Here is a 72089-nt window from a genome sequence, read left to right on the forward strand (position 1 = left end):
GGACAGCCTGCTTCACCATGGTCCTCACCACAGGCCGCAGGGGACTTCTGCTCCGACGCCTGGAGCACCTCTCCCCCTCTTTCTTCACTGACCTTGGCGCCTGCAAGGCTGTTCCTCACTCCTCTCACTCTACCAGCTGTTGTGTGTGGCACAGTGTTTTTTTTTTTTTTTCCCCCTCACTTACATATGCTCTCACAGAGGCGCAAAATAACATCACTTATCGGCTCAGCTCTTGTCAGTAGTGGGGCCCTTACTAAACATGGGGCAGCTTCTAGATCCGTCTCACAGAAGCCACCCCTATGGCCCCCTGCTACCAAAACCTTGCCACGTAAACCCACTACAGGAACCAGTATGCTTCAGTCCCATAACTGAAGCCAAAATTACCTTGAGCTATCCTTTAGATCGTGCAATATCTCAGTGGCTCTTGTAATCAGTGTTGCATCTGGCAACTCAAAATCAGCAGATAAACTTCCCAGTCCATAACCTCCCATGAGGAAACTTTTTCATCTATTTCTCAAATACTACATAGAACACAACATTAAGTAAAATTAGCAGGAATATTTCTCTTGCTGAAATCTAACTCAGCCATTGTCAGCAGCAACTCACTTTGCCAGTTATCATATTTAACAGGTATGGTATTTAGCTCAATCAGTGGTGTCCTGGTGGCCCAGTGAAGGAAGGGGGAAAAGAGTAGAACAGACTCCTAGAAGTGGGATTGATAGGGAAAGTACATTGATATGAGTTGATAACATAGATGTATTTATCCAATGGACTGGGAGGGGGGAAGATATTCTTAACTTCAACTATTTTGAAATGTTTGAAATATACCTGAAGGTACAAACATGCCATTCTTTCTTTTGTCTGGCTATGCTTGCATCCTCCTGAGATATTCAATTTCCTAATAATCAGCTGGCAGTTTCACAAATATGCAGGATCTTTTTCTTTCATGGCACAGATTGGTGCTAATGTTCAATGGAGAGAATGAAGCTGTATTTTTTGTTATCCCAGTGCAATTCAGGAAACTCTCCACTCCCTGATAGTTGCCCAAAGTCATATTTACCATGTAGCCAGGTGAGCCTTATGATATTCCCTGCTTTAGTGATGTTCTCTGCCTTATCAGACTGGGAAGATAACTCATGGATCACTGCAGAATAAATATATCTGACCTAACTTTCTACAATCAGCTCAGTTTTGTAACAGTGCAGATATCTACTGGATCTTCCAGCAGGGTTTTGCACTGAGCTTAGCTTTCTGATAATCCTTCCTATTATTTTTAGAAGATCCTAGGGTGGTGTGAGGATAACTTTGACGTATATCTTCAGTGCCCATTCACATCAAGTGCTGCACCCACAGTGTCTAATCATTAGCAAAACTAGTCAGCAAAAACTGAGCAAAAGAGTAAGAAAAATGCTGAGAAACAGTAAACACTATAGTTCAGAGAAAGGCAATTATGAGCAGGTTATACAGACCAGCTATCAGAAATATTTGCTGTTCATTCTTATGGCTCATTAATATACTCCATGTCACCAAAGTAGGCTTGCTGATGATGCGTTATTTTCTCATAGAACATTTAATATGTTAAAGTTGGATCGATGGTAATTTCATCACAGTGTACATGCTGTCTTACATTCTTCAGCACAGAGATGATCTGAGTAAAGAAAAAAGGAAGATAAAAATGAAATTTAATGAAATCTGTGGAATACTAAAAAATGTTTAGAACAACTTCCAGCTCAAAAACAACGAAGACAAAATTCTTTTTGTGAGGTTTGGCCTGGAAAAAGTTACTTAGGGGCACAAAGCAGAAAGTGGAAGCAAGACTGCAGAGGTTACAGTGACCAACTTGGCATTTTATTACAGAATCAGCTTATGGAAGAGAACTGGTGCATAGAATTATTGAGAGTCAAGAGTAAGGTACCTAAAATAGGAATGCACAAGCAAAGAAATCCATTCAGATAACTTTGACTGATTCTGAAAATTGTATTTTTTCATCTGGAAGATTTCCAGACGGACTCAGGTATGCCACTGATGCTTACAAATAACTGTATATTTCCAATGTGTAGTACAGTACTCTAGTTATGTTAGGGAGTACAAGTAATTAAACAACAACAACCACAACAATGAAAAAACAAGACAAAACAATCCCTCCCTCCCCCCCAATAAAACAAAATAAAACAAAACAAAACAAAACTAATGGCCTTAGAATACACTAAATGCATAACCCTGCTACAAAGTGGCATAAGTCACTGTCTCAATTGTATATCAAGTAATTTATGTATAATCTGTCTAATCACAGTATCTTCACTTCCCTGTAGCCTTCTTAGCATATTTTTCTTCCTCCTGGGCCACAGGAATTAGTATTTTTAAAGACATTTGAATAAAATCTACATGATAAAAACTAAACAAAGAATAACCATTACTAGAATCTGGATCCATGGCTGTAGCTAGTGATTACTGCTTTCAAGGCATTTAAAGATACTTGAATTATTTGTTACTGAATGAGAGAAGTATTTTTTTCTTAATAAGCCATCAGTGAAAGATAATGAAAGTGACAAGATTTGCAGCAAGATTCCATAAAGATTACATGCTTGAATTCAAATTATTGTTCTCCAAACACAGAAAGCACATATATGAAAGCTGTGTGTGTTGGTCTGCCATCCACAGTGTAGAAGAAAGGAACACATGCCTATTTAAATAATGTTATTTATTCTCTTTCATTGAGTGGTTTCAGTACACCATAAGTTACTGGCTCTGAACTACAGGTAGACTCTTGTATCCAGAAATGTTCATTCAGATTTCTGAAATGTTTCCAAGGATATTTTACTTTGACAGTGCATAGAGTTTTGCACTGAACAGAACTGACTTTTCAAACATTTTCACTTGAACATTTAAAGTATATAAATAAATAAAGTATATAAATAAATAAATAAATAAACAAATAAGGCACAGTAAATTATAAAGTCTTATCAAGGCTACAGTGACAATGTAATGAGCGATAAAGTGGGGAGATGACTGTAAAAGTCCTTCACAAAATCTTGTGTATAATTCTTTGAGAAGTACACTTGGGAATGAACGTTTTTAAGATGGTTAATCTCAAAAATAACTTGGTTCGCTTTTGGTACTGTTGCACAGGCTGTCTTGCTCAGATGTGCATGCCCTGTCTTTCAAGGAGATAAGAAAACCGATGTTTGGATTTATAGTTTTAGGTTAATCAGTCAAAATGAATATATTGGATTCCTGACAAAATTTTTAGCTGAATAGAGAGCATTCATACTGGCCTGTATTTATTCATCCCAATGATATGTACTCATTGAGTTCTGTCAGATTACAACAGGATCACTTTTTTTTTTTTTTTTTTGCTTATGTCAAATATGGAATCATTAAAAAAAAAAAAGAAAGAAAAAAAGAGAGTTCTATCTGTACTTTCATATTCCCTTTCTGCTTACCTATATGCATTCAGGGTGATATTTCTAAGAAGATGATCTAACCAGCAAAATCTTGTACTATGAAGTGCCCATTAAAGGGGTCTAATGCAGGTCTTATTATGTTTTCCAGCATGGAATTTGATCCCACTCTTCAGAAGACATAACAGGAAAGTAAAAGTGGTTAACTGAAATCACTGCCATAGATTTACATCATAATTAATGACAAGGCAATCCATTACTGAAGAGAAATGGCAGTGGAAGGTTAAGGCAAATATTATGTCCTATTATTAATCAAGTCTTTTTTAAGAACTTAAAAGGGTTAATGGAAGGAAAAGACAAAAGGCAGGAATGAGTCTATAGAGCAACAAAACTGGTATGAGTTTTAGAGAACATAATTTTCTTCCTGTGGAGGACAATAATCAAATCCATGTGCACTTTCATATTTGTGTTAACATTTAATTTTTGCTTAAACTCTTGATAGAGAACTGTCTTAGCTCAACTCCAATATAACACATCAAGAAAGGGATTCAAAATGGTTTTTATTCATCAGGCTGTGTAATGACTTTGTAATACTAAAATGGCATATGATGCTTTTGGGACAGAAGAATTTGCAGCATCAGCCAGTCAAAGGTTCTAACTCTGCAATTTCAGTGCTGAATTTATCACTTTTGGCACTGATGTCAACCATACGTCAATGCTTGCTCATGCGATAGGGACTAACTGAAACTAGCCTATTAATTCAAGGCCATAAAGAAAGTATATTTAGCTCTGAGACTAAGTTATTTAAAGTTATAGGAAGCTTTGTCGATGGATAACAAGGTTGTTTAGCTGGAGATATATTACCTATTTACAAAGGTTACTGATGATTTTGTAACCTACAAGTGGCAAAGACATTACTTTTTATCATAGAAAATGTGGAGTGGACAAAACCAGGAAAGTCAGAAAGTAAAAAAGGTTATCTGCACAATAATCTACCACCCTCTCACCCCTCTCCAAATGGAACAAAGGCTATCTAACAGCCTGTAATGATCCTCCACATAACGCATCTTCTTATCACATCTCTCCTTACCAGCATCAAAACCTTCAAAAAGGGCACAACATACTGCAACAGCATCTGCATTTTCTGTGGAAGAAACCTCATTATTACTAAAAACCACAGAGCAAAAAAAGAGAATTACATATTTCATATGGGAAGGGACCCCAGGAGGCCTCCTTTCTGACCTTCTCAAAGCAGGTCCAGCTCAAGATAGGACAGGGATGATTACAGCTTTTTCCAGTCCCATTTTTAAAAACCTTGAAGCTGGACACTCCCTGGGATACCATCCCCCTGCCTGGCATCCTCATGAGGAGAAGTCTCTCCTTTTATATGGTGCAAATCTTTCTTATCATCTGTGCCACCTCCAGGCATTACACTGAATGGCCTGTCTCTGTCTCCTTGATCCCCTCCCTGCAGGCTGATGTTGTATGCCCAAAGATGTACCTTCCTCAGGCTGAACCAGCCCTGGTCCCACAGCCTCTGCTTGCAGGGAAGGGGCTCCAGCCCTGACCAGATTAGTGGTTTCCCCTGACCTCAACCTGATTTATCCAGTTCTTTCCTGAATTTGGGGTCCTAAATCTGAACACCTGTCCTCTTGCAGGAGGGCTGTTCATTTGGTCTTGTTGCCTTTGGTGTAACTCTTGTTTCCTTCCTCCAGCATGGCTGGGCCTCTCTGGGTGTGGCAGGTCTGCAATTGAGAGTATCCACTGGTCACCCTGTTTTCTGTCACCTGCACATATGCTGGGAGAAATGAGTTCATCGCCTCCTTCAGAATGCTGATGAAAATGTTCCTCAAGTACTCCACTTGCTACCAATTTCCAGGTCAAGTATGCCACCTTAACCACTACTTTCTGAGCCTTATCATTAAACTAGATTTTTACCCACGCTAATTCAATTTATGCTAAATACATATAAAATGAAATAAAAACTGTAAAATATAACTATATTTTATAGATAATACTGAAATATAACTACAGCTAGAAGTATAACATAATCACTTATTCACATTATTGTGTTTCTGACAAAATCTTACATTAGCAACTTGATTACCATACTGGAAGTAGTTTACAGCAAAATCTGTTAGACAAAATAAAGATATGAATCTTGTCACCATTCATACAGAAATTCAAAATGTCAATATCTCTTTTTTAGTCTGCTGCCTTTGCTGTACCTAATCTTACTTGGATGAAATAAAAATGGTTTCAGCATATAAATATTGCTTTAAATTCTGTGAATAATTAACTCAACTTTCTTTTCCCTTCCCTTCCCTTCCCTTCCCTTCCCTTCCCTTCCCTTCCCTTCCCTTCCCTTCCCTTCCCTTCCCTTCCCTTCCCTTCCCTTCCCTTCCCTTCCCTTCCCTTCCCTTCCCTTCCCTTCCCTTCCCTTCCCTTCCCTTCCCTTCCCTTCCCTTCCCTTCCCTTCCCTTCCCTTCCCTTCCCTTCCCTTCCCTTCCCTTCCCTTCCCTTCCCTTCCCTTCCCTTCCCTTCCCTTCCCTTCCCTTCCCTTCCCTTCCCTTCCCTTCCCTTCCCTTCCCTTCCCTTCCCTTCCCTTCCCTTCCCTTCCCTTCCCTTCCCTTCCCTTCCCTTCCCTTCCCTTCCCTTCCCTTCCCTTCCCTTCCCTTCCCTTCCCTTCCCTTCCCTTCCCTTCCCTTCCCTTCCCTTCCCTTCCCTTCCCTTCCCTTCCCTTCCCTTCCCTTCCCTTCCCTTCCCTTCCCTTCCCTTCCCTTCCCTTCCCTTCCCTTCCCTTCCCTTCCCTTCCCTTCCCTTCCCTTCCCTTCCCTTCCCTTCCCTTCCCTTCCCTTCCCTTCCCTTCCCTTCCCTTCCCTTCCCTTCCCTTCCCTTCCCTTCCCTTCCCTTCCCTTCCTTCCCTTCCCTTCCTTCCCTTCCCTTCCTCCTGGGGCATTGTAAGAAATGTGTACTAATTACCTGATTTTTCTGAGACTGCTATGATGGTCTAAAAACATAAATAAAAATATAAACAATATTATATATAAACAAGAATTTTGAACATTATTGCAAACTTTGTGTCATTGAAGAAAACAATTGATATTTCTCTCTCTTGTGAGAAGTTTTATTAGGAATGAGTTTTAATAATTAGATTTTTCAAGATTTTGTTTAACTGCATGATAAATAGATTCAGAGTTAATGTTTCTTTCCCTGATGTAGTTCTTAGTATTTTTAGTTATGTTTTTTAAAAATAAGAAAATAAAAAATAAGATTTTCAGTCTTCATGAGAAAACCAATTTTTTCTTTAATATGGCAAATAAGGATCTCAGACATACTATTTAAAATAATAGACTGGTTTTCTAAGAGCAGTTATTAACTTCAAAGACCAGAAACTTTCAGGCAGATGGAAAGTGGATTTTTTTCTTTCTTGGGACAGGTAAGTTTTCCTTTCTGTAACATAAATGCAGTTATTAGAAGCAGCAGAAGGTATTTTATTATTGCCATCAGCAGGTAAAGCATTAATTGCTGTCACTGTTCATACTTTGATACCATGTAGGGTACAAATTACATTTTTTCAACCTCAGCACCTTAATCAAAACCAATATGATCAGAGCTCATATTAATCTGCTGCAGCCAGCACCAGCCTTTCAGTTCCAAATGAATGCAAGGTCAGCAGTATGGACTTATGAAAGCAAGGAGCAAGCTTATCAGGAAAATGCACATGGTAAGGTCCAGAAGCAATGACAATGTGAAAAATCAAGTTAACATCCAGTAAAAAGGCATGCACATTGCAGGGCTGCTGCCTTTCTGTCAGTATGTTCCGTGTTGAATCAAAACAGTGATTGTGTGTGTCTCAAGTGCCCACAAGCTCGTGGTAATTCGTCTGCTAGATATCTGAACTTCCATTAAATGGCTAGATACAACACAAAAAGCAGTGTAAGTGGTGGATATACATAAGAGTTTTTCACTTAAGAAATTAAGTTGGACTTTAAATGTACTGTGTTTGATAAACAGCTTTATGTACACTTCAGGCTTCCCTTCTGTTTTTGTGTGTCTATTCGTGCTCTGGTTGGGCAGTAACATTTCTGACTGCTTTATGAGGAAAGTAAGACATGCCCACTAAGCATGAGCTATATGGGTGAACTTTGGGTAATAGTTGTAGTCTAAGCAAAGAGGGATTCATTTATGAAGATTTATCTTCTGGGGTGCTAAAGGAAATGATCTTAAAACACTTGGCTTATACTTTTTCTAAACACAAATCTGTTGGAAAAGTTCTTTGAGAAGTGTATTGTGATTCTGAAAAGAAGAACACTGTTCTTCCTGCATCATTATCTTTAAGACCATTTGAAAATATTAGGAAAAGTACTGAGCTGATTTACAATCATAATAACAATACAAGGCATGCTTTGAGAGGACCATTAATCATAAACTGTGGAAATGTGATGAAAGACAATCTAAAACTGTGCAAGGTGAAACCACTATATAGAAGAGTTCAATTACTCTGCTGCTGAGAAAGTCTTTGGCCAAGTTTTTAAGCCTACCAGAAACTGAGCATCTGGATTTCTATTTTTGTGTCATACATATGACTTGTTTCCACCATATGAAATTAAATCAAGCTTTAGACATACTTAGTACCTAAAACTAAAAGGTTTTACATCAGATTTTTAGTTTATATTTATAAATTAAAATATTAGCATAATTTTAATTCAACTGTAAAAAGTAGGGTTATTTGATACAAGCTATTGGCTGATTGATCCATGTCTTCCTTTCAGGAGAAGGTAGTCTCAGTGTCAGAGACTGCCTGTCACTATCAGCCTGTGACTTAGAAAGATAACTGAAACATATTTTACTTTAAATCTGCTCTAAAAAGTGCTGTAGAATTGTTGATAAAATATTTAAATACACTATCCTTAGGTATGATGTTGCAGATATGTCTCTTTAATGATTTTATAAATGATCTGGATGCAGAACACAAAACCATACTAAGTATGATTGCAGATGACACTAAATTAGGAGGAGCAGTTGACTCTGTTGAGGGTAGGGAGGCCTTGCAGAGAGATCTTGACAAAGTAGAGAGTTGGGCAATCCCCAACAATATGAGGCTTAGAAAGAGCAAGTGCCAGATTCCACACCTGGCAAGGGGCAGCCCTGGCTGTACAGACAGTCTGGGGGATGAAGGGCTGGAGAGCAGCCCCACAGAAAAGGATCTGGGGATTTTGGTCAATGGAAAGTTGAACGTGAGTCAGCCGTGGGCCCTGGCAGCCAGTAGGGGCAACCACATCCTGGGGTGCCTCCAGCATGGCATCACCAGCCGGCTGGGGGAAGTGATTGCTGTGCTCTACTCTGCACTCTTTCAGCATCACCTCGAGTCCTGTGTGCAGTTTTGGGCACTGCAATACCAGAAGGACATAAAACTATTAGAGAGTGTCCAAAGGAGGGCTTCAAAGTGGTGAAGGGTCTGGAGTGCAAGATGGATGAGGAGTGGCTGAGGTCCTTGCGTTTGTTCAGCCTGCAGGAGGCTGAGGGGGGGACTCAGGGTGGCCTGCAGCTTCCTCACGAGGGGAGCGGAGGGGCTGGTGCTGAGCTCTGCTCTCTGGGGACAGCGACAAAACTCGAGGGAACAGCATGAGGCTGTGACAGGGGAGGGTCTGGCTGGAGGTGAGGAAAAGATTCTTCACTGACAGGGGGCTTGGACACTGAAAACAGGCTGTGAAGGTTTTACTCAGGTGGGCAGCTGAGCTCCACCACAACCACTCTCTCACTTCCCCTCTTCAAAGGGAAAGGGGGACAAAATATAATGAAAAAGGCTCAAGGGCTGAGGTAAGGACAGGGAGATCACTCAACAGTTACCATCACCAGCAAAACAGACATAGACTAGGGAGATTATTGTAATTTATTAGCTATCACTAACAGACTAGAGCAGTGAGAACTAACAGCCAAGTAAAATCACCTTCATCCCACCCACCCTCTTCCACCTCCTCCCCCCAAGTGGCACAGGGGAACGGGGAATGGGGGCTGCGGTCAGTCCCTGACGCTTCGTCTCTGCCTCTCCTTCACGGTCCCTCTCTGCCCCTGCTCCCCGTGGGGTCCCTCTCATGGGATGCCGTCCTTCCTGAACTGAGCCTGCGGGGGCTGCCCACAGGCAGCAGCTCTTCAGGAACTGCTCCCACACGGCTCCGTACCACGGGGTCCATCCATCCCCCAGGAGCAAACTGCTCCAGCACGGGTCCCCCACGGGCGGCAGCTCCCCCCAGACCCCCTGCTCCTGCGTGGGCTCCTCTCCACGGGCTGCAGCTCCGGCCCGGGGCCTGCTCCTGCGGGGGCTCTCCATGGGCCGCAGCCTCCTCCAGGCCACATCCACCTGCTCCACCGGGGGCTCCTCCACGGGCTGCAGCGTGGAGATCTGCTCCGTGTGGGACCCGTGGGTGCAGGGGGACAGCCTGCTCCACCAGGGGCCTCTCCACGGGCCGCAGGGGAACTGCTGCTGTGTGCCTAGAGCACCTCCTGCCCTCCTGCTGCACTCACCTGGGGGGCTGCAGGTAATGTTTCTCATTCTTCTCTCTCTCCCAGCTGCTGTTCCCTAGCAATTGTTTTCCATTTCTTAAATCTGCTCTCACAGAGGCACAGACAACATTACTTATTGGCTAGCCCCTGGCCCACAGTGGGTCCCTTTGGAGCTGGCTGAAACTGGCCCTTACCTAACATGGGGCAGCTTCTGGATTCTTCTCACAGAAGCCACCCCTGCAGCCCCCGACCACCAAAACCTTGCCACATAAACCCACTATACAGGCTTCCCAGTGAAGCGGTCTGGGCATCAAGCCTGCTGAAGTTCACAAAGCATTTGAACAATCCTTTCAGACTCGTGGTTTGGTTTTTGGGGAGTCCTGTGTGTAGCCAGGAGCTGGACTTGACAATCCTCGTTGATCGCTTCCAACTCCAGATATTCTATGATTCTGTGCCAAAAAAAAGGCCAGTGGCAATGAGCATCTGCAGCAGTTCAGATGAATATCTGGTTCACAGTTCCCTTTAATGGAAACACAACAACAACAACAAAAAAGTATTTTAGTTAACCTGATGACCATGAAATAAAATAATTGCTGAATACGTTTTTTTTTTTTTTTTTTAACTGAAGATTACATTTTTTCAGTTGACAAGGAACCAGCAAGACAGACCAACAGTTTTGATGTACCATTCAGGCTTCTCAGACATCTCAGACATACAAATTGACAAGTACTGATTTTCAGATTTCCAGCTAAAGAAGTCAACTAGAAAACTATATATATATATATATATATATAAAAATCTCAACCTCAATGAGATGTAATGAAATTGTGCAAGAAGCAACTGACAAATTCATATTTCCACTGGTTTGATAGGTGTTGTTTATATCAAGCTACAGAAATAAATTGAAGGAGGCCTTGTTCCTGCATGATAATAATGTCAGATATATGTTCAGAATTCAGCATTCAGGTCTCTTGAGATGCAGCTGAATCTCTTCCTTAAGCAGAGGGCTTTGAAACCCTTGTGTAACTCAACACAGAGAGTACTTCTGGAACTGCAGTTAAAACATGAGGTTGTTAATGCAATTGGCAAGGCAAGTTTTCATGAAGAAATTCCCAGTGACTACAGACAAGAGCATCCCAGAAAAAATAGAAATGCAGCCCTTCTCTAAATAATGAATTCTCCCTGCCTTGCTGGAATAAAGAAGGAAATTGGAAATACTATTAATTCTCTGTGGTAGGTTTCTACTTGCTAAGTTTCTTGGGACAAGAAGATAGCAACTTTGTTCTGCAGCATTACTGAACTTCCTGTTACTTATTTTCACCTGAGTTCAATCAAGTTATGCTACTTAATGCCCATGTCAAACTACAGTGCTTCAGGGAAAGCCACTCATTCATGGAGTGCTGAGCAGGCAATTTTTATTTCAGACTTGTATGGCAGAAGTGGAAGAAAAAGTCCCTGGTTACTTCTCCTTTCTCCCCACTGTTCAGCAAAAGCCTTGTGACATATGCGTGCCGTGCTGTACAAGCTTCAGAGAAGCCAAGGCCACTCATTTAATGAATGCTGACTATGCAAGTATTGTCTCTGTAACCTTTCTGGTCTACTTTTATGAAGCAACTGATGTTAAAACATGAATTTGAAGCAATATATGCTGCTACTCTTGCTGTTTCCCTGTTTAAAAATTAACAGGATCTCATAAATTTATAACCATTAAGAGGCAGGCTGCTACTGAAATGTAATCGAAGGTTTAAATTTGCAGTGAAAGTTGTCCATCTTGCAGGTACAGAACATAAGGAGATTTTGCTCCAAGAAATGACCCCTGTGCTATGTTGGAGGATTGTGTAGCAACCACAGAGGAGTCAGTTCAGGGATGCTGTGATGTGAAAGAGTACTGCTGAATTTACACAGGAAGAATATATAACAGGCTTTTACTTATTTAGTAGAAACTTTTACAAAAAAGCTTTCCCATATGTATAAAACCCTGTTGTCTTAGGCCATGTCTTAGCCATATCTTTAATATCTGCCAGACTGTGTACATCTGTATGCTCTATTTTACATTGTGGCACTACATTTATGAGACAGAGATGATGAAATTAGCTTATGGGAGTGGTAGTTTTAACCGTAGACTGTAAATCTCAGAATGTAGTAAAGAAAGATTTTAAATTTGTTATTAATCTGACAGTTTTTTTCAAATATTCTTTGCTGAGTAATAAAAACTCTTTGTTCCTACTCACAAAGTTCCTTGGAGAAAAAGGCAGCCATATTAGAGCTTGCAAAATAGTGCAACGGTGGCTTTAATTCTTCTTGATTTTTTTTTTCCTGCAAGGTAAAAAGTAGGAAACATGGGGAAAAATATGTCACAACATAATCTTTCTATCATAAAGTTTTGTGTAAATGTGAAAAAGAATCCCTTGCAAGAAATATCATGACTTCAAATATTACTGACAATATGTTAATGCGCATGGGATCCTGAGCTTTAAAAAACACATATTAATATCAATTCATTTTTTGAAGTTTCAGAAATGAAAATTAAATTCATTAGGAGGAAGTTGACAATACTATTAAGTATGCATTCATGCTGTGAGGTGTACTCTCTACTTCAGCACAGTCTACCTAAGTGTGAGACACCAGTCTTTGGTGTGGAAGAATGAGTTCAGTTTAATTAACACTTCAGCTAACATATCAAAATAGCACAAATGCTACCTACCTTATTTACAGTCACTCTTCAGAAATGATTTTTGGAGCTTTCAAATGCTGATCTTTTATGTATAAGAGCTACACTGTATTTTAAAATACGTCCAGTAAATATCATAAATAAAAAATAAAAAATAAAAATTAAAGAAGACAAGAGAATACTAAAATGTAAAATGTCATAACAATTCCCTCAGTGTGAGACCTGAAGTGAAAGTTGTCTTTGAAATGTGCTCAGCATTGTAATTTGTTTGCGTGTTTATTTGTTTTCCAGATTGGTGAAAGAAACAAAGAAAGCAAGCACTTAATGCCATTGATCACATCATGCTGTGAAAGTGGACCCTCGATTAATGGGTTTAGGAATGTTCATCTAAATTACAAACAACTGTAATGATTCTCCAAGGACAAACAGGGCACTCTGGTTCAATGAGTAGGTAATGCAATTTCTGTATAGCTCTCCTTATCAGTGTGTAAAGTTTACTGGTGCTGCAGTATAGGGTGCCCCAATGTCCCAGAAAATCACCATTGGCTTATCACTGTAATTTCCCTTATGTGTCCACAAAAACCTCCTATGTAATATTTATATTCACTTGCAGCCTAATTAGAATCTAACATAATTTTTTGTTAATGTGTTTTCATATACAGCTTGACATTACTGTAAATATAAATGGTTCTAACAAGTGTATTTTTCAATACAGGCTTTTCAAGCCCTGGCTGTAATAGATATTGTTGTGGAATATCTTTTCATTCAAGAGTTGCTTGCAAAAATTAAGTTTGGTTTCAGGATGAATACGATTTATCTATTACAGTCCACTTACTGTCCCTCTTGATCAATGCAATCATTTTTAAGCTTTCATGTATGATCTTAAGAACGTTTCAGATGAAATCAAGACATTACTTTCAAAAATTCTTGGTGAATTGAAGCTAAACATGTTAAAAGGCTAGCAAATCTCTCTTAAAAAAAAAAAAAAAGTTGGAAAAAAAAAAACTTTCAAAAAACTCATAATTTCACTCCTCAATCTGACCAAAAATCATAAAAGGAGATCTAGTCATGGCAGCCAGCTTTTGTTTTGAAGTGAAATCGTTCCAGGAAGACTGGATCATTGATATGAGAACATTTTCATCTGTTATCTTAAAGAGTTCATTGGGAAAAAAAAAAAAATATATATATATATATACACTTTGTGAGAGTCTCATCTAATCCAGATACCTGACCGTTTTGAGAACCCTCCATTTCTCTCCCTTAAAGAGAAGAGCACTCAGATCTCCAGCCTCATGCCATGCAAAGGTAGAATTACCTTTAAAGCAGGACCAGAATCTGAATATTGTATCAGTTTTGTTGCATACCAAATTAACTCTAGCCTCCACAAATAGCTGGCTTGCTGTGATTCTTCTGGAGAGCTGCAGGAGCAGATCCTTTCTGTTCCGGACCACATCCTCAATGTGGCACATGAGTCTGTACTTGGAGCAGAGTCACAGTAATGTCAAAGAGCCCTGCAGATACAAGGAGAGGCAGGCATGCATTAGGGTATTTATTAAGACAATAAGAAGATGCAAGAACTGTGCACTGACGAAATACTTCAACTCCCAGGAAACGGCTTTAGTGTGACAGAAAGCCATGGAGAAATGTTTAAAACTATCTTCTTGCATCTCTTCTCTAATCAATGTAGGTTTAAAGCATGATATTTTGCTTCAGTTACATCTGATATCCATCATTTTTCTCCATGCAACATCCAGACAGCAGAGAATTTTATTTTTTTTTTTCAGAACACTTGAAAATTATCTCAACTTTCTAAGATTCTTTTTTCTTTCCTAATGCCAGTTTTTAGGTTGTGTACGAAAGTCACCTGCATTTTTTTCTCTCCCTGAATCTGAGCAAGTAATAATTTATCCTGTTAGATTATATGAAAGTTGGACTCTCTTCTATCTTCCTGCAGCACCGGTAGGCTTTAAAATGATCATTTAATAGCCACAGTAAACCCAGCATTCCAACAATGAAAAACAATCAAGAAGATTAAACTCTTCTTTTCCTGATGAGAGCTGTTAAAGAGATTTCTTCCCCATGTCATCATTTGAGGTGTCCTAGCCCAACTTGAACACCCCTCATTGTTCCAGATCTGACCAGTAATATGTCTTGAACTGAATCTGTGGTTCAGCCATTGGTATTTCCTATAGCCGATCAATACCCTCCTCTTCTAGGTCATAAGGACTGCTTTCCAAAGGACATGCAGAAGATCACATGTGGACACACAAACCAAAGAGACTATGTTTTTTTTAGGCAAACTATTTAAGAACCATTTACGTGTTGTCACCTTATGAATCCAGTACTGACACATCTCCAGCAGACTGCATGATATGGAGCCTACTCAATGAATTCAGGGTTATGAACAACAGAATTCATTACAAAAGATATAATAATGCAGAAATTGTACAGAAGTCTGACAAACAGAGTTGACTTTTTTAAAACATGTTTATTCTTACTGTGAAAACTCAGCTGTCAAAATAATGACAATTCCAATACTAACTTTTGATTACTTTAGCTTGCAGCTCCCCCATGTTTGCATTATAAATGTCTAAAAATGAAAATGTTCTTTTAGATATTTATAGAAGGTCAGTTGTAATACCAGTGACATAACAATCATAACTGTTTTTTTTTTTTTCAGGGATGGAGGTACAGGCTGCAATGGGAAATATTATGCAAGTCACACCTGCATTTGAACTATCCAAGACCACCAAACCATAATAAACAAGTGTCAGTTTACTGGGGGTCATACTGAAAATTCTGAAGTACTTACTTTTATGACATTCCTTTGTCACAGACAGATGCTCATGTTGATAGCAATGTGGAATTGGTAAGTTTACTCTTGAATAATGTGTTCATTTTGTAAATCTCATCAGTTGTGATGATCTGTGGTGAAGTGTTGGCATGTATCTTTTTAAGTAGTGGTGCTAGAGGTGTGCAGAGAGATGCAAAGGACACAACGCTACTCTCAGATGATGTACATAGGCAGAAGGCACATTTGCACAAAGTTCAGAAATGATACACTCCTGTGCTTTTATTTCTGCTTATTTGCAGTCAAGATTCATCTGACTATATTATAATGTCAAGTAGATTGAAATGATAAAATGTTTTGATAATATTCACCATTACCTCCATTTGTAAAAGATCAGGTGCTAAGAAGGAAAGTAGTGTTTCTGCTTACCCACACTGATTAAAAATAATCACTTTTCCTCTGATCTTTGTTTTTTCATACCTTTACTTTTACAGTCATATAACTTGATATATGTATGTGTGTACTGGTGTATTTTTCTTTTCTTTCTTGCTAGTTTTGGTAACTCGAAGCTCATATAAATGTCTGAAATTAGAAAACTAATTTGAATACAGAAAACTTTCTGAAGCTAGATTCTAGCTTTGAAACTTTGCACTGTCTGACTTTTAGGATGCAGTGTTTTGATGAATTCACAGAAGGTTAGTCTGCAAAACTTGTATTCCTGATGTATAGATATGGATATATAAACACTCAGAATAATACACTTTGAGTTACTGTGCATGTACTGGGGAAAAATTTAAAGGCGATCACAGAATAAATCATAATATATATTTATGCTTATAACATTGGGAAAATAGATATTATTATTGATTAAGACACATTGGTAAGTATAAGCGAAATGTCTAGATATCAACTTGTATACCTGCTTTGAAATATTGTTCTGTCATCTCAATGTAATTAGTTCAATTTACATCAGACAGAAATCTTCCTTCTATGTATAAATCACCATGTCCCTAGATAAACTTATTTTACTTCATGCTATCTTTAATAACCTGGAAAAAAAAAATCTATTTTTTTTCCTTCTACACAGCAGCCCATCAAAAATTGACAAAAATATTTTTATAATTATATGGTGCATCTATTAAGGATCAGTAAGTATCAGGAAAGAAAAGGACAAAAAAAACTCCTTCAAGTTGGCGTCATGTCATTTGGCTACAGAATAAACAGAATCATAGAATCACAGAATCTTAGAATGGTTTGGGTTGGAAGGCACCTTAAAGATCATCTAATTCCACCCTCCCTACCACAGGCAAGGATACCTTCCACAAGATCAGGTTGAACACATGAAATCCTCTAGGGATGGGGCATCCACAACTTCCCTGGGCAACCTGTTCCAGTTCCTCACCACCCTTACAGTAAAGAATTCCTTCTGAATATCTAATCTAAATCTCCCTTCTTTTAGTTTAAAACCATTCCCCCTTGTCTTATCCCTGCACCCTCTGACAAAGACTGCTCCCCAGCTTTCCTGTAGCCCCCATTAGGTACTGAAGGCCTGATGTAAGGTCTTCCTGGAGCCTTCTCTTCTCCAAGCTGAACAACCCCAACTCCCTCAGCCGGTCTTCACTGGAGAAGTGCTCCACCCCTCTGGTCATCTCCATGACCCTCCTCAGGATTTGTTCTAATATGTCTATATCCTTTTTGTGCTGGGGGTCCCAGAGCTGAAATAATATATTATTAAAGCATTCTGAATATCATCCAAGAAAGAGGATATCCAATTATAGTAAACTGTGCACCTAAAAACCTTGTAAAAATATATTTTTTAAAGATCCAGTTTAGTTAACTACTACCTTAGTTCTCTCACCTGCATAGGAACCCCATACCCCCACCCCCAAACACACATAGACATATTGAGTGAAGGGACAAGAAGAATTTGAAGAACAAAACCCCTAAGCTGAGAAGAAACAGTCCAGTTAGTTTAGAAATGAAATAGTCTGAAAAAAAATACAATAACAAAATAAATAAAAATAAAATTTCTAACTTTATATATACATTAGAAAGTTGCAACTGAGTGTTTGAGTATCATGAAGTCAATAATGATAATATAGTATACTATGAAATAAAACAAATCACTAATGCTAACAGTGGAACCACAGATTATGTTTGATAGTAGAAAAGTTTCTAAATATTTCAAATTTTTGTTGTTGTAGGTTTGGAAACATAGTAACGTTAGAGAGCACCATCTGACTTTATGCATACTTAATCTGATATAAAATGAAATTTTAACAGAGAGTCTAACCATTAATGCAAGGGCAATATCAGAATGGCCTAGTCAGAGAATGCCATGCAACTAGAAGGGAGCATGTCAAGTGACAAGATCTCATTCTTAAATTATTTTATTGGTATGAGGAAGAATGGGGCCTGATAATCAGAAAAGCACAGCAGCTGCTCACAGGTAGCTCTGAGTACGCAGAAGTTTTTACACTCTTTGTCCATTGGTTTTGTTGCAAGTGTATAAGTGTGTAGGTTTTATGTAAATATTATTATATACATACATATTTAGGTTAATTATACAACTATCTATAATGTGTATACAATTCATATACATATATAGAGAGATCAGGAAAATGACATTGCCAATGGCTAGCTTGCAATCATTGTCAATCCTTCTCACTGAATACACAAGCAGATAGCTCTTGTGAAGCTTATGATAAACCAGGTTTGTGTATACTATGATGAGCAGCTGACGCATATAGCAGGTGCTGCTGGTGACAGCTCCTGGTGGATTTAGTGGTCAAGGTCCAGGTGATGAGGCTGTAGCTGGAGTAAGCAATCTCCTCTCTCCTCTTTCTTGCTCTGACTCTTTTCCAAAATAAAAGTGGAGAGCCACATTTGCTCTTGACCAGTCTCATCTTAATTTGGGGGCTGGGGCTTTTTCTGGCTTCACCAGACATCTTTCCCATATGCTCCACAACCCTTGTTCCTGCAGGATTTATAAGTTAAAAATCCTTTCTGGCAACTCCTTTGAGTAACTACACCACCTCTCTATTTGCCCTTGTGCACTTAAATGTAAATTATGTATTTATGCTTAGGTGCTTTACAAAATGCTTATATCCGCTAACATAAGCTTTAGAAGTATTACAGTATTTAAATATTTTAATACTTTAACAAAATATTTAAATCTTATCAAAGTTGCCTTGTTTCACTGAATTTATGGCCTGTTTAAAACCAAGGAAGCATTAATTGTATCCTTAGTAGTCTGCTACTAACACATGGGTATAACATACCTCTGATTTGGATACAGTTTTGTGTGAGGTCAGCCAGCTAATAAGGAGGCTGAGGCAGTCTGTACAAGTACCAAGGTAATAGGTACACAATCTGCATCACAATTAGACTGGCAAATCTACTTAGGTATGCTCAATGCTTTGGAAGGATGTGGTGCATGGTATATTTGAAACGAGAACTCGTGTCAAACCATTCAAATCTCATGCAAAAAGATTTGCTGTTAGGAAATTGTTGATATATATTTTGGTTGTAGGAAGGCTTTTGACTCATTTTGAAATGTATTTTCATGTTAAAAAAACTACAGTCAAACTACAATTTTAAAAGCATAATATTAGAAAAAATGTAAAAGTGTTTAGAAAACCATACTTATAACAATTATAAATGCTTTACTGTCCAGCAGGAAAGTAACTGTCAATTAAGACTTTGCAAACACTGGCAATATTTTCATTAATTACATAGGCAATAAAAGGAATAATGTTAAATTAGTAGTAGAATCAATCTGAGATGGCTTGAAATGACCTGGGAGAATGGATTAGACTTCAGAATGGATTAAAAAGAGACAATATTCAATAGATATTTTAGTGCAAAGAAAAAAAGGAAAAAGAGAAGAGAAGAGAAGAGAAGAGAAGAGAAGAGAAGAGAAGAGAAGAGAAGAGAAGAGAAGAGAAGAGAAGAGAAGAGAAGAGAAGAGAAGAGAAGAGAAGAGAAGAGAAGAGAAGAGAAGAGAAGAGAAGAGAAGAGAAGAGAAGAGAAGAGAAGAGAAGAGAAGAGAAGAGAAGAGAGAAGAGAAAAGAGAAGAGAAAAGAGAAAAGAGAAGAGAAGAGAAAGAAAAGAAAAGAAAAGAAAAGAAAAGAAAAGAAAAGAAAAGAAAAGAAAAGAAAAGAAAAGAAAAGAAAAGAAAAGAAAAGAAAAGAAAAGAAAAGAAAAGAAAAGAAAAGAAAAGAAAAGAAAAGAAAAGAAAAGAAAAGAAAAGAAAAGAAAAGAAAAGAAAAGAAAAGAAAAGAAAAGAAAAGAAAAGAAAAGAAAAGAAAAGAAAAGAAAAGAAAAGAATAAAAGAAAAAGATCTGAGATTATAGTCTGTGGCCAGCAGAGTATGATCTAGTAAATGCATAACAAAAGCGATTGTCATATGAGCTATAGTGTAGCCTGCAAGATTGGTGAAGCAATTATTCTGTCCAGAATTGGCAAAATCTCTTATGCTGCTCTGTGTCCTTTCAGATGCCAGACTTCAAGGCTTTAAGTGTACAACCATGGATAACCTCTCCTGTAAGAACACTTAATTTCTCTCTACTCAGTAAAAATGGGAAGATAGCCTATAGGAACAGAGGATTTAAATTTATTTATTTATTTTCTATATGTTTGTAATTCATATAACTGAATGGATGCATTTGTTTTATCCAATCATTTTTACAGACATTTAGCGGTGGTTATGCTTTGGTAAACCAACCAGTACAATGGAGTATGTTGGGCAGCTCATCAATGGTGATAACTTACAATACGGACGAGTATATGCAAAAGATGCTCTGTTTTGCCACTAATACAAGTGATAGTGTATGACTATAATAAGGACTAGCTTCTTTTGAGACTGACAGCAGCATGCTTTAGTTCTAAATTTTATTTTTATTTTTATTTTGTTGGGTTTATTTTATTCTCCTTCTCCCTTTAAGTGCATCAACATATAGCTATACAAGTTTCAAGTCCAGATGAATAATTGTCTTATTTACAGCATGGTAGTACAGACACTGCTAGACCAGTTGAAAAACCTTGCTGTGCTTTCCTTTAACTGAAGAGTCATTAATTCAAAATTCATTCAAGATTCACCAGGGTAGCATGACTTTTTATGCCCCTAAAATGTCCTTTCAGCTGTAATATACAAGTAGTTGAAGTAGGTAAGATATCATCTAAGTCTTACATACAGTTGAATCTAGTCAAATCAGATCGTCTGTACATAGTGCAGAAGTAATGAATGTATGAGAACGGAAGGAAAAAATGCAAAGAATGGGACACTGTCCTGTTTTTGGTTGGGATGGAGTTAATTTTCCTCCTAGTAGCTGGCAGAGTGCTGTGCTTTGGATTTAGGATGAGAATAACGTTGATAACACACTGATGTTTGAATTGTTGCAGAGCAGTGCTTACGCTAAGCTGAGGACTTTTCAGCTTCTCACACTGCCCTGAAGAACAAGAAAGGGCGCACAAGAAGATGGGAGGGGCGCACAAGAAGATGGGAGGGGACAGAAGGGGACAGAAGCATGTGTCACAACAGCTGACCCCAAGTGGCCAAAGGTATGTCCCATAACATATGGCATCATGCTGAATGATTAAAATGAGGTGCCTGGCTGGCGTGGAGGGGGACTGCTGCTCAGGGAAGGGATGGGCATTGGTCATCGAGTGGTGAGCAACTGCATTGTGCATCACTTGTATTGTACACATTATAAGTAGTAGTACTATTATCATTATTATTTTCTCCCTTTCCCTTTCCCTTTCCCTTTCCCTTTCCCTTTCCCTTTCCCTTTCCCTTTCCCTTTCCCTTTCCCTTTCCCTTTCCCTTTCCCTTTCCCTTTCCCTTTCCCTTCCCCTTCCCCTTCCCCTTCCCCTTCCCCTTCCCCTTCCCCTTCCCCTTCCCCTTCCCCTTCCCCTTCCCCTTCCCCTTCCCCTTCCCCTTCCCCTTCCCCTTCCCTCGCCTCGCCTCTCCGCTCCTTTCCTTTCCTCCATCTTTATCTCAGCCCACAGGCTTTTACTTTTTCCTAATTCTCTCCCGCAACCCACTGCAGGGGGAGGGTGAATGAGGCTGCGCGGTGCTGAGCTGCCCGATGCATTAAACCACAACAGACACAAATTGCCAAGAACACATTATCACAACAAATTATCACTGTTTATTACATGTTCACGTGTCTGATTCATGTATGTAAAGAAAATGTAAATATATAATGCACTTCATAACAGTAAAAGTTTTTATAAATTCACAGTTTTTGTGATATTTAGAAACTTGCAACATACACTCAAAACCAGATTCTTTCCTGTTTTATAATATTAATCAAGATTGATACATATGTAAAATCAGTCTCTAATGAAAAAGAGGAAAATGCAACTTTCTGATAGAATGAAAGTCCATGGCCAAAAAAATAACTAAAGTCTGCATCCCCAGTGTAGCCTCTGCTACGTGGCGGGTATGGCTTCAGACTTGACTATTATCTTACCATTTACTCAGCTGGTGAAACTTTCACCTCTCAGCAATGCTTGACATTTTGTCTCAGCCCTTTTTCAGACTGTCTCTGCATGCATCATCTGAATGTATGCTGTGGGGATGTGTGCACGTGAGAGCATCATAATCTCAGAGCCCTGTAAACATTTTTTTTTTTGTGGTCCTTGCAAAGACAGCATTGCCATGACCTTTGCACATTTTTCTGTGTAAGCTTATAAATTTAAAGTCTTCCTGGATTCATATAATTTTTCTCTGTTTTACATGTACACCTATGCAGAATGAATCATAGTTTTTACTTCTGCAGGGAAGTAAAAATGAGTACAAAATGGGGGATGTCATGGGGATGACAGCACTGTATACTTGCTCTGTGTAGGTGTAACTGATTACCCAGGTGCAAGGAAACAGCAAACCAGACCATATGTATATTTGACTCAATTCCATACAGAAACATAATCAAATTATCTATTTATTTGGTGTCTTTTTCGTGATTTTTTTTTTACTCAGATGTTTTGTGACTCACTATCTATGAGTCTGTCTAATAAGAGTATATGAGCTGGATGAACAGAAAAAATAATCAGTGAATATTTGCCTAAGTAAACATAAATTAATTTCAACTCCATTTAAAGTCTATAAAAGAAACAAACAAAATGGTCAGTTAAAACATTTTCAGTTAAAATATGTAAGAAACTAAGTGGTGAATAGCGCATAAATAATTTATTCAACAATGAATATAGACAAAGATCAAATATGTTGCTGTCAGGGCTGAGTAGTTACATCTAGGTAACTGTCCAATCTGCTATGCTATGCTATAGCATTCTGACTTCAGCTGCTGAGACAGTAAGTGTATATTTAAGAAATGTTTATTTTGTTTTAAAATGCAGTTGAAAGCTTCCTAGATTAGAGCTTCTAATTAACACATTAACTACAAAATAATTGGTCCCTGAAATTCTCTTATCATATGCTTAAGATCTGAAAACTAAGGTTTTATTCATCAGTCAAAAAAGAAAAGAAACAAACAAACAAACAACAACAAAACTGAATTTGTGGTTCAGTAAAACTGTTGTGATATTGTGTTGTTGGTCTTGAGACATGTAAGCAGAAATTTTCAAAGGCTGGAGGACTTCAGTGGCTGATTGCCTTTGTGATTTTCTTCCCCCCCCCCCCCCCCCCCCCTTTTTTTTGTCCCAGAACTAGTGGATGCTTATTACATTCTGTCAGTCTGAGTAGGAGGGCATTTATCTAAGTCCATTATTTACTGTTTTTTCAGTAGACGTGAAACTTAGAGGTCTCTTGCTGCTACTCAGGGTTTCGGGGAAATATTTCGCTACTTCCCTCAGCTATACGCTGCAATGTGATGGATATGTCCCAGACTCAAACATGCTCGCTATCATGATAAATAATGATGACTTTTTAACACTCACCCACAGCTTTAAGTGAATCTGTGTATTTTGTCATTATCACTATGAAAACCAAAGTGAGGTTTTTCAAGGCAGATGAGAGAGTCAGGGAGAGTCATGCTCCTTAGTCACAGAAAACCTGATTGAACAGGAAGGGTTTGCATGCCCCTCGCTATTGTAGTTTCCAAGTATGCCAGCTTGACAGCGAAACAAAGCCAATTAAGTTAACCACAGCAGGAAAAGTGTTAATCTGGTGTCACAATTAAAATTTAAACTAGGTAATATCTATATTTTTCCACTATTATGGTAGGGAACCTTTTTATACAGGTTAATGTTGTTGTAATTATCTATGTTTTCTTATCTTACATTGTCTGTAAATATTTCAGATCTATTCAGATGCCGCAGATTTAACATGCCCATAATACCAGGCTGTCTTCTAGTCTGTGAAGTAACTTAAAAACTAGCAAAGAAACGTGAGATCATTCATTCAAAGAGCTCTATGTAAGTATAAATAGTATATAAAAATACAGTGTATCATAAATATACATACTATTATATATAATATATTATTATTCTCCTATGTAGACAGGCTGAGGGAGTTGGGGTTGTTCGGCCTGGAGAAGAGAAGGCTCCAGAGAGAACATATAGTCACCTTCCAGTGCCTAAAGGGGGCCTACAGGAAAACTGGAGATGGACCGTGTCAGGGAGTGTAGGGTTAGGACAAGGGCTAATAGCTTTAAACCAAAAGAGTGGATATTTAGAGTAGGTATTAGGAGGAATTCTTTACTGTGAGGTTGGTGAGGCACTGGAAGAGGTTGCCCAGAGAAGCTGTGGATGCCCCTTTCGTGGAAGTGTTCAAGGCCAGGCTGGATGGGGCTTTGAGCAACTTGGTTTAGTGGGAGGTGTCCCTGTCCATGGCAGGGGAGCTGGAACTAAATGATCTCTATGGTCCCTTCCAACCCAAACCATTCTATGATTCTATGATATTATCATATGTATTGGAATAACTTTTGAAGAAGCATACTGTAAAACTAATGTTACTAAAACTGCTATGGAATCCACAAAGTATTACAGAGAGGAAAAAAAAAAAAAAAAAAAAGGAAAATCTGAAGCAAAGCTTTCTCTTATATGTAGACTTAATGTTACAATATATATTTTTAAATATATACAAAATCTGCTTTTAATAACGGAATAGTAACATTTACATATATTTCAAGAACTTGTTTACTGAAAGGGCTGTTAGGCGTTGGAATGGGCTGCCCAGGGAAGTGGTTGAGTCACCATCCCTGGAGGTCTTTCAAAGACGTTTAGTTGTAGAGCTTAGTGATATGGTTTAGCGGAGGACTTTTAGTGTTAGGTCAGAGGCTGGACTCAGTGATCTTGGAGGTCTCTTCCAACCTAGATGATTCTGTGATTTCTGCATATTTAACCTTTAACTTACATCTCTAAGCATATATCTAAATTTCTTCCAAGTGTGATTCTTGCTGAGTAAATATACATTGTTTAGACATACAGGATTAAAGCTGCAAGCAAGACGACTTCCTGGCCTCTGGATTTTATTCTACTGTTATCTATTAATACTACCAGGAAGTTTCTGCATTAATCATAATACTTCTTCCTCCTTAATGCAGATGCTACCCAATAGGATCTCCTGACAGCTTAATGAAGAATTTCTCTCTACATGTTTAGATGAAAAATCTGATGTCTTTTTTCTCAAATTGGCTCATTTTATGATGTCTTTTTAAAAGATGCAATGCCATAATTTTTACTTGTCTTCTGTAATCATCAGTCAAATCACTTGCCTTATCTGTGCTCTCTAACATAAGTCATAATTCATATGAGGGTTCCTGACATCAGAGGGACCACATTTTAGACTACTCCCACTGTCTATCTGGGAACAAGTTTGGTTTGCCTGGCCCTTAGGATAGAAAGGGTCTAATGGGACTGAACTGAATTGTAACTCTCAGACAGTCATCTCCTCTAAGACAAAGAATTCAAGATGTCAGTGTAAGCATGTGAAAGTTATTCAGAAAGATTAATAATACCTTATTGTGTTTAATAATAGCTTTTTCATTGAGGTGACATCTTAATTCTAACAAATAACTTCTTTACTATGTTACTATGTACAGAACTCCCAAGATACCACAGCTATCTTTATACTACCACCAAAGAGGCTGGTAAAAGCTGGAGTTTTTAACTTTTTTATTTTTTATTTTTTTTTAATAGAACTAGTGTGTTCCCACTGAGTTATTTAGCTCAGTTCTTTTCCTTGCACTACTGGCATTGAAATATGATATGCCAAAACCATTGCTTCTGGTGCCCTAAAAATTTCAGTCCAAGTCTTTTATTCTTCTCTCTTTAAAATAAAGAAGAATATTTTGTGACGGGTACTGAGATTCCCCTCCCTCTTACCCCAACAAATTCCATGTTTCCCTGCTTTGTACCTTCTGTACAGCACTTTCTGCATTGCTTAAGTATATTATTTATTTATTTAATTATTTAAATTTCCGTGATGACAATGTAATATAATGGAAAAATCTGTAGCAGTTTTCTATTCATAGATTCACACAGACATGCTACAAAATTAATGTCATATTTTTCCTCTCATGAAATTCATGCCATAGCAGTGCTCCAACATCCGCACACCATTAGCTTATGGAGTTACGTACAATGCATTCAGGTGGAGCTGTAACTAGCGTCTGATTTTCTAGGCCATTCTTTTCATGAGAATTGTCATGGATATCATGCAACTAAAATCACGTCCCATGCACTTCATATTTTTCTTTAGACTTTCCCTTGCAAACATATATATTTCATTTTATTTTTTTTTTCATAGTGTTGTAGGAAAAGGAGACAACTGTTGTTTCTTGTAGAAAATGGATAAAATGACAATTTAGATCTAGACTTTATGCATACTGTTAGGTATTTGAGCCTCTATTATTACCTTAATCCATCATATTTTAAACGAAGCAGTTAAGCTTAACATAATCTACAGAGATATTGAGCAGGTGGTCTCCATAGCAACAGAAGTAAAGTTGAAGGGAAAAAAAGACTTCCTCTCCTCCCTTGTTTTCTTCCATTGCTTCTGTTAGTCACCAAAACTATATGTTTTAAAGGTTTAACTAACTGTGATGGCATGTACATCATGTATATTAATTCAATTTATTTTAGCAATATGTGATGATTTACCATCAATTCCAATGAAATATAGTTCATAAATAGAAGATATCTGTTGAAAATATATGTTTTATGCCTCTCTTCCCTTTGGGGAAAAGTGGCAAATATATCACTGACAATTACACAGAACATAACTTACTGCATGACCCATACCAAACATTCATAAATAATGTTCTTGCAATAAAAGTAGCGAATCTAAACTAAAAGCATGTTATTGGTCTAAAATCTATTAGTTACTTGATGAAATGAAGAACTTTCAAGGTTAACCTATTAATCAATTTTATAGGATCAGATTCACCTAAATATTTAATATAGTTTTTTATTCTATTTTAAATATGGTAATTTATAATTTACTAGTTTAATGAAAAGACTAAATGTTTATACTGCTTCAGGAAAACTTTTCACAGTACATTAACTGTGTTTATATTGGAATCAACTGGAGCACTGCATCTGGCAGGCCAAGGGTACATGCGAATTGATATATACGTAGTTTAGGATAAAACAAATTCATGACTTCTTCAGTCTGTGAGGCTCTGAAATCAAATTGAATTGAATGAATCTCAATTGCTCCTCTTTTCTTTTAGGAAATGGAAAAGGAATCCCATCTGATAGGTAATTTCTTTTCCAGAGTATTCTTCCTGTGATTTGTAGAGGAATTATCATGAGATTCCACACTTTGTGCATTATCAAACAAAAAGAACACTAAATTTGCTGAAGGATATTTTTTATTTGCTGACATGCCACTGTAGAAATCCTCCCCCAAATTATTTTCTTACAATACTTGGCTAACTAGCATAAAGAAAAACCTCTCTTTGGTATTTGTCTGTTACCATAAATCTGAAACTTGTAGCTGATGTTTCATCTAAGGGGAAATATTTTTTAAAAAGTGAAAGTAAAGCATGTTTTAAAAAAAGCAGTGTGCATTAGTGAATTATGCTAATGGTGGAAAATTTGCATTTTTGGAGAGTTGCTCATTCAACACAATGTTTCATCCTGGAATTTTATTTAACCTCAATTTGTATGAAAATTTAACTCAAATGTAATAAGCAATATTTTTAAATGGATTCACAAAGCAGTGGTAAAAGAAACAAACAAACATTTGTCTTTGGACAAAGAACTCCATTGTCTCATGAGTTTGCTCTACTCCAACATTGTAGGGTAGTTTTAAATTTATCTTTCTCATTTCTTCAGATAGAGGCTCTGTAACTCAATAATACTTAAATTTCCTTTAGGTGGAGGACAGAAAGAGCAACGGTGACTGTGACCCTACTTTAGTGAATATTTTAGCATTATTTTGTTCAGGAGAGGTGCAAAATAGTGTCAATGAGAGAGATTGCTAAAAAAAAAACCTGTTAACAACCTATGTCTTTGGTATTTTCTCAAAATTATGAAAGATTGATTCAAAGAGTTGTTCTAAATTAGGCAAAAGAGATTTTAAACTCAATGGAAAGCATAAGCCTCTTTCTATCCAAAATGTTCAGAAAATATCCTTGATAAGAACATATTTCTTATCCTCCCAACATAAATAGGGACTACAAAGTAGCAAATTAATACTTTTATTTTATTTTGTTTTATTTTATTTTGTTTTATTTTATTTTGTTTTGTTTTATTTTATTTTATTTTATTTTATTTTATTTAATGACTTAAAATGTGTATATATATATCATTTAGAAACAAAAGAGGAAGAAAACCATCCATGCAATTTAACTGACAACAGAGAGCCAATAATGTGAAATGATTCTGCAAATGCAAATGAATTCTCAGACCAATAAGGACAGCCATTTCCAATGGAAGGAAATAATCAATTTATGCAAAAGAATACCCAAATACCCTGTGAAAATCTCTGAATTACAAAAAGATTTCTAGAGTGATTAGAAATGGGAAACCTCTTTTTTAAGCCAAAAGGTGGTGTTAACCCAAGAACAAATTAGTTTAAATGGGTTGCTGGTCCAGAAATTAAAAGGAGCCTTATAAGGATAAGATGTAAGGTCCTATAACAGCTTCCCAAAACTATGAGGACAGGGGAAAGCAGCATCCAGAAGAGGACAGAAGTAAAACACAATTATTTTTAAAATATCCTATTACCCAATACATTTTGCTGGGTAATTCCACTTCAAGTTGTATTGCATGCTGTTTAATTCAATGATCAATTTATGTTTATTTGGAGTTTGTCTTTTTAATATTCTTCTTTAATTTCAATTTTTATGTTATAGTTATGATTTAAATCTTTGAGGAGATAGTCACACACTTCACAGAGCACAGAAGGAGCATCAAATGGAAGGGTTTCAAAGATGGCAAAATGCTTATTGTTGACTTCACCAACGTGGAGACTTCCATCATTTAACTACTTATCACAGGATGCAGTAGCAAGTATTTTACGCATCTGTGTAAAGTGCCTCTAAGTTCCTCTGCTGATTTTTTAAGTTCCAAATTTTCATATCGATATTAAGTTAAGTGAGAAACGTGCCTTACATTGAAGTTGTGCAGTCTCTCACAGGACTGAAGTCACAATAGCTGAGATATGCTAGGTGGGGGAAGGAAAGGGGAGGGGAGGGGAGGGAAAGGGAAGGGAAGGGAAGGGAAGGGAAGGGAAGGGAAGGGAAGGGAAGGGAAGGGAAGGGAAGGGAAGGGAAGGGAAGGGAAGGGAAGGGAAGGGAAGGGAAGGGAAGGGAAGGGAAGGGAAGGGAAGGGAAGGGAAGGGAAGGGAAGGGAAGGGAAGGGAAGGGAAGGGAAGGGAAGGGAAGGGAAGGGAAGGGAAGGGAAGGGAAGGGAAGGGAAGGGAAGGGAAGGGAAGGGAAGGGAAGGGAAGGGAAGGGAAGGGAAGGGAAGGGAAGGGAAGGGAATATATATGAAAATCTACCTGCTAAAAAAAAAAAAAATCAAAGAAATAGCTGTCTAAGTTACTTCATGTAGTTTAAAGCTCCAACTAAAATCAGATGGTGCAACAGATCTTAAACAATTCTAAGAGAATGTGTTACCAATAGACTGTGGGAAAGTCAGAGGTGAAATAACAAAGCAAATTAAGGTTTTTTGTACGAATGAAAGTGTTCACATGCTAGTAAGTGAGAATGTGCAACACTGGGGGGAATAAGAATGAATTATTCGTGCTGATTGTTAAAAGAGGAATGTGGTTAGAATAATAGAAAAAAACAGAACAGAAACAATGCAATCAGAATTTACAAAGCCAAAAAGAAATAGAATGTGTGATATTTGGACAATGCAAATATGCTGTCACAAGAACCTTGAGGAATACTGTTGAAATAGCTTTCTTATATATTGGCAAACAAACAAACCGAAGAGAAACCAAATCAATAACATCCTTATGATTCCACAATTCAAAGAGAGAACAAATTTGTGATGTTTAGGTGGATTGTTACCTATCCCACAGCAATTCTCTCTGATAGGGTGAGAAAAAAATTGACAGTCCTCAAGCCTGATACATGCACAAAATAAATAAATAAATAAATAAATCTGTCAGAATATATTGGAGTCAAAAAAATCTAGGAAGGTGAAGAAAACCAAAAAATAAAAACCGTCAATATCACAAAAATAGTTTGCACTGTCCTCTAAACACCTCTAAACAGAAATATATAAAACTAACATTTTGTTTCAAACTGCTCTTTCCTGGCCTCCTATACGATCTTAGTCCAACATCCTTTAGGAAAATCCGTAACTAAATTTTTGAGGGCATTGAGTTTACATGATGAAGAAAACAAACAAAAGTACTCTGTAGACTAAAGAAGAAACAGAAGAGAGGGAAAAAAAAAGAATTAAATCACATACAGAAATATAAAAATTATACGCCTGATTGATATTCACACTGAGATTTTTTCTTTAACTATACTACCATAATTATACTTATGTTAAAGCCTTTTCACACTTCCACAGAGGCTGTAATATAAGCTTCTTATGCATATGAAATCTGAAAGACCATGATCTGGGGTCACAAGGATGTAAACTAGAGAGGCACTTGTCAAAACAGCAAGATTTGGCTTTATGGAACAAGGAGTTCAGATCAACAACATTCCTAAAGCAATGAATTTATCTCCATGGACCTTGAAGCATTGTTGCATGCTGCCAACACAAATTTCCTTGTGAGACCAAACTTTTCAGGGACTTTCGTTATTTTCACATTATGTATATCAGGCAGCTATAACAGAAATTAAGCAAATCATGTTCACTTATAAAATCCTATACCTCAGTGTGGAACTGATTCCAACTTTTCACTCATAACTTCTGGATCTGAGATTAGCCTTTGTGTGGTTACAATATTGAGTAGTACATTTGGAAATGCTATTTCAAGACATTGGCAGAGATCTTAAAAAGCATGTGACCATATAAGGTAATGAGCTTAGAAATATGTTTTGTGGTACAGGGAATTGGATGGTGCCAACAAAGCAGATAACAATGCTCATTCAACCAGTTATTCTAGTTATTCTTAGGATAAAACACCGTTCAGATTTGTAATTGTGTTCCATGTCTCATGCATTGCAGACAATCTCAAATACATATAAGTATGCCTGCAAAGCTATATACATATAGCTATACATATATGTATAGCCTTGTATGTATACATGCTCACACACACACACACATACACACAGAGTTCTGAGTAACAAGGAAAAAGTATATATTTATATATGAATACTTGTATACACATATACGTATGTGTACATATGCATGAGTAAATGTGGTTATTTGCTTATATACCATTAAAAAAGTGGATGTGTATTTACATAAGAAGTGCATAGAGTATATATTATCTTAATATTTGGTGACATACTGTTTGATAATGTTAGGTCTCAGACATTAAGGCTCAGCACCTCAAGGGTATACCTCCCATTGATGTTACTGGCTTCTAAGACTCTAGGTCCCTTCTGAAGATATAATTCCTAGTTTCTCACTACTACATGGTGAAACACACACAGACTATCATCATAAAGGTGGAATTCTTGAACAAAACCATTTCAAATTAATGTCAATTTCAAGAAAGTGAGACAACTGAATTAAGGAAAAAATCATGTAAACTGAAAATGATGTGAATTGAAATTCATAATTGCAGCAAACCTACATTATTCATACCCAGTGGTTGTTAAAAAAAAAAAAAAAAAGTCTTGTTCAACCTTCAATTATCTCCACAATAAAATTAGATGTTCCAATTCTTTTATTTCATTATGCCATTTTAGAAGTTATTATTTAAATGCAGTGTATTATATATATATATGCAGTGTATTATCTGATTATAATTCTTAACCATATATGCCATCCTTTTCTCAATTTCAAGCTTGTCATACCCCTCCCTCCCAAAAAAAAAGAAAAAAGTTATAAAGATTAAAATAACTTACTACAAATAAATGTAGGTAAGGATTTTTTTCAAGTCCCATTTGATATAAACACATGCATGAAGTCCATTTTGGGCAGTCTAGTACAACCCTGAGATTGCAGAATTTGTCTGCTATCCCTGAACAGATGTTATGTATCTGAAACACCTAAATGACATGGAGCTCCTACAACAGACAGTAGGATTGGCCCCAGGGGTGTCTGCTTAATAAACACTGTCTAAAAAAGGCTAAGATTTTACTTTTAAAATCCAAGTAATGTATTTCAGTAAGGGTGCCTGTTGCTTATATGATAATATATGTTGCTAAGAATGGTGATCATCAGTCTTTGAGCAGATACTTGGCATGGAGGTTGAAGTAGGCAATGAATCAACACACAAATATATTAATGAGGTTTAGAAATTACAGAATGAACCTGAAAGTTTCTCACAAACAATAGTTTTCCAAGGTGCCTTTGTTTCCTCTTCTGATATCAGAAGGTCAGAAAGTACCAGAGGTTGGATTTAATTCTATCATGGATTTAGAACTTGTTCCTTCCTCAGGTCAACCTGTAAAATTTTAGATTTCTCTGGAAATTGACACTGTTTTCATTTGTTTTTGCTTTGGAACCGTTAATTACAAAGGATATTTACATCATAATTATTAAACTGTTTATTCTCACAAATTAGGTGTTTTATTCTGTTAACTAAATGTGCCTGCCAGTTGTTGTGAAGAATTTAAAATATCAGTTTCCTACCCAGTCACTCCAGGAAAATATGCCAGTCCTTTCTTGCTAACCTCAGTAGAAAAAAATCCTCCCTGTCTCCAAATCTAATTATCAGTAACATCTTCAGTCTCCTAACAATAACACTTATAAGTAATTTCCTGATAGCTCTAACATGACATGCACAAGATGAAAGGCAGTGTTGTTAGGTAAAAACAGATGCTACAGAGATTAAGCAATGGCTTTAATTAGAAGATTTAGAGAAAGGGTTATTAGGTAGCTATCTTTTGTCTTTTTAATTACAGGATTTCACCCTAAGTCTAGCTTTAGAGGTTTTTGTATGGTTGGTTGGTTGGTTGTTGTTTTTTGTTTTTTTTTTCCCCCTATACAGTGGAATGGGGAATACCTTGATAACACATTTCGTTATGGGTGTCCTACCGCATTCTGTCAGCAGCAGGAAACAGAAGAAACTACAAACTTGTTGCTGTGGCCCAGTCCTTCAAACCTGAGGTCAGCAAAAAAAACCACTAAATGTATTGTGCTTTGTCTGGTGTAATTCCACTGAGACACTGGAGGGAAAAAGTGGTCAGAGCAAGTCTACCCCTAAAATGAGGGGAATTAGAGAAGGCAAATAACAGGAGTCTGCTTTGCTCTCATCATTCCATCAGTCTGCAAAAATCAGAAATGATTCTACAGGAACTCATTTTTATGGCAAACACTTTAAAGAAAATGGTAAACTCCATGCTGATAACTCATGAACAAATTAGAAACTCAGTTTTCTATGTACATTATCATAAGATCTTTGCTTAGATCAATTTTTTCATTGTGTTCACTAGCTCATGAACAGTGTCTTCATTTTTCCTATCATCAGGAAAATGTTTTAGCAAATAAACACTTAAAAACAGGTAATATTTACACTGGTAACATTAACATCTTACATCCGGTGTTTGGTCATTGCACATAGTTCATTCTTTGTTCTTCTAGGGCTACTCTGAAGCTGATCCTGTGCAGCTAATGGAGTGCCCAAGGGATTTTTTTTCTTTACAGTTCATGCATGTGGATGAAACATGCAGTGAATGCAATGTTGTAAATTAGTACCCATGCAAATGGGAAGCTCATGAAATGAAGTGAGTATGAGTTCTGTAACCATAATTTCACTTACAGCTAGCAGGGATCACATGATAAATCCTGGAAAATTATCCAGGCCACCATATTATGCAGAGGAACAGAAAAACTTGAGCTAACTCCTCTGCATCTTCATGATCAATTCTTGCTGCACCCACTGGACTGCTTTTGTAACACAGCTCTTTGAATCTCTCGTTATTCCCTGACCACCACATACCAGTTTTTGAAAAGTCCATAGCTATTTTTGTGTCAGTCTACATAATTAACATATATATATATATTTTTGTTACCCTCAAACTGTAGGGTAAGAAGTTTAATTCTAGAACTTGAATATTTCTTCATAAATCTGCTCTAAAATGGATGACTTCACATCTTTGATTGCTGGTTGCAATGCAGCTTATGAAGCATAATATCATTTGGAGTTTCACCATCCTGACACAATGTATACATAATGTACTATAAATCACCTGTGTAAAGCCCTTGAGATAGAAAAATTGCAAGCAGGCATGGGGAGGAGTATGTTTTTCTAACTCCCTTGTCCCTCCAGAGGGATATTTCATTATGTCAGTTCAAGCAATGGAAAGCCTAAGAGCTGAACCATGCAGTTGCTACCTTCAATTATTCACCAATCCACCATAGAACACACAGAGATGGCTGGCAGTCTTGTGAGGACACCACCGAGGCAGTTCTGTTCTCTGAACTCAAATTATCTTATCTAGTGAAGCCATCCAGGTTCCTTAAAACAGATAAATTATTTAACGTTCTGTTTCTATGTCCCTTGCTTGCCACAGCTGTGCTACCACCTACAACTTTCTTTGAGAAGGTTAACTTTATCTCCTGAAGTTTTGCTAACTTTTCCACATTGCCTAATACCAAAGTAGCCAGGAATAAACATAGTTACATGGTTTAGAGCATTGGCTCAGTAATGTTTTAGAATCTAGATAATTTTGCCAAAAAATAGGAATTGTCATGGTGTTATTAACAGTAAAACTACACAAATTCAGAAAACTTACACCTTGTTTGATGCTGTTTTTACCCCTGTAAAGTGTGGCAGTTTGAGAGATGCAATGGCTCTGAGCAGAGATCATTGTTAGCTTCTGTAATGATGCATGTAGTCTCTAACTAGAAAAATATCCTAATTCATCTGCCATGAGAAGTACCATTTAAATACTGCATTAAAAATTTGATTATTATTATTTATTATGACAAGAAAAAGAGAAATAAAAATAACATAATTCAGCCAAGTATTTATGGTGGACATCCCTAGTTGAAATTCTTCATTAAATTTAGAGGTTTTATTTTTTCTTACAATTTACTAATCTTCTTACTATTTAATAGAACTTTTTTTTTCCTCATTTTTTTTTTTTTTGGATAAATGAAAATCTTGCAGGTGATTCTATATTAAAATCTAGGTGCTTCTGGAACGAAGTCTTCTTACTCATTTCTTCTGATTTGTCTGCTTAGTAGAGGCGTTTGCCCATGACATGGTTATGACAGTTATGGGAGTGGTGGTGACTAAATCCTGAGCTTCTTCAGCATTGGTGTAGCTAGGCAGGTGAACTTCATACGCATTGGAAAGTCCACAGATCTTTTCTTTTAGAAAAAAATCCAGATCTTTATTTTAGAAAAACAACAGCAACAACAAGCAAAAACTGTCCATACCTCAAGGTCTTTTGCATGATACTTCTTATCCTTACCATCTCCTTTCCCACCGAACAAAGTGCTGCAGATTACTTATTTATTTATTTATTTATTTTAAATCTGTAATGTATTACATTGTATGGCATTGTCTTCACATTTAGTAATCTTTCTGGTGTTCTTACAGTATGTCTTTTGCCTATTCTGTTGCATTAGTTGACACACCATTGCTGGCCTTTCTGGCAATTCTTATTTTATAATCTTTTCCAATTTTGTTTAAAGCTATTTGTTTTCTTTTTCAGATAAGAAAGGATGCTTATCATCCTTATACATCATATAACAGCATCCCAAGAGAAAGGTGCATCTCCAATACATTTCATTTAATATTTTAACTTTATCATTATATATGTTTTATTTAATATGCAGTTTGTATTCATGATCAAATAATTAATTTTACACTGAAGTTCTCTTATTATTCATGATCCTTAGTGATCTGGTATTACTACAGTTATGTATTTGCCTTTCCTTATTTTTTGATTGTATATTTTCTGAAATGTAAAGAATCTATAAACACATTTACAGGCTGATTTTTCCCCTGTCTGAACAACACACCCTTATTCCCGACAGTAAGTGTCAGAACATATGGAAAATTCCAGGACAAGTGACATCTCAAAACAGTGGAAGAATATTTATGCCAGGTAGTTTAGAATGTCAGATCGAAAGTGCCATATCTGTAGGGGAGGGCCCTCATGGGTTAGAGACAGATAAATGGCACAGACATATAGTGAAGACAGCTTATAAGATCAAGCTTTCTATTCATCTTTTATTCTGCAAATCACCGCATTATGAGGATATTGCAGGGGTGCAGAGTGTGAGATATATGTACTGTATAGACATCTGCATATAAGTCAGTATTTGGGGTTGTATTTCTCCCTGAGATATGCTTTTCTTCTCCTCCCCCCCCCCCCCCCCATGTTAAAGGGCTGCCTTTTAAAAGGATATAAAAATCTTATGTTGTATTAATAGAAAATAAGCTAAGTGACTGAAAGTATCTCCAAGTCTTTGCAGGTGCTATTCTTTAATTCAGGATAGAAATATAAAGCTTGTTATTGTATGTTCAAAAAACACCTCTGAAAAAAAAATCTGGAATATACTCCTCCTTCTCCCTCTGTCTTTTGGTCCTCTCACATCACTTTTCCCTGTAACTCCATCTTCTGACATTTGTTTTCATCATTTTTCCCTTTCATCACATTTCTCTGTTGTTCCTGTAATTCCATTTAGACACCTAAGCAAATAATGGCCCCTCTCTTTCACCTGTATTCTTGCAAATGCTTTTTTCAGTATATAGAATTACTATATAGAATTACTATCCCTGACCAATAAAAATGTTGCCTCTCAGACATAAGATTTATAAAAGCTTTTTGAGAGACAGGACCATCTGCTGGGGCAGTTACAGCAGTTTATTTCTATTTAAGCTGACTGATTTTATGCACTGGGGTGTGTGGGGGAGAGCTGTTAGGGTCCTGAGGATGCTAAACTGCATTCTCAGCAGGGGTTAACTAGCCTATTTCATTTAACTCAGGGAATTTTGTTGATTTATGTGGGATCTGGTCTAATCTCTGTCTTTAAGTTTCTGGCTCTAGCAACCTGTGTTTTTCTCTACCTGTTTTTATTTATTTATTTATTTATTTATTTTATATATATATTTTTATAGATGTCTAAAATTAGCTTGAAGACTGCTTATGACCAATGCCTTACTCTGAGTGATTGTGGTATACACTATAATTTATCAAGGGTCTGCTACAGTTAGTGTATAAAATAGGAAAATATTTGGAAGCCAGTGCAATGGCTACCAGAGCTATAAAAATAATATTAATTTTTGGTGTAGAGTGGTGGAATAAATGAGGGACAATTAAAGATTAAATGAGAATAAACAGTAACATTAATTACTGAAATGTATACCTTCTTTGGATCAATATACTTTAAGTATCATACTCAGCATTTGACAGCTGAACTGACTAAAAATTCATGTATTTGCTGTAACGACTTTTCTTCAACGCTGTCTAATTCTGAGAGGGGGTGGGGGAATTGGTAAATCAAAGTCTTTCATTTTTCTGAATTGCTTTTACCTTGCCATCAATTTGGGAATCAAAAGAAAGAGTTCTTCAAAGAGATCTACAAGGAATTTCAATTTCAGTCTGAAAGCTACAGTATCTGTTCCTAAATACTGCCTTATTCTGGGATGCAATCAACAAGAAAGAGCATGAAAGAATAGACAAGGTGAAGAACCGCATTTGTAGGAAAGTGCTTGTGAGCTTGCATGATAACCAGATGCAATGTAACCAGATGCATATCGGTTTGTCTGAAGGGAGGTTTTCTGAATAACATTTTATTAAAAGCTGTCTGTGGCACTTTGTTGTGTAGCTACAGAAGAACATTTGTTTCTATTTTGTTTATTAAATAAATTCCTATTCTCACAAGTCAAAGGATATATTTATTACTTCTTTAAATTTATACCAGAAATTATGGAAGGCAGAAGAACTGAAGTTTCCAGGCACGGGCCCCACAATAAAGTAAGAAACAAGAAATCAAACTTGAAAGATGTTACATCTTTCTTTAATTCAATGTCTTCATTCTAGGTTAATATGTAATTGCTTTTACTTGGTATCTTTACCAGTAGAACACAACATCTGTAGAAGGCACTAAAATATTGGTCTTTTTTGCTTTATGGATCCTTCTCAGATATACACCATGCACAGTGAGAGGAAAGCTGTTTTAGATAGGTAATTTTTCCTACCAATCTACTCTTAGACCATTAGATAGTTCTACTATGTCTGGAAACCATGCTCTTTAAACTGGAGGTTGTTGCATTGCATTTTAGAAAAACAACATTTTTTGCATTATTTCATAGAAAGGAAGCCTCTGAAACAGCTCTCTTGTTGACAGTATTGTGTTGGCATCAGCACCGAACCGTATTGTAAAATATATCACATTAGAGGCATCTTAATTTCCTGTTACCAGCAAGAAGACATCTGGTATGTAACTTTTGGCATAGCATGTCTCTTGATGTAGCATCAATATACTAAATCAAACAGCACACAAGCTCATACTTGGAGGTCAAAAGTCCATTTGCAGTATGGTTAATTTCTAATTGTGTATTAAAAGCCAAATGAAATGTATTTACAAGAGGATATGTATATTCAAATCAAGATCCATCTAAAAAGAGATGTCAAATTTGTAACAATTAAAATATCCACAGGACTGTTCCTATCTCAGTCAATAAGGTAATGTCTAGCATAACCTAGATACTAAGAAACCAGACACAACATCAGCAGTTTATACCATGCGAAATGAAGATTAAAGAAATGCATTGTTCTCCATTACAGCGTTTGATATGGTTTCCTGTGCAATGGGCCTGAGAAGGCTCAGCATGCATTTATGGTCTAAACAATCTATTCCCTACAGCCTAATATTGTCACTATGAAAATATTCTTGAAATAAAAAGTCTGAAGTAAAGAAAGTGACTAAAAATATGAAAGATTTCCAATGTATTATCCAGCGGGTTTAATTTTAATTTCCTAAATAGGTATCTCTCATATGGAGATGTAAAGCGATGTAAAGCTACAGTGAGCTGCTGTTGTATTTAACTGTTTTTTCTTTTTCTGTTTTTTTTTTCTGTTTTTTTTTTTTTTTTTTCCTAGTGCTCACCCCTTCAAGGAACCACACTGTTTAAATTACCAGCTGAGATATGAGGAAAGGAGAAGAAAATGGCACATCTGGGTCTTTCTGTGTGAGGTACCATGTATATGCACAACCTTGCAGGTAACCATTTTCCACTGTTGACAAAGATGTACTGACATCCTGTACAAGGAAAACTCCCTATGAATCTCAACATGATATACCTCATAAGCATAAAAGACAGAGTCTATCAAGTTAACTTCACTATAAATTATTGATGCAGCTGTATTTATTGCATACAATTAAACAGATCCTACTTTATCCTATAAAGTGGTGTTACAAGTTTGTCATGATGGGTAGTTAATTTACAGCCCACATTGCAGTTTTATGTTGTGCTTAAAAGGAATGCTCACCTAACCAAACAGTGCACAGAACAAACGAGTTTCAGAAGTAGACCCTAAGAAAACACACGTGTCTGTTTTCCGTTGCTTCTGGGTTAATTGTTTTTTTCCAGGCATAAAAGCTTTTTGAAGGTGGTAACTATCATTTTGGTCACAGACAAGGTACAAAAAGGGGAAGAAGAAGAGAAAGGGAAAGAGAAAGAGGAAAGGGAAGGAGAAGGAGAAGGGAAAGGGGAAGGAGAATGGGAAGGGGAAGGAGAAGGTGAAGGTGAAGGGGAGGGGTAAGGGGAAGGTTAGGGGAAGGGGAAGGATAAGGAGAAGGGGAAGGGGAAGGGGAAGGATAAGGGGAAGGGGAAGGGGAAGGGGAAGGGGAAGGGGAAGGGGAAGGGGAAGGGGAAGGGGAAGGGGAAGGGGAAGGGGAAGAATAGTGTGATTACCTTCATCAACTCTGTCACTTCAAAATCCAGAAAATATGAAATGTTTTGAGATTTTATAAAGAACTAAAATATTTTTCCTCTGCTTTCACCTTGCAAATAGGCCAGGCACAATGTGTCCTGTTGAATTCTGTCAAGTTAATTAATTCTTTTAGGGTACATTCAGAGTTTACCAGGGATGAGAAAGTAGCCATTTAAAAAAATTATAGTTCTGTGTCATTGCCTTAGTGCTTTCACTCAGTAGACAAAGTAAATTGAACTCTCATTCAGCACTCCTACCAGCAAAATGACTCCTCATATTTTATAATAGTAACCGGTGGAAGTATTGGCTAACCTATTCTTTATTAAAATGTTCATTTTCCTTGTACTGCAATGCCCCTGGCCTTGGCATATTTCTTGTGAGATGTTACTGGAAAATTCTCTGTGGTTGGCAGAAGTTGAGAATTTATTATGTGCCTCTGAGCAGCACTGAGGCAAACAGCAAAAGCTGTTATCCTTACTGCACTTTTGCAAGGCTATCTGTTAAAATGTGCATCTGATCTGAAATTCGTGTTTGTGTTTCAATATTATTTTGATGATGCTTTGCCAGGGAAAAAAAAAAAAGAAAAAAGGAAGAAAGAAAAAAAGCAGCAGCAACAACAATCCTCTGCCCAGCACAATATTCAGGAGCTGAATAATCCCATAATGCACAGACCAAATGTTCCTTATCTGCAAGGAATTTTAAAGTAAGTAGAAAAACAAGGATGAATTACCCTTTGCCTTGTTAAATCAGGCTGTGATGTGCATCACAAACCTGGACTTCCATTTTGTGCTGACTTTAGATAGGACAGGGACCCGTGTCTCAGAAGTGATGACAGTGCTGGTTTTGGAAAGATGTTTACAACTAAAGTCACTCTCTCAGGCTTCCAGTGAGGGCAAACTCCCGTGGGATGTCTGCTAAATAATTCTGGAGGTGGGTCCATAAAAGTGACTTCTTAGGGAACAGCATTTTGTAAATACATTTTCAATGACAGTAAGTTTGGATCTTGGAAATAATTCAATATTTCTTATATATTCACTTTATCATGCTGATTATTTATGGGAAGCAAGGTAGTGTTGAGAAAGGTTAAGTTTCCTGTAACTTTATCAAAATGAAATGGTCTCTGTCACACAGTGGAGGACCCACCTCCATAACTTTTATTTCAGCTAAATAAGTTTTACTTTTTCTGTCCATTCAATATCAACATTAAATAAGAAAATGTAGTGCAAAAGCTAGTGAAGCCTCATTACTTCACTGGGGCATGAGGATGGATTTTCTTAAACGCAGACGTCTATGGAAAAACTCTACTGGGGATAGAAATCTCTGTACTCTCAACATCGATTTATTCAATACAGTCCATGGAAATTGCTCCTCTAAACTCAGGATTGACACCTAGTACCAGGCTGATGAGTACCACTTGATAGACATCTGTTTTATTCATTGTTTATAAAAGGAATTAATGTAGAAAGAGTGGTCATCTCCACATGTGAACCTCATAGTACCTGAACGTATGATCTCCTCTCTTTTTCAAATGAGGCAAATATGGGCCTCACTCCAGTAATATTTACACAGGTTTACTTCTTCTCAAGCACATTACTATACTTTGCCCTACCTGAATTTAATTCTTCACTGTATTAGCATGTATCTAAAAATGTCAATCAAAATTCCTTGTTTACTGTACTGAAAGTTTCAGATAGGGTTTGTGTCAAGACCGTAAAAGTGAGCTGTAATAAGGGCACCATGGCCATTTATGACACTTCTGATATTAATTCTTTTAGTCCAAATTAGATTGCGACCAGTAGAGATCATAATTGTTTGTATTACATTTTTGCTTCCTTTTACTTCTTAAAATCTGTGTGGATATTTAAATTATATCGCAGGAAATACAGTTTTCACACCTCATAGAAAACTAGTAGCATCTGGACTACCTGAGTTAGACTGACATTTCTCAAGCTCACTAGAAATTATAAGTACAAATATCTGAAAATATCTTTTTGAAAAATTAGGTGTGGTACTGTGGAGAAACTTGCAGGGAAATTGTAGACACAATGTGTTAAAGTGCCCAAGTGAGGAAAAAATACAGACTGGGGATAATTCCCCATGTTGATGTCTGAAATATATTTCTCTCAAAAAGTTTTCAGGTGTTATCAAACTACAGTGGTTTTAACAAATTACAGCAAGCTAGATGAAACATAGCTACTGTTTCTATGCTTGGTCATTCTGGCAGATGGCTGTAAATGAAGTTTAATCTGCAGGTAGTCACTAGTCCCACATGACAAGGTCAACTGTGAGCATATTTTTAAGGCTGTCAGTGCTTACCTGGTTAATGTGGAAAGTTTTTTGTTAAGACAGATGTTTCCAATTCTTTTTTTTGGGGGGGGGGGAGGGAGGTGGGGGGGGGAGGGGAAGGAGGGGGAGAAGAGAGATATCAGCAAAGAACATTATTTAAATTCTGGAACCAACTGAGCTCACTGACATGAGTTTAAATCCTCCCAATTAATTCAGCAAGGTTTGGCTCAGACTATAAAATCTGTTTTTATTTATTTATTTATTATTATTATTATTTAGTGAAAATCAAATCCATTTTTTCTTAATGGAGGCTTGAAATGCTAAATGATTTGTTCCAGCACTTAATGCAGTTCACTGACTGTCTAAATTACTTTCTAATGCTTCAGTATATCTCTGAGAATAAGGTGACTGATATATCAGTAAATGCACCTTTGTTGACAGCTGCTGTCCAGTCCTTTACACACTACTATTTTTTATAATGGTTTTCCTCCTTCTAGATGATTATATGTCTCAGTACCCTAGCTTTTGATAGCGTACATCCTGATATAGAGTAGGCTATGTTTTTGGCAAAATATCTAATTTTCCAGTGACTAATCCGGACCTGCAAAACTAGGCTCAGTGACCATGCGTGTCTTGGTGACCAGGCTGCAAAAATAAACTCAGTAAATATGGGCAGTTGTTTTTTTTGTTTGTTTTTTTTTTTTTTCCAAATAGATGGAAACTTAAAGGGACAGTGAAAAGTTTGTAGAAGTACACGGTAAGCAAAACACATTAGAGGGATTTGTTGCAAGAACAGCATGTTGAATTGTGAATCACCTGTGTTCACCTGTTTTTGAAAAATCCCTTTATGGCTTGTTTTATAATACTCCCCCTTTTTTCTTCTTCTATACCACTTTTGAAATCTTTCCGTTAGAGAATAGTTTGATTTCTAATTACATTGTTTGCCATGATTTATATCTTTTTTTTTTTCCCTAAGTCAGAACCTCTCACATTGGCTTATGTTGAGTATTACTAGATTTCTCAAATAGCCGTATAAATTTAGTTGAACTACTGAAGGAGTACATTTTCTTCTCAAAGTAAAAGTGAAGACTATCTGGACCTAGTCCTATGATAATTCCCATACTTCTGTGATACATTCCAAAATCTAGATGCAAGAAAATGGAAAACAGAATTCCATTTAGGCAATTTTGTTAGAAGTCCTTTACAATCGTGTAATTTTCCATCTTTTCCAAGCATTAAATAGTGTGCAGGAGCTCACATTAAAAGATTGGCCAACAGCTTTTTCCTGTCTATAGTGCAGCTTAGGTTTTGTTGTTTGCTCTCTATCAGTCCAGCCATCACTGCCTTGTACATTTTTCTCTCCTCCTCTGCTTCACAGCAGTATCCTGGATGTTAGAATTTCTTTTGTAGCTGTGCTTAACTGTAGTCACTGAAGAGACAATATCATGCTTATCTGTGCTTTAACTGGAACAGACATTAAGATGGATCTGTTTATTTTGTTTTGCTGCTTTGCTTTTCTTTCAACCATTGCCATCTAATGTTAGCATAATATACAAAAAGGACTTGCTTTTGTTTACTCTCTCTGATAAACAGTTGAATTTAAAATACCGTAAAACTGATATAGGAGAAGGAATAAAAAATAGATGAGTGGGAAGAGGGTAATTTTATATTTGTATTTCAAGTTACTGTGAAAAGAAATTTTCAGTATTTCTTAAAAAGTGCCCCTTTGTGCTAGTCTACCATAAGAACTGTCAGAATCTAAGTGGCTAAGATTTTGAGAGTATTTTTGCAAATAAAATGCATTCTTTAATGCTTTCAGTTCAGAACTGAAAGCAAAACCCAATATATTGATCCAAAAGGCTCCTTTAAGGGAAATAAATGGTGAGCAAACTTATCATGCATATCTTCTGCCAACAGCTTTAAACAAATAATAGATAACGTGAGCTGTTGCCAACTGCAGAAAAGAAAAAGAAAAAAAGAAGTAGTTTTCAAAAGCAGCTCAGAGGGATTTAAAAGAATAAATCTCACTGATGTTTTGGACTTTTGAATTCTAAATCCCATGGAGGTTCTCTGTCCATTGCAATGACTTCTCTTTCAGGCACTGCAGACCATATGAACAGTTTTGTTATGGCAGTTCAAAGACCAGTCTACTGAAGCATCATTTTTTTGTGTTCTCTCATGGTCGGTGTTGGATATTTAGAGAAAAATAAATAGTTTTCCAGTATATATAAAAAAATTGCAAATATAGGCTTTGTTACTTGCAACATTTAGCCACCTGCAGCATCTGCAGAGATCTTCTCAGAGTTGCATTACTAATTAGATCACAAAAGATTGTCAGCGGTTGTCATATCTTTCTTAAATTAGTTCAGTAAGTTGATTACTGCTGTCTGAACCAGGGGTGGAACAGGGAAGGTTAGGTCTGCACTACAGAAAAAAAATGCTGTGGGAGACTGGATAAGCAGATGTGACCTACTGCACTGTGTGCCAAGGGTGAATGTCTGCCCCTTCCCTGCACCCAAGGTAGAGGGGCATGGTTTTGTCCCACCCCCCTTACAGCTCACCCTTTGGGTTTATTTACAAATCAGTCATAGAATCATAGGAATTGTATAATATCCTGGGTAGGAAGGGACCCACAGTGACTTCCCAGCCCTCTAATTTGTCAAGATCTCTCTTGAGGGAGTCAATAGATCCTCTTAATTTAGTATCATCTGCAAACTTACTTAGTATGCATTTGAGTCCTGTGTCCAGATGATTTATAAAAACACTGAAGACAACTGGCCCTAAAACAGAGCCCTGGGGAACCCTACTGGTGACCGGCCACCAGCCTGTTGCAGTCCCATTCATGATAACTTTTGTGACCTGACCTGTCAGCCACTTGTTCACCCATCATATTGTGCTATGATCTAGCTGTGTGCTGGCCAATTTGTCCAGAAGGATATTGTGAGAAACAGCATCAAAGCTTTCCTGGAATCCAAAATATCACATCTACTGGCTTCCTTTGTTCAACTAGATGAGTAACCATGTCATAAAATGAGAATAAGTTTGTTAAAAAGGACTTTCCCCTCTTGATCCCATGCTGGCTGTGACCAATGACTGCATAGTATTTCAGGTGTTTTAAGGAACTCCCAGAATAATTTTCTCCATATTTTTACCTGGTTCTGAGTGAGACTGACAGGCCTGTAACTGTCAAGGTATTCTTTCTTGACCCTTCTTGAAAATTGGGATAATGTTCAACAGCTTCCAGATGACTGGGACCTCTCCAAATTCCCAGGACTATTGAAAAATAATTGAGAGAGGTCTCATGAGGTGTCATCAGCCAGCTCTCTAACTGCCCTGTGATGAATTCCATCAGGCCCAATAGACCTGTATGCTTCCAGCTGGAGCAGCAAGTCCAGCACAGTTTCAGAGATGGCTGGGAGTTTATCGTTCCCACAGTCATGGTCCTCGAACTCAGGGCTCTGCGGGTCCTAGGGCCCATCATCCATGTTGATGACAGAGGTGAAGTAGGCATTAAATGTCTTTGCTTTGTCTACATCCCTATTTGTGAGGTTACAAACTTCACCAAGACCAGTATTTCCTCTGGTCCTCCTTTTGCTGTTAACATACTTTAAAAAGCAGTGCCCCCCCCCCCACACACACACTTTTTTTTTTTGTCCCTCACAATACTGGCCATCTTCAACTCTAATTGAGATTTGGCTGTAATCCTTTTCTCCCTGCAAAGGCAAACAGTATCTCTGTGGGCTTCCTATCTTGCCTGACCTCACTTCCAGTGTCCATACACTTTCCTTTTCCACCTAAACTCTAGAAGAAGATCCCAGCTCATCTAAGTCAGCCTTCTGCCTCACTTGCTTGACTTCCAGCTCTTTGGAATTACCTGTTGACGCCAACAAAATGTTTCATGCTTGCCATGGCATTCTCGCCAACCTCAGATTAATTTTGTTGACTTGTTTGCTTGTTTGTTTAAGAAGACAGACACATCAGCAAGCTTAGCTCACTGTGCTTCTTTCTGCTGGCATTACTTATCAACTCAACAACAATGCAGAATAGGGAAGTTGAATATTATTTGACTTATATCCAGTTTAAATACACTAAAATTGATTATCGGAAATGTTATTTTCATATATAATGGTGTAGGACGTAGAGTTTCAATCTTTTAGTTTTTCCTATTTTACAGTTTTATAAAGTAAAATGGTTGGGGGTTGAGGACTCACCTTGAAGACTACTTGTCTTCCAATTTAATGGTTGTTTGAAAAATATATAATCTGGAAATCTGGGAAAAATTAAAAATATTTTACAATACTTTCAGAAATATTTAGGACTTGTTTTGTGATTAGCCCTTTTATTTATTACTCTTTCATTAATTTCAGTTAAACTTTCTTTAGATGAGAAGCTCTCTAAGATTCAAGGAGAAAAATGGAATTGAAAGCAAGGTATTAGTTTCACATTCATTTTATAAGGATGCATTGACTTATACTGGAGAGGTAATACTATGTATAAATACACATTTAAAAGATGGAGAAGCTGGTGATTACATTTGAACATATAAACGGTATCCTCAAATTGTAGCATTAACTATCTGTTATGTGAAAAGGGAGATGCTTATAAGATTCATCACCATGAGCTGAAACTAATTTACAAAATCAGCTTTTCATGTTTCTGGCTTTGGAAGTAAACCATTCTTTTAAATTTGAGCAGTAGTGTAACATTTTATATCATTTTGATCTTAATTAAATTTTACCATATATTGCTTTACCTTCTTGCAGTCTCGTTTCCCACCCTCTCCTCATCCCTCCCCCCTCACCCCCCTGGCTGATCCAAGGCTGTTCTAGATTTTTATTTTTTATTTAACAGTGTGATTTAGTTATTAAATATTAAACACTGGACAAGAAAAGTTTGCAAATAAAATACTGACTCCTGGTAATGGCTTCCTCTAACGAATATTGGACAATCAAATACTGAAACAGACACTCACTTTTATAATCAGTCTCATTTGTGTTTTTGGGACAAAAAGAACCTGTCATAGTATGATCTTTGGTTGTCTAAACATATTATATATACATTTTTGTGATGTTCCTCTAGAGGAAAAAACCCACACTGCACCAGGGAGAAAAAGCTTAATTGCATGTACAATAAAATGAATCTGTGTGTTTAATCCAGATAACTTTGAATGTATGCAAGTTAAATATTGAATATTTAACACAGAAATACTCTAGTGGAAGGCTGAAGCTACCACTTACCTCTATGTAAAGACAACTATATGTATATATATATGTATATATATACATAAAACATATAGCACAATTCTTTCTCCAAGAACAATTATGCAAATATATTTCTTTAAGTACACAGCCTGCTGGGTAACACAATGTTTTTAGAATCAATGCAGATTCCAGTTTGCAAAACAATTTGGGGTAGCACCAGCTGTTTTAATGGTCAGATCATTTTAACTCCTCAAATATAATGCAGCAATATGTCTTCTTTACCAAATCAATAGCTTCTCCAATTACAACTAACATGGTTCTCAAGACAGGCTACAAATGTCATGCAATTACACTCCAAGGCACTATTTCTTTCTCTTGTGCCAGCTGTTCTTGAGGCTGAATAGCTGGAAGGAACAGCTAAATTCACACTTTCTCAATAAATATTTGTTCTTTCTAGTATACCAATTATTACTAATAAAATGACAGTTTTTTCTTAGAAGTTTCTCTTTAATATATTGCTAGGGAAGGAACAGAAGCTTATCCTTTTCGACATATGTTCTAGGGGAAACAAGTGTTCCCTTGAAAGAATAAACAAAAGGTTAAATTTTAGTTCCGTAGCCATTCTCGGTAGACATGGTTGTGACAATCCCTCATTGACAAGTCCCATAGACTGTCTGTCAACTGCACTTTTGTACCATCTATAATGATCTAACATAAAACTCCCTTCCTGGTTCCTACTCATTTTACAAGGCAGTTCCTCCAGGACTTCATTCTTCAGACTGGCAGAAAGATTTCAGTCTTGCATTACTGAGCTTTGGGCCACTGAGTATTTGACACAGAAAGAGTTGATCAGTATGTGATGATCAGGGAGAGAAAAAAGTTTCTTTGCAGCAGGCATGCATCATTTACTCTTGCCCATATCTCTTCCAACACAGACAGAAAGTCCATCTCATCCATACTCTCTAAGGGTCACCAAGTATGAGAGATGCAGTGATGTCTCCCTGTAGTCTTTCTTCTAATTTAATATCTGAGAAAGATTTTAGCTTGAAAGACCCCCTGCTTTACAGTAGTACAGGACAAAAAGAAATTTCCAACATGACAATTTGAAATTCAAGAGAAGTGCATTGAGAAATGGCTAGCTTCTGAAAACCGTATATACACCTTTTTTTTTGCAGGAACTTAATGGCAAAGCCAATGTAAAGAAGAACTCTTATCAAAAATTGATCTCTGAATAAGAATGATATACATGATGTCATTTCTGGCACCCATTAGTTGGCCAGAGATTGATTTTTCTCCCCCTCTGTGGAAGAAAATTTTCATAATTTTAAAGAATTTAACTGACTGGCCGAGCTCAGAGGGTGGTGATCGGTGGCGCAGAGTCCGGCTGGAGACCTGTGACTAGCGGTGTTCCCCAGGGGTCGGTGCTGGGTCCGGTCTTGTTCAACATCTTCATTGACGACCTTGACGAGGGAATAGTGTCCACCCTCAGCAAGTAGACCGATGACAAAGCTGGGAGGAGTGGCTGACACACCAGAAGTCTGTGCTGCCATTCAGCGAGACCTGGACAGGCTGGAGAGATGGGCAGGAAAAAACCAAATGAGGTTTAATAAGAGCAAGTGTAGAGTCCTGCACCTGGGAAGGAACAACCGCATGTATCAGTACAGGCTGGGGGATGACCTGCTGGAGAGGAGCTCTGAGGAGAAGGACCTGGGGGTCCTGGTGGACGACGGGTTGACCACGAGCCAGCAGTGTGTCCTCGTGGCCAAGAGGGCCAATGGGATCCTGGCGTGCATTAAAAGGAGCATGGCCAGCAGGTCAAGGGAGGTGATCGTCCCCCTCTGCTCTGCCCTGGTCTGGCCTAACCTGGAGTACTGTGTCCTGTCCTGGGATCCCCAGTACAAAAAAGACAGGGGTCTCCTGGAAAGAGTCCAACGGAGGGCCACAAAGATGATACAGGGCCTGGAGCCTCTTCCCTGTGAAGAAAGGCTGAGAGACCTGGGTCTGTTCATCAACAATGATTCAGTTGGCACTGAGTTGGCACGGCCGGAGAGGGGGTGCTTCTGGCTCTACCCATGCCTCATTGCCTCCCTCATGAGGGCTGCCAGGTCCTGCCGGCTCCCTTGGGTGCCTTGAGTGGCCTTGATGCAGGAAAAAAAGCCCTGCCTGCCTTGATCCCCTGCTCCGCTGCAGAATGTGTCTGCCCGGAGCCAGTTACCTCGAGTGGCAAAATAGAAAAAAAATAAAATAAAAAATAAAAAAAAATAAAAGGGATTCTAATTCATTAAAAAAAAAAAAAATGGATTTTGGGAGTCCCCTGCTCAGTGGGGTCATTCTCACCAGGCCTACAGGCATCATCACTGGGAACCCCTGAGTTGGTCTGAGTTCCTGATTCTACATCATCTGGAGGCGAAAAGCCTTTTGTACACTTTCCACCAATGATCACTGGTGCCTGCTATGTCAAGGAGGTCCCCTCTCTCCAGAGGGTCTAGGCCTCCAATCCAATAAGCTGCACTCCTAGTCAGTGACTAAGGGGCCCTGTGATTGCTCATTGTTAAAAACACACCAGGTCCCCACTGTCCTGCTGCCTCCTTTTCAGTTGACAATATTTGGTCTTCTCCGGTCAATGAGACTCTCCCGACTTTGTCTGTGACTCCCTAAGTGTGTGGCCAAAATTCCTTTTGAACTTTGCCAATTCGGTAGATGAAAAGAGGCTGTCTTTAGTGACAACAGCTGCCCAACAGGATCCCCCAGAGCATGCTTTGCTAGATGGCAGCCAGGTGGGCTTTGATTATCTCCAGAGAACAAGACTGTCCTGAAATAAGAATAATGGTTAAGAAAAAGGGTAACAGGAGGTGTCGTGATGGGCGCTCCCCATGCCTCGCCTTCAGATGCTTGGTGAGGAGGTGAGAAGGGAGACGAGAGCCGCTCGCTAGTGCACGGAACGGGCCGCGAGCCTGCTGCCTGGCCCAGCAGGCATGGGGATGCAGCTGGAGCCATGTGAAGGGAGCAGGGGAGGATGGGGAGGGCCAGTGTGGAGCCTTGACACATGCACAGTGCCCACCACCCTGCGTGGCGCACAGATGCACACGCACCGAGCTCCTGGAGCAACGAAGGGACATGCGCCCCCTGTGCAAAAAGACAGTACAAAATGCCTGGAGGAGATGAGGTTATACAGACTGAAACATGGTTGGTTACGGAAGGAGACAATGACAGTAGTCAGCTGGTGGAGTTTATTGCAGACTGTCAGGCAATTAACGCTATCCCAGCCAATACAGATTCATGGGTGGTTGCACAAAGCTTAGTGAACTGGATAGGTAAGTGCTAAGGAGGTTTGGGGCAGAGAGTACTGGGAACGCGTTTGGTAGCTTCTCCGGGAAAAGGATGCTCAAGTGTATAGACAGAAATAGCATGGGAGAGGGATGTATGTTTTTCCCGCTTCCCAGCTGTATTTCAGGTTTTCGTGGCTCATCCCGCAGCCACAGCAGACCGTGTGTATGACAGTGGCCAATGCTGCAGAACAGGACACAATACATTTGAGCACAACAACCACGCAGAACCCGTTCTCTACCTGTCTGGTAGGCGTCCCGCTGGACCCTATGGAAGTAGTGACACTCTGCAATAGCACCACAGTGCACCTCAGCTGCAGGGAGATGAATGACACATGGGACTCATGGTTACCATGCGTTGTACAGAGCCCAGCCTTACCCCTACAGGAGCTCTGACTCCTGGGGTCCCTAACAGCGCACTTAAATGCATTGCATTTAACTATACGGGGGTGAACAGCACTGCTGGTTGGTGGGCAAGCGGAACTGGACTACACTCCAACCAGAGCATACGGTGCAATCACACTCTTTCCAATGTAACGCACTCCTACTACACAGGCTCATCATGGCCAATGGGACCAAAGGGGATTCCACGTGCGATAAAAAGGAGGACCATGCACACTGGGGAAGCTGACCCTACTCGCCCCCACCACCGCTATGATACATCAAAAAAAATTGCATAGCTAGCACATGTGTACGCGTAGAACACACCAGTTTGCGGAACACTGACAGCCAAGCCACCTTGGGGCAAAACCCATAAACAGAGCAAGTTGCTCTGCATCAGTGAGGCAGGAACATCAACCCAGGTCAATGTTGCCTCTGTGGGGATGCCTGCAAGACATTGTTGATGCCTACCGCACTGACGGGATGCCAGCCATGGCCTGGTTAAGTATCTACAACATCAATGATTGGGAAAAGCATCCTGTTTGTCGGTACCCATGTCATCACCCTGGGGTCGGTACGTTAACAAGCTAACTCATTGTTAAATTCTTTGTCTTTTCTATCACTGCTCAAGTGTATGTGTGCGTGAGTGTATTTGACATCCCCGAATGGCTTGTTTGCTTTATATATATACATAGCTCTCATCTGATCCTTGCTGGGCTGAACCAGTCAGATCCTGCCCCCGGAATCTAAGTAGAACACAGAGGCTGGTGCATGGTAAGGGATATGATACACTCAGTCGATACCATGCTCTTTGGCCCAAGTGTCTATGAGGTTGTTTCAGAAACTCAGTTCTTTCTGGGATGCCATGTTGTTACAGAACTTGCTTTTCAAGGCCCAGGATAGTGTTCTGGGCAGCGGCATGGGGCACAGGATATATTTCCAGTAATCCCAATATTGCTTTCACCATTGTAAGTACGTGGTGCTTGCTGTTAGGGGTCTGAGGGAGACAGTGGGGGCCAACAGGGCACGGGGACGGCACCAGAAAAAGGGAGGGAAGGCAGCAGCATGCATGTGGCTGTGCCAGCTCTGGTTTGAATCACACTGAGACTTTTTCTGTGGTATAGTCATATCTTTTATTGTTCTTTGATTCAAGACCACCAGGAGCCCTGCTAGAGGCGCCGGCGGGGCGGCCTCTTGCAGGGCTTGGGAGAGTCTTGGGCACTGCTCGCCCGGGTGCGCTTCCTGGGGCGCCGGGACTCCCGAGACAAGCGGTCAGGAGTGGAGGAGCTGCGCCTGCAGACCCGGGCAGAGGGACCTGCTGCTGCCTCCTGCCCCAGCTCTTCATGGGGCTCTTCCTGCTCCTGGGGGTTGGCCGCAGTGGGGCTTTCGCCAAGACCCCTATGGTGGAGAACACTAGATGTTCCAGGGAGCTCCTCTGTGTTAGGGCTTGCAGAGGTGTTGGAGGGCCCGGGGCTGGTGCTGAAGTCTCCCTGCATGGAGGCAGTGGGACCAGAAGCAGCTGCAGGGCTGTCCTCCTGTACCCCAGCAGTGCGGCCACTCTCAAGGCCCAGCAGCCTCCGTGCCTCCTCTCCGCAGAGGCCCACGATGGCATTGATGAGCCCATCGATGAGCGGCACGGTGAGGGGCCCCAAGGCGGGCTGTGTGTGCTGAATGATGGCGTCCCTGTCCAGCCCCATCACACACAGGGAGTGCAGGAGGAAGCTCTCTGCAGCTCTCGCCTGCCACCAGCGTGTCCCGTAGATGGCTGAGAGCTCGCGGCGCAGCCAGGGCAGCACAGGGTCGAGGATGTCCCTGCGCTCCCTGAACAGCACGGCCCAGTCCTCGGGCAGGAGGCCGCCCACAGCAGCGCGGGGATCGGGCTCCGCATCCCTCTCCTCGGCTGGCACAGAGGACGCAGCCGGCGCTGCAGGGCTGTGGGGGGCGGTGGCGCTGCCTGCCTGGAAGCCCTCAGGTACGGGCACTGAGGGAGGGGAGACGATGCATTCCAAGTAGTCCTCCTCTCCCCGCACGGAAACCTTGATGCTTCTCATGCCCGTCCTGCAGAGTGGGCAGCTCGCCTTCAGTTTTGCCCAGCGCTGGATGCAGCCCAGGCAGAACTGGTGGTTGCACGGTGTTGCATAAGCCACATCCTTTCGGCCCTCCCGGCAGACGGGACACGTCCACGCCTCCTCTGTGGCCATGATCTTCAGAGTGCAGTGGGCTGGGGAGAGCTGATGGTGACGAGCTGCTCCCCTGCACTGGTGTTGCAGAAGCAGGTATCAAACGCACTACAAGGAAGAGAGAGGGTCACTGGCTGTGCCCCAGTCCCTCAGCAGGAAACCCCCCAACCCCAGCCCCAGCCCCAGCCCCGCGGCTGGGCCGTCTCATGCCCCCCGTGGGCCGCCCCGGGGCACGTGTCCCCACACAGCTCACCTGCGCTGCTGCAAGTGCTCCTCACAGGGCCCCGGCTGCCTGAGCCAGGCAGGGCCGGGGAAACACGGGCACTGCCTGCGGGGACGGGCACTGAGAACAGCTGCCGACAGCCCCACAGCACAGCTCCACCAAATCCTTGCTCGTCTCTCCAAGCCTCGCACAAACGCTCAGCAGGAGTCCAGGCACGAGCCAGGCTGGGGCGGGCTCTGCCTGCGCCCCAATATGAGCGGCGAGGGCCGTGAGGTCACAGCCCGTTGCTGGGTGACCTCAGAGCCCATCGCAGGGTGAAGTCACAACCTGATGCGTTCTCCAGCCCCGCAGCACTCAGCCCAGCAGGGCTCTGGCCAGCACCAGCACCATGCCTCTACATGCCCAATGGCTCTGCCATGAAGCTGCTGCCTACTCCCTCCCCTCGCCTTTTGTCTTCTACTCCATGTTGGTGACTCCCAACAGCCACCCAGGCCTGGGCTGCATCTTCCCAGAGCTCCGGCAGGTGCGCTCGTACTTCCCACTCTCCAGTCCAAAACACCAGCTGAACTTCCAAAAACAGTTTCCAAAGTCTCAAGACACAACAAACAGCTTATTCCCCCCTATATATCTTCTGTATATTGTCAGAGGACACTCTAGCAGGTGCCCTCGTACCTTGACATCGTGGTTGCCAGGGTCTATGACCAAGACAAACACCAACTGCCACATCCCCAACGAGACCCTCTCTGTTCTCCAGCAACAGATCTGGGAGGGCACCTTTCCTACTTGGCTCCCTTAGCACCTGCACCAAGAAGTTATCATTGAGGTGCTTTAGGAACCTTCTGGTCCTGCTCGTGTCAGCTGTGTGGTAATCCCAGTTGACATCGGGCAAGCTGAAGTCCCCCATAAGGACAAGGCCAGTTGATCTTGAGGTATTTCTTAGTTCCTCAAAGAAGAATTCATCAGTGTCATCGTCCTGGCCAGGTGGTCTGTAACAGACTCCCACAACAATATCCCCTTTATTTGTTTTTCCCTTAATCCTTACCCAGGGGCTCTCCACTTTGCCATCACCAACTTCAAGTTCCACGCAGTCCAGCCCCTCCTTCACATACATCGCAATCCCCCCACCTCACCTGCCCTGCCTGTCCCTCCTGAGGAGCCTGTAACCATCTATTGCAGCACACCAGTCAGAGGAGTCATCCCACCAGGCTTTGCTTATTCCATCGTATGTTTGGCTTTTAACTGTATTCGTCATGTAAATTAGCTCCTTAATAAGTAAATCTTTTTCTTCTTTTGTGTAACTTGTAAATTTTCAGAGGTTATAATCTGTGAACTCTGTGATCTTGTGAACCCAGAAAATGATGTCAAGACAATACAATTATCTCTTTAGCAGAAATACTATTACATCAAATGCTTTTTTTTCCCCTTTTTTTTGTTATATCTTATTTCACAGTATTCATTAGCTGTCCGTAATGTATTGAAATGTGTGCATATTACCAGCTCTATTCCATTTCAAATATAACACTCACACATAAATGTTTGATACATTAAACAATCCTAAATTACAAATATTTATGTCAGCCTTAAGACAATGTCTTTTCTAACGAAGAAGACTTTGAGTCAAAAGTATTCAAAGGCTGCAAATAAACAGGTTATTTTTGAACTGAAACTCTGTTTTTATTGAGGAAGACATTGTGTCAAACAGCTGTCTACATAGTCTCTAGGCATTTGTTTTATGAATCACCATTTCATGTAATGGATATTTTACTATCAGATCCAGAGGATTTTTAAGTTGTTTGTTTCATGTAATAAAATTAAGTTCTGGTAAATTTTGTTGCAAAGTCATTCAAAGCTTTTTTTTTTTTTTTTTTTTTTTTCCTGTGACTCAGTAAAACACTTGTTTCTCTAAAGAGGAAGCCAGAGAAGTATGAAAAATGTTAAGGTTAAAGAGTAAAGGGCAACAGTCTGGAGGCAAACAGGGAATGCTAATAAATAGCTGTGTAGTGAATATGTGGATTTTATGACAATGAAAGCTGATTTCTGCTGAAACAAACAAACAAACAAAAAAAACCACTACATCACTCTACATCAGTATTAATATACCTTGTAAACCTAACCCAAAAAGAACTTTGAAAGCTACATATTTTCTGAATACTGGTATATTGGTATGTACTCTGTACATTTCAATAGAACATAAGCTTTTATGGCCCTTAAAAGGTTTTAAATAGAATATTAATGTACCATTTCTTTGTGCTAAAAATAAAATGAGAGGAGAGGAGAGGAGAGGAGAGGAGAGGAGAGGAGAGGAGAGGAGAGGAGAGGAGAGGAGAGGAGAGGAGAGGAGAGGAGAGGAGAGGAGAGGAGAGGAGAGGAGAGGAGAGGAGAGGAGAGGAGAGGAGAGGAGAGGAGAGGAGAGGAGAGGAGAGGAGAGGAGAGGAGAGAGGAGAGGAGAGGAGAGGAGAGGAGAGGAGAGGAGAGGAGAGGAGAGGAGAGGAGAGGAGAGGAGAGGAGAGGAGAGGAGAGGAGAGGAGAGGAGAGGAGAGGAGAGGAGAGGAGAGGAGAGGAGAGGAGAGGAGAGGAGAGGAGAGGAGAGGAGAGGAGAGGAGAGGAGAGGAGAGGAGAGGAGAGGAGAGGAGAGGAGAGGAGAGGAGAGGAGAGGAGAGGAGAGGAGAGGAGAGGAGAGGAGAGGAGAGGAGAGGAGAGGAGAGGAGAGGAGAGGAGAGGAGAGGAGAGGAGAGGAGAGGGAGAGGAGAGGGAGAGGAGAGGGAGAGGAGAGGAGAGGGAGAGGAGAGGAGAGGAGAGGAGAGGAGAGGAGAGGGAGAGGAGAGGAGAGGAAAAAATCAATGGTTTTGTTAAAAAATATTTAAAATCAAATTAAATTGACATGAAATCATAGAATCACAGAATCACAGAATGTTAGGGATTGGAAGGGACCTTGAAAGATCATCTAGTCCAATCCCCTTGCTGGAGCAGGAACACCTAGATCAGGTCACCCAGGAACATGTCCAGGTGGGTTTTGAATGTCTCCAGAGAAGGAGACTCCACAGGCCCCTAGGCAGCCTGTTGCAGTGCTCTGTCACCCTCACCGTGAATAAGTTTCTTCTCATATTTAAGCGGAACCTCCTATGTTCCTGCTTGCACCCATTGCTCCGTGTCTTATCATCAGATATCACTGAGAAGAGCCTGGCTCCGTCCTCCTGACACTCTCTCTTTACGTATTTATAAACATTAATGAGGTCACCCCTCAGTCTCCTCTTCTCCAAGCTAAATATTGTATGTAAGAATTTAATACTTAAGGGAATGGATTAAAGAATTTTCTAAATAATGAGACACCAAATTAGTATTCTGCTTTTCTCTATAATTATGGTTTGTGTTTAAGGCAAACAAAAGGACACTACAATAATATAATAAATATAATATGATATGATATATGATATGATGTTATATAATTAATATAATACAACCATCCTCACAATCTCAGTTATAAATAACAACTGTTGCTGTGAAAATAATTTATTTGGTAAATAGTGGCAAAGCAAGAATTAAGATCTTATTTTCTCGGGGGGGGGGGGGAGGGGGTTGAACAAAAAAAAAAAAAACAATTAACCTCTAAAACTGTGAAGTGAAATAATTTGCCTCTCAGAACTACATGCATAGTTTTACATACCTCTTTGACTTTGTAGCAAATGACACGAGAAAATTTTACATACATAAAACAATATGCTATACAAGAAAATAAAGACTGGGAAGCGTATGAGGTGTCATTTGCTTAACCTGGATCAGGTGGAATAGGAAGTTGAGACTCTTTCATATTACATTTTTATCTGTCATGTTTTAAAGTGCTTTGTAAAACAACATTTATGATTTCTACCAGTAGAGAAATATATTCTGTAGAATGATGCTTTCAAAAGAAATGAAAATCAGTTTCCAATTAAGACTAAGTGCCATCATAGACCTCTCCAGAGATGCTCTCTTTGTATAATTGATGCACTTCAGATGTTCTTCTCAGGCTATGGAAAGGGTAGAAAACGCAGATAATTTCCCACACTGTTGTTACGCTCATTTTTTTTCCTATATTTTTAAAGGCTAACATTGCCTTCTTATTACCTGCATTTCCCATGGAGAGAGGGAAAATGTTTTAAATGGCTTCTTTTAAAAAGGGAGAGAAAAAAGTAAAGAAACAAAAAGAAAATTTATCATAAGTGAAGAGCTTTTGTCCCAGGAGAGCTTTACATGTTAAAAGTGACTGATATTGCTTTTAAAGTGGAGAAATGTAACACAGTATTTCAAACTTCATGGTTCATATTTTCTCAAAATCCTGGCAAAGTGCACAAAATCAATATGAAAGGTCAGTCCAGAACTTCTGGGATTAGAATATTTACACTTATGAAATTGGTATTAGAAGTCTGGTCTGCACTGGACACAAAATTATTTTATATCTCCCCAGACAATATTCATTCGACATAACTGCATGTACTTCAGCTTCACTCAGAAAACATCTGACCCCTAAACCAAGCTAACCAAAATTCTGTAATTGTACAAAACAACTTAAAGGGGCCTCGTTAGAAATCCAGCGTGTTCATAAATTGGCTTGAAAATTCCCTACTTCTTTTGAGGTTCTTGGTGATGAGTGGTGTACGATACAACCCTTATGCTACAGAATTGCAAAATTCCAACTGAGAATACTGTCAAACAAAATGGATTAGTTGTGGTGTTCTCTGTTACTCAAATTCTGAGCTTGGCTCACTAGTTTTATGGGACAAAGTAAAGATTTAGATATCCATACTGTAGCACTGATATTTTCCAGCTATTCTAGTCATCCAGCTGTTCCTGGCCTGTTCTTTTCAAATCCAGACACTATATATGGTGCCTGTAAAGACAATTCTGATACTTGCCAACTAGCTGAAGGATGTTTTTTTCTGAAGTTCTACATGCTTTGTGGGCTTTCTTTTACGCACTAATTTTTCGTTTTTTAATCTGAACTCTGTTCTGTGGTAATCTGTCAACAGCTGCTACTAAATGCATCTTTTCTACAAGGACAGTCACAGACGTTATAAAATTTAATGTGTGTTCAAGGGTCTTTCCAAGTAGCTTTTTTACTAGATCTAAGCATTGCCATGGTTAACATGCAGCCAGGTTTGGCTTTTGCATTGATATGGCTGTATATTTTCTGTCACAGTCTACATTTGCCTCCATTTTCACGCAGCCAGTGCCAGGCAGACAGGTCAGATAAAAGTTGTAAGAGCAGCATGCAGAATGAGCCAAAATAATTGTTTAATATAAGAGTTTACCAAACCAAAAGTGGAAGTTTCTGCACCAAGCAAATGTAGACTTACCAATTCTGTTGTTTCTGATGGCAGTCTACCATATCTGGACATCTGACTGTCCAGATGGAGATACTGGAAGAATGGCTAATCCGTACAAGTTAAGTGCACAGCATATGTGCAATAGTACCCAGTGAAATGGAGCAGTGATGTGAGATGGCTTAATACTTCCCAGCGTTGGCATTTGTGGAAATAGCCTCCTGTTTGTTTTAATTCTATTCATAAAAATAAAACTTAATATTCTAGAAATTTAATAATAATAACAACAATAAAGTCAAAAATAAAACTACATGGTCTTCTTGAGTTTTAAGAGTGCAAGAAATTTTTAACATCATGAACACTGGCTACTCTAAATAAAAACTGTAGAGCCCCTTAATGTGGTCGTAGGTTATTCTCAAGCACAATGAAAATAATTACTTTTCTTTTCAAATATCTACCATTGTAAACTTCAATATACTTCCACTTCATATGTTTTTGTTGAGTTACCTTGACAACTGTCTACAGCACATAATTGCAGATATCTTCAACGTGGATAAGTAAACCTAATGTGGTATTCTAGAATCTACACAGTATCAGTATGGTAAAGGCAGCACTTTCAAGGTGCAATTCTGGTGGTTATGATAAAAGGAAAAGAAAGTAAAACAAAGGGCACCTGTTTTATTCTAACTTTCTTTGATTATATTTCTTACTTCCAGACTCTTCTGTTTTGTGAAATGTAAGAATCCATGTATTAATTCAAAGGCTTTATGTGAAATCTGGGGAAAAACAAACAAACAAACAAACTAACAAAAAAAAACAGGTGGTATTCCAGCAATTTAATACCGCATCTAGATGAAAATTATATTTGCTGTGACTGGAAATTGTGTGTACATGAGTAACAAGTAGCATCATTTCATGGGCTCAGATAAATTTATATATAAAATTACTTGTTTCACACCACTATTTATGTCTTGATTTTATTTTTGAAGTGAAAAAAAACTAAGGAAAAGACATTATTTTTAAAACAAAAACATTACTTTCTGAGGAGATTTCAATCACCCTTAAAAGAAATTCCACCAACTTACCCAAATTTGTAACTATGTTATGAAAATAAAATGAGACTAAAATATTTTCCTTTAATTTTGAGAAAGCCTCTTTCAGCTATACAACCACACATTTCAAGACCTGCTCTCTACAAATTGCTTGTCTCTTCTCTTGCAGCTGTAAGAAATTTTGCCACAGATCTGCACATTGTTTGGTCTGCACTGCTGATCTTGAAAATCAAATCAAAACAAAACAAAACAAATTGGCTTTAAAAAACTGGAACAAATATGAACACTAGCGGAGGCTGATAGCCAAATACAGACTGGTTTACAGCTTATCACAACTACTTTGCCAAAACTTTAGCTGCCAAGATACATAAGTCGTGTTCCAGGCTCAACTGATGAATTTTATGTCAGGCTGGGCCAGCTGTCTTAGTGAAACATCCTAACTGCATGCAATGCCCAGATCAACATTCTCAAAGGACTGAGCATTGACATTTTTGTTTTGGAAACATAAAGGCCATCAAAGCCCGGCAGAGTGCTGCATATTGAAGCTGGAACTCCGGATGGGGATATGGCCCATGTGCTCTCATGCGTCAGTAAATGAGAACTTGTGAAATATTCTGAATAAGCAAAGCTTTCATGTAACACCACAATAGGCAGAGGGTGTCAGTGACTCATTTCCAGATATCTGTCTGTGTACCTGTTACTATATTAATTAACAGAGATGTGTGGTATCATTATATTATGCTAGAATGAAAGTACATCCAGCCCAGCACCACCATTCCAGAAGGGGATGCTGGCAGATATCGGGAGGAGAATCTGAGAACAGGTCTGCTGTTATACAATACAGGTGCTAAGTGGATTCGTGTTCCACGAGTAAATTCAGTCACTTTTTCAATCCATGTCCACTTTTGTCGTCCACATTTTCTTCTTTCAGGGATATGAATAAGTTTCATGGTGTACTACCTTTGAATTCTTTTTAAAATGTTTATGCCTGGTTCCATTGCACAACATTTTAGTCATTAAATAAAACCTTAGAGTTTATTATAGAAAAAAAAAAGTCCACATTTTTCGAGTTTTCACTCTACAACACCATAGAATGAAACTGAGTTTAGACTTAGTTTGACGTATCTTATACAAGTACTCTAATTTAGGCACTCAGACAAGTATTTTTGAAGTAATGTAGATGTTATTAACTGTGTTTTTTATTGTTTCTTTTATTTATGATCAATGATTCTAAACATAGGTTTAAATTGTAATAATATTGATTCTATAACATGCTTTCTTATTGAATGTGAACAATATTCTGTTTTTATTGTACTTGTATTGTCTGTGATTTGGATTATACAAAGAGGTATTTACCTGCTCACTTTAATACCTACAATATGACACTTAAAATATAATGTAAAATGCAAATATCCAACAACCTTACTCACCAAAATCATCCTTAATTTGAAAAAGAAGAAAGAAAATATCTATGAAGCTGTTTGAATGGATGATGAAAATTTGTGTCTCTTTTTAACAATTCGAGGAACACTGTATTATGAAACTATCATTAGAAATTGCCTACTGAAATCAGAAGAAAACACACTGGTGAGGAAAACTGACTTGGAGAAATATTTTAGTTTGCGGTCATATTAAGTGTGGTCTGTTCAGACCTCTAATAGGTTGAATGCACCAATCAACCTTCCCCCTGCCTCATCCAAAAGAAAGAAGCTTGAAGGACTGGGGCCATCTGTTCACAAGTGAAGCACATCTTTAAGTTTATAAAGAAATTAACTGTGAGTGACTTCTAACTTTGAGCTGATGCCTGTTCCTATGCTAATATTTTTTTTTTGTTTTTGTTTTTGTTTGTCTGTCATACCAAAAGCACAGTGTGTTATTCCTCATTGGTATTCAGTACTTCATGTTCTTCATGAAATAGTTTACTTGCTCCTTGCTCCCTCTTCCTTACAAAGGTGCACTGAATAAAAACTAGTGTGGATTCCTCCCTGCAGCTTCCAATAACTTCATATCTCTTATTTATTATCTGTTAAGGCACCTGCATTGTAAAGCTGCATTTCATGCTGTTATCCATTAATAGTGTTATTCTTTTGCAAAGTGAAAAAATAGAGTACACTATTCTTGTACTTCCTTTTGCATAATTCCCATAAGTATGTGTAATAAATGTGTTAAAAAAGTTTTCCTGAGGGGCAAAAAAAAAAAAAAGAGGCAAATCCATGTTCCTGGTGATACCATGCGAGCATTAGTTAGTAGCACCACTTTTACCTCACTAAATGCTACCAGAGGTGAAAGACGCTCATGAAGTCCTCCTCTAAATGAGTTTTCTTAACCAGTTTTTAGATTACCATTCCAGATATGAATGAAAATGTACATTTTCATACATGAAAATTATCATAAATAATAGCTCTTCTGCCTTTCCTGGGCAAAGCAGAAGAGTTATAATTTGATTCAGAGTGGAAACAAGCAACGATATGAAAATTGCTATTTAGAGGAGGTAGAATCACTCTGGATACTGACCAACAAAAGGTCAGTGATGGTGCTGTTTTGCCAACCACACTTTGACTAATCTGATAACAAAGCGTTACAAACTGACTGTTTTACAATAGGGGAAACGACAATTGCACAGAACGATTTCACATGGGAAATACAAAGAACTGAATGCCAGGTCTCTAGTAGAGGAGGTAACATAAAGGTTTAGGAAAGAGCAACACTGCTGCGTGATCTCAAGAGCAACTAGACCACCCCCAAAAAAGCAGAATTTTGATGTACTCCAGTAGGTCACTGTGATTTAAGAGTGGAGTTGTTATGTATGACAACAACACAAGTAGTGGTTGAATTCAACAGATATTGGGAATATCCATGATGGAATATAAGATGGAGGATGAAAAAGGATGTCCATATTCTGTTTGGAAATACTCTGAACTAGAAACTGTAGACAGGTAAAAATGAAAATTTGCATAAATAAAATCAAGCTGTTCACCACGTAGCTTGTCTTTTTTAAGACTTCATACATGTTCTCAAATCTCCTATCACCAAGTTAAAAATGTTTCTTTTTAGAATATATACAAATTTTTAAAAGTTACTATTTACAGGCAAATTACAGAATTATAGAATGGTTTGGGTTGGAAGGAACCAATAGGGATCATTGAATTCTAATACCCCTGCCATTAGCAGAGACAATTCCCACTGGACCAGGTTGCTCAAAGCCCCATCCAGCTTGGCCTTGAACACTTCCAGAGATGGAGCATCCACAGCTTCTCTGGGCAGCCATTCCCCCGTGTCCTATCCCTTCACTCCCTGACAAAGAGTTTCTCACCAGCTTTTGTGTAGCCGGCTTTAGGTGTTGGAAGGCCACTGTAAGGTCTCCCCGGAGCCTTCACTTCTCCAGGTTGAAAACCTCCATCTCCCTCAGCCTGTCTTCATTGGAGAGGTGGTCCAGTCCTCTGATCATTTTGTGGCCCTTCTCTGGACTCAGTCTAATACATTCATGGCCTTTCTTTTCTGGGGGCCCCAGAGCTGAGCACAGGGCTCCAGGTGGGGTCTCACGAGAGCAGAGCAGAGGGGGACAATCCCCTCCCTCGCCCTGCTGCCCACGCTGCTGTTGGTACGGTTGGCTTTCTGGGTTGCAAGCACACATTGCTGGCTAATGTTGATCTTCACATTATCCAACACATCCAAGTTTTTATCTCAGAGCTGTTCTCAATCCATTCTCTACCCAGTCTGTATTTGTGCTTGGTATTTGCCTGACCCAGGTGAAGAATTTTCATGAGGCTTGCACTCTCAAGCCTGTCAAAATCTGTCTCAATGTCATTCTATCTTGCAACAACCTTCTACAAGTTTCACAGAAATTCTGCTACAAAAATTGTATCTTAAAGCAATTCATCTTAGCATAAGCTCTGTTATCTATTGATTGTTTTTTTTATATTAATATTCCCATTGTTGATATATAATTTAAAGTGTCTTTTTCAGTTGTTATTAAAAGTTGAACAACCCCAACTCTCTCTGGCTGTCTTCTTGGGAGAGGTGCTCAAGCCCTCTGATCATCTTTGTGGCTCTCCTCTGGTCTTGTTCTAATATATACCTGTCCTTTTTAGTTCATTTCATTTTTATTTATTTCTCTTTATTTCTTTATGGTTAATATACAATACCTTTTCTGGTTTATTTTGTTTTAAAAGTTCACTTCAATAAAATCTGTGGAGTGTAAATTTGCCTTTTTCTTCCTTTTCACTTTTTGCTGGAGAAAAGAAAATATTTTTACTCTGCACTAAACTGCATTCAAAGTGGAGGTATCAGGTACATCAATCAAGGTCACACAAAGCAATGTTCCTCTGTTCATATATTCAGTGAAGTGTTCTTAAATGACAAATGTTTCATGGTGGCCAACCCTTCTGAAGAATTTGTTCTTATAAACATAGTAACATTTCTTAAGTTTTGCACATGACTCTTGTCTGTTACTGAAGATAGGATTCTCTTAAGTAAAAGCTTTATTGACTGTATAAAGTTTATCACCATTCACCCAGGACCAGGTTGAATCTGTGTTTGTGTCTGTATAATTGCACCACTTAGCAAGGCCTTAACCTGATCCTCAGAATTATAGTTTCACTTTCATTTTTCAGTCTTCTATGCATAAATACTATTTTGGTTTTACATTCCAGTATTAATTTAAATGTTAATATTTTTAACTCTTGTTTATTGCCTGGAAATCAAAGCTCATTGGCCCCCAACCTCCTCACTGACAGGGCAGTGTGAGAAGCTGAAAAGTCCTTGGCTTAGTGTCAGTAGTATTCAGCAACAATCAGTGTCCTATCAGCATTATTCTCATCTTAAATCTGACATACAATATCAGCTACTAGGAAGAAAATTAACTCTATTCCAGCAGAAACCAAGACCACTTGCATTAATTAAAGAACGTGAAAAAATCGCAACATATTAAAGTGTGTAAAAAGCAGGCTATCTGTTGAAACTAATGGAGTTTGTTCTCTGGGGTTGTTCACTTTGTTGCAAACAAGAAACAGATACGATGTACTTGTGCAAAATCAAATCATATTTAGGATGACACTACTAGGTACATCTTTGGTGGGACAAGCAGTGAAAACATGGAGACAAAATGTTTTCATACTGTATCTATCAGAATCACTGCAAGCCACCTTTGTCATTTCAAGTATCAAAAATGTGGTTGAGAATATCCAAACGAGCTGCAGAATAAATATTTCATCCAGGATAACCTGTGTGAGGTCCAGTAATTCATAGCTGATGGACTGAATCCACCAAGAAACATATTCTGAAGAGTGTCATTGACTCCAGCTTTGAAAATATAATAGACTCCAGGAAAGTATGCCAGGTGAATTAGAGAGATAATAAATAGGAAATTATCTCAATAAATCTTCTTCCATAAGGAACATCATGCAGTTTTATTTTTTTTATGGGCAGTTGCAGTAAATGTTGGATTTTCTTTTTATTTTTTATTTTTAATTTAATGAAGAAAGGCCACAGGAAGGGTTTTCTGTGTATTATTGGGACAAAAGAAACTGCATCATATGAGGGCTTTTGCTTAAACAGGAGAATAAAATTAATAAAATGTATGGGAAAACACACAAACACACACACACACACACATACACACACAAAAAAAAAAAAAAAGAGAGGAAAAAAAAAGTAAATATATTGGCTTTGGGAAAGCAAAACAAAATAAAAACAGCAATTCCCCAGATAAGTCATGTTACCTGGTGAATGGGAAGATAATATTTTAGACCATGGTCACTATTGGTGTTTTCAGTCACCCAGAATTGTTCACAAGCTTTTGAAGCTAGTGAACACCTTCATGTCTTAGTATAATACCTATTAAGGCAAGTGGAACATTTTGCAAACCAAGGCAAATGCCAGAGAAACTTGAAAGCAAGACATGAAGGTTTGGGATCTTATAAATAGAAAAGTACAGGAAATGGAGTTTAAACCCCTTATATGAAAAATAGAAAAAAAAAAGCCAAGCAAAAGAAAAGAAAATAAGAAAGTAAAATAAAGTATAATGTCTTATTTGTCTTTATAGATGTACCTCCTTGTATAATTGTTAATATTTATACTCAGTTATCTGCTAGTCACCTAATCCTACACTAAATGAAAGACCAAGATACTACAGAGCACGTGCTAAAGCTTTCAAACTTTTTTTTCTATATTTTTATTTATTTCGTTATTTCTGTTTTTAGATTATTTCAAATAGAGTTTTAGCTAATCTCAATTGCCTTCTAGACATTTTTTGCCATGACAAAACCATGCCAAGACAAACATGTGACCTGGAATGTATTGTTTTGAAAACCAGAATTCATAAGCAAATTTTTAAGGAATATCATATCAGTTCAGAACTGTTGATAGATGAAAAATCCTAAAGGTTTCTAAAAGGAAGCATTCTAAAATTTGCTATGATTTTGACCCAAAAGGATTTTTTATTTTTTTTCCGCCCCATAAGGGAAAAAAAGGGAATTGAAAGAGAACTACCTATGAATCACAGACTGTACAGGCCTTAGTGTTTAAGAGCCACAATATCTGAGTGCAGTAAAAGCAGCCTTATTTATCATGCTTGACAACCAGGTCAATAAATAGGAACATCTAGGGATCCATTTAAATATCATGCTGTATATAATATGTAATTATCCAAGAGCATAAACTAACAGGACAGTACTTTCTCATACATCAAGATAACCTAGTATTGAATGAAAAGGGAAAAATAATAATTAAAAAAAAAAAAGTTGCTGTTTTTAAGGTTTAAGAAATCGTGTCAACAGGAGAGCTAAAGTATAAAAAATTATAATGGATTACAGAAATTACTTTTTGTAATAATAGTGATTATATACTTCTCTAGGCTATTGTATTTTTATGGCTATAAAAAAAAAAAGGGGGAAGAGGACCACTCAACAAAGTACTAGAGTTGTTTTTTTCTATTTTTTTTTTTTTTTATTACCTTAGAGAGTAAAAGAAAGATGATTAATGCCATTTTTAAGTGTAAGTTATTTATAAGGTCTTTTCTAATATAACAGATTAACAAACATTTCCTAAGACATACCTTCCCAACAGCTAATGATGCATTGAATTCTTTCCTCAGCAACACCTTTGCAAAAGACAATTTTCTGTAAAAAGAAGCTGCTTTATTTTCTTCTTTTTGAACACTGGTCTTAATATGATTTCTTTGAAAATGCCTGGTTTTAAGCTGAAAAAATAAGGGCAATACCTTTGTGGCAGAACATCTGAGCTGTCTGAAAACATATACTGTGGAGTGCTAAACCAACTACAAGTACAGCACAAGGAAATGTTTTACCTTCTATCTTCACAAAATGTCTGTGATTTTTATCTTCTTTCTTTTTCTGCATGCAATATTTTATGTTTCTAAGACCTTAGCTTAAAATTTACATATTTCAAACCTCATTTGACAGCTCTGCACAGTAGTCAAAGCATTAAAAAAAATGTATGTGCAATATATGCTACTGTCTTCCAATATAGTGTGGTTGTCATCAGTGGTTGTTTTATAATGTACATTTCCGATTCCAATTCATATGGTATACTTATGTTGTTGGATAAATGTAATTATCAAGGACCACTGCAACCCTGCAACCCTATTTTCTCATTTCCACTGTGACAGGGATAAGGTGCATTGTGTTTTAATTTCTAGAGGGACAAGGGCAATGTAATTATTGAATGTTGCTTTACCTTGACATTACCTATAGATATGAATATAGGTACATACAGTCTTGATGAAAAAATCAGTCTGTGAGATTAATTGCTAAATCTTTTTATTTTATTTTTTATTTTATTTTATTTTATTTTATTTTATTTTATTTTATTTTATTTTATTTTATTTTATTTTATTTTATTTATTTTATTTTATTTTATTTTATTTTATTTTATTTTATTTTATTTTATTTTATTTATTTTATTTTATATTTTTTTATTCTGGAAAACTCTGAAGTCAGGAATTGCTTTTAAATATAAATGATCATGCTCTATATAGGAGTTTGAGCTTGTGCATACTATTCATTACATTGAGAACAATACAGTAGTGTGAGGGATTCACACACTCACCCCAAAACGTAGCTTCTCCTCCCGCAAATTTTATTCTATCCTTTTTACTTGTTATCTGTCTGTTGCAACTTTAATGACGATATGCACCCACTGATGAATTTCTTAGTTTTTTGTGGCAAATTAAACATCTGGCTCTGCTGACTTCACTAGAATATTGCCTTCAATGTTCTTTTGAAGACAAGAGAGTATAATTTCTGGAAATGAACATGCTGTACATTTAAAAAAGCTAAACAAAATAGTTGGAGTAGCAGGAAAATGGATACTGCGTTGCCTGAGTTATGCACTATGATTCCTCCTGGGGAGCAGTTTAATGCCTACAAGATAAACCACAGCTGGATAAGCTAAGAGTTAATACCAGGCATATGAGATGGATAAGACACTGCTTATGGGTGAATGCACTGGCTTGTATTTAAGTAACTTGGTCTGAACCAATGGTAGTATTCACTGCGTAAAGTAATTCTCAGAATTTGCTGTCTAATGACATGCCCTATTCAAGGAGCTACATTCTCCTGGATACTTACATACATGATATTCTAGCCTTAGGTCAGTTTTGCCACAGTCACTTACACGTGCTAATGAAGAAATATTTTTTTAGCTATGCAGTTGTTTACCAGAGCTGAATATGGTCCTGTGAGTTATATTTGAGGAACACCCCTATTATATTTCTGTTCGTGGATTTCATTAAAATTGCCATATCCATTTTTTTATGAATTGCTTAGGATTCTAGGCTTTATTGACTTCTGCTTTTTTCAGTGGAAAAGTAATTTAAATGACAGTTTTAATTTTGTTCAACCCCACACCCCTCCCTGGGGAAAACTTAAATATGAATGGGCAAAAGAGAATAGCACACATCACATATAATTTTTGTATGAACCTCTGAAAAACTCTGTAAATTAATCCATTCATTTACTTCTTAGAATATCCTTAACATGTGGCTAATGTTAATGTGGCTAACATTTGTATGTGGCTAATTTACATGACTCACTTGCAAAAGCTATCCTTAGAATACTTACGTTGTTTAGGCATGTAGACAAGTGTTCATCTGAGCAATAAGTTAGTGCATTCTAATGAAAAAAGTGATTAAGTAAAACTGTTTTCAACTGCATCAGGTAACAACATTTTGTGTTTTGGGATAGCCTTCAGTGATGTGCACAAAGCAGTGGGGAAAAAAAGAGAAAGAGAGAGAGAGGTGCCTAACTTGCATTGTTAATGAGAGAGCATTCTGACTTGAGATGTCAGATGTTCCTGCAAGCAGCGGAATGCAAAGAATAGTCACAGTTTTCTTGGCTGTGTATTCGAGAATATGGTACCAAGAAAAAGTGTGGGATATTAATTGTAATATCTCCATATATGCTAAAAAGACAGTGAAAGAAAACTCTTACACTTAAGTTGTATTTTGAATGTTAGATGTTCTTCAACTATCAAATTTATTTATAACACTTATTTTATGAAATAGATTGTTTTGTCTTTCATGAATGTAAGCATTTGTCATAATGGAAGTGTGATCAATTCACTACTTCATATTTTAATGTTCAAATCTAGGGTGTAATCCTAGTTTTTCTGAACCAAAATAATTACATTGTTATCTAAACAACTAAACTAAGCAAAAGTTGGTTGAGGGAACAGAGACATAATTGTGATGTTGCCATTTGATGACAAGTAAAATTCCTGGTACTTTCTAACCAAAACAACCTGCAAGGTCTGAGGTGGACAGTAGGAGGCAGTACAGTCACTATGTTAGTTATAACAAGTCATACTTGGGGAGTTATTTATTGGATTTACATGGCAAGGTTTTGGCAGCAGGGGAGCTGCAGGAGTGACCTCTGAGCAGAGCCCAGCAGCTGCCCCATGTCCAAAAGAAGCCAGCTCCATCGGCTCCAATAGGAACCCACTGCTGGCCAGAGCTGGGCCATGAGCAATGCTGGTTGGGCCTCTGGGAGAGAAGATTGAAGAAAGGGGAAAAAATATATATGATGCAGAACAGCAGCTGGGAGAGTGAGGAGTGAGAAGCAGCCCTGCAGCCCCCAAGGGCAGTGCATCAGGAGGGCAGGAGGTGCTCCAGGCAGGCAGCAGCAGTTCCCCTGCGGCCTGTGGAGAGGCCCCTGGTGGAGCAGGCTGTCCCCCTGCACCCATGGGTCCCACACGGAGCAGATCTCCACGCTGCAGCCCGTGGAGGAGCCCCCGGTGGAGCAGGTGGATGTGGCCTGGAGGAGGCTGCGGCCCATGGAGAGCCCCCGCAGGAGCAGGCCCCGGGCCGGAGCTGCAGCCCGTGGAGAGGAGCCCACGCAGGAGCAGGGGGTCTGGGGGGAGCTGCCGCCCGTGGGGGGCCCGTGCGGGAGCAGTTTGCTCCTGGGGGATGGATGGACCCCGTGGTACGGAGCCGTGTGGGAGCAGTTCCTGAAGAGCTGCTGCCTGTGGGCAGCCCCCACAGGCTCAGTTCGGGAAGGACATGGGAGGACATGGACGTGGGAGGGACCCCACGGGGAGCAGGGGCAGAGGGGGACCGTGAAGGAGCGGTGGAGACGAAGCGTCAGGGACTGACCACAGCCCCCATTCCCCGTTCCCCTGCGCTGCTCAGGGGGGAGAAAGTGGAAGAGAGTGGATGGGGTGAAGGTGGTTTTAATTTGCTTTTAATTTCTCACAGTTTTAGTCTGCTAGTGACAGGCAACAAACAACATTAATCTCCCTATGCTGTCTGTTTTGCCCATGACAATAATTGTTATATGATCTTCCTGCCCCTATCTCAACACTTAAGCCCCTTCCATCATATTTTCTTGTTTCCCTTTGAGGAGGGGAAGTGAGAGAGCAGTTGTGGTGAAGCCCAGCTGCCCAGCTGAGTAAAACCACCACATTCCTAAATAGAGAGTTGAAAGATATTTTATATCTTATACTTCTTTTCTAGGGACTGCATGCATACTGTTTTGTTAAGAACAGAAAGATCTTTCAAAATATTTTTATGAAGTTGAAGAAATGTGGAAGAAACAAGAAAGCAAAAATTTCAACCTTCTGAGTTTTAAGTGGTTTAGATTTTTCTCTACAACGGCACAGTTTTTGAAGGAAGGAACTTCACAAAAATCCAGATAGGTGTAGTTTTTTTTTGTTTTTTAACAATAATGAGGAAAACAGCAATAGTAGAGAAGAAAGTAAATGATTGCCAGTTTTCCATTTTGAGACTCCCAAGGATATGGGTGATGAGAACAATGCATATCTGCTACCTTAGCAGATAGCTTAGAAAACTGAAGTCTGTCCGGGAAATAAACTTAAAATACACGTTCACAGAAATTTATATAAGAATAAGAAACTAGAGCCAAGATTCTTCTATCTAGGCTGTCTTTATCTACTTTATGGTTCTAGAAAGACTCAGGATATAAAAAGAGTTGAAAAAACATCATACAGTCATGACCAATCTGTCGGCACTAATACCAGTATTATAAAATGCAGCAAAAATGGGGAGACTGGCAGACTGTGCTGAACCCAGCAATGTGAGAGTCCTCATCAGTTTCAAGGTTCAAGCTTCCTTGATCAAAAAAAAAAAAAAAAGTATATATATATATTATATATATAAAATTATAAATTATATATATAATAGTATATTATATATATATATAATTCTATACTTCTAATATCTGGCTTAGATCTTCTTGTGAACTAATTGAAGAGGCAACGGTAAAAATACATTTTGATTAGTTTGTGGCAACATGAGGGTAATTTTGCTTTTCTCTGCCATACTTTAACATTAAGATCATAAAGATAGGTATTTGTTAAAAAAGAAAAGAAAAAAAGAAAAAAGAAAAAAGAAAAAAGAAAAAAGAAAAAAGAAAGAAAAACTGTTGAACTCAGGAAGATGAGTCTGCTCACTCTGCTCTAATTATTTGGACTTGTATGTTTGCTGTTGGTCCAACACTTTCAACGTACAAATACCTTGAGTATAAAAGGAAAGATTTCAACTTTTAGCATTGGCTTTGAACAGGGCCCAGAGAACTAATTTTAGGTTCTTTCAAACAGGATGTGTCCAGAACTTCTGAAAAAATAAAGTTGTTTATGTAGGCACTCTTGAACATTCAAGGCATCATTCTTTCTAAATTTATTCTTGGCAGTTTAGAAACTTTTGCCATTCCAAATTGTCTTGGCAAGCAGGAGACTACAGAATGACAGCTTCTTGCTGAAATCCTTTCAGTGCACCACAGGTTTCTTTAAGTATTCCGAGTGCGTTTGTGCGCTTTGAAAAATCTACTCATATACATTTATTTCCAACATTAATAGCCCTCCTGAACTGACATTTAGCTCCCAAATTGTGGGTTTTCAAAT

The 72089-nt window shown here is 38.5% G+C and overlaps 2 long non-coding RNA genes across 3 annotated transcripts; both read left to right on the forward strand.

Annotated features, from left to right (window-relative positions):
- The first annotated feature begins 10356 nt into the window (after positions 1-10356).
- On the forward strand, positions 10357-28954 carry LOC106049337 (uncharacterized). 2 transcript variants are annotated; one of them, XR_010827818.1, is made up of 7 exons: positions 10357-13030; positions 15260-15448; positions 19868-19915; positions 20774-20932; positions 23635-23749; positions 27010-27037; positions 28639-28954. It is a non-coding gene; the product is annotated as an uncharacterized lncRNA (long non-coding RNA). The 2 variants fall into 2 exon arrangements; XR_001214450.3 differs by lacking the exon at positions 19868-19915.
- Positions 28955-36418: 7464 nt separating this feature from the next.
- LOC125180876 (uncharacterized) lies at positions 36419-39056 on the forward strand. Its single transcript, XR_007159800.2, has 2 exons — positions 36419-38265; positions 38932-39056. It is a non-coding gene; the product is annotated as an uncharacterized lncRNA (long non-coding RNA).
- Positions 39057-72089: the final 33033 nt, after the last annotated feature.

Source organism: Anser cygnoides, chromosome Z (genome assembly GCF_040182565.1).
Source record: "Anser cygnoides isolate HZ-2024a breed goose chromosome Z, Taihu_goose_T2T_genome, whole genome shotgun sequence".
Lineage (NCBI taxonomy): Eukaryota > Metazoa > Chordata > Aves > Anseriformes > Anatidae > Anser > Anser cygnoides.